The sequence below is a fragment of the Typha latifolia genome, chromosome 10 (assembly GCF_019914945.1).
Source record: "Typha latifolia isolate L0001 chromosome 10, TyphaL0001v2, whole genome shotgun sequence".
NCBI lineage: Eukaryota > Viridiplantae > Streptophyta > Magnoliopsida > Poales > Typhaceae > Typha > Typha latifolia.
Window position 1 is genome coordinate 9,194,905 of NC_133095.1, and position 72,089 is coordinate 9,266,993.

The 72,089-nt window shown below is 39.0% G+C and overlaps 1 protein-coding gene and 1 pseudogene across 1 annotated transcript; one reads left to right on the forward strand and one right to left on the reverse strand.

Moving 5' to 3' along the window:
- Positions 1-23,050: 23,050 nt before the first annotated feature.
- LOC140795991 (putative E3 ubiquitin-protein ligase RING1a) lies at positions 23,051-36,593 on the forward strand (annotated as a pseudogene).
- Positions 36,594-56,275: 19,682 nt separating this feature from the next.
- Positions 56,276-57,711, reverse strand: LOC140796699 (malvidin galactosylase UGT88C3-like). The gene has a single exon (XM_073149782.1). It carries the CDS (start codon positions 57,699-57,701, stop codon positions 56,337-56,339), a length of 1,365 nt encoding a protein of 454 aa, XP_073005883.1. The 5' UTR covers positions 57,702-57,711; the 3' UTR covers positions 56,276-56,336.
- Between the last annotated feature and the right edge of the window lie 14,378 nt (positions 57,712-72,089).

Sequence of the window (72,089 nt, forward strand, 5' to 3'; positions counted from 1 at the left end):
GTCAAGAATTATATATTTTAATAAAATATGACATGATATCTATATTTTATTTATATATTATTGAGGATACATTCATATACTCATTCATGACATAATGCTCCTATGTGATTTATATTATCCAGTACATAATTTACTCTCTGGCATCACTAATTTAGGATAAGGTCTATTTCATTAAGCATTTTGCTCATGACTCTCTTTATTTCTTTTCTAACCTCGTCAGATATGTCTACGTGATAGCGATTTGAGATATCTTAAGAAGATATTTAGAGCAATGATGAGTTAAGCTATAGATGCAAGATGGTATAGATAATAGTTTATTTAGAAATTGAGTTGTACCGTTATTAGATATTTGTACTCCATTATATTAGACGATTATTTGTATAATACAGGTCGAATTATATTTTACTCGTGTGTCAGTGGTTATAAGTTGTATCTTGATAGTTTGTCGTGGCCTATGTGGGCCTTGCCAGGTAGATGTCTACTATGGTTGTTGTGGATTTAGATATGGATATGTTAACAGATTTATTTAGTTAAAAGTATGATTTATTTGGTGTTAGATTATGTGAGCATAGTGTGTATCTGTGTGTGGCGAGCCCTACCCGACCTATCGCGTGTGCTGCGCGTGCTGTGTTGGCGCGTGGGTGTGCATGTCCCCGTGCCGAGTGAGGGCGTTACAAGTAGTTTTGCCGCAACCTGCTCAACTGGACCAACTCGGGCTCTCAAGCTAGATACATGGAAGATCGAGTGAACTCGGGATCTCGGGTAAGTCCAACGTATAAGCAACCGCCCTCACCTTCCCTAAAATCTAAAATGGACCAAAGAAGTGATGTGCTAGCTTTTGATTCTAAATGGTTCGTTGATGGGTTCTACGCTACCAAAAGATAGGCTCTAACACCAATGATTAGCTCTTATACTAGATTGATGGGTTCTTGTACCAAAAGGTCGGCTACGGAACAATTCATTAAGATCTGAATTTATTGCAGGAAGCAGTCTGCGCAACCGTGGGAAAATATTCGTTAGATATTCTTCTATAGTTAGCAAATTACGATACGAATTGGATTAGATTCGTAACTTCTTGATCTACAACTTTCATATTTATGCCCTTCATAGATTCAAACTAGAACGGGGATGAGCTCGCGCCATGCAACTTGTGGGCGCATATTGAGGGTGCCACGTGCGCCCACAACCGCTGGCCTGGCCAACCGGGTCGGGCTAGCTGGCTACGGCGGGCCCCACCGCTGCCGTAGCCGCCGCCCTTCCCCTCCTTCACCGCCTTTCTCTCTCTCTCCCTATTTCGATCTCTCGCTCTCACTTATTCTCTCTCTCTCTCTCTCCTCTCTCTCTCGTCAACGTTGGCCTACCATCGCCGCACCCCCGTCTCACCGCCTTTCTCTCTCTCCCTCTTTATAGGTCTCTCTTTCTCTCCTTTTTTATAGGTCTCTCTCCAACTCTCTCTCACTCTCTCTCTTACCCTCCTCTCTCTCTCAATCACCTCTCTCTCTCTCAACCACCTCTCTCAAGCTCTCTCTTTCTCTCCTTCTCTTATCGACGCCAGCCTGCCGCTGTCGCCGTCGCCGCCGCTGCCGCTACCGCCAAGGTGAGCCTCCCTCTCTTCCTTTTTATTCTTCTTATTCTTATTCTTCTTCTTCTTCTTTTTCTTCCTCTCTTCATTTTACCATCTCCGGCAATAAAAGACATGTCTAAATTACTTATGTTATTTAGTTAATCTAAATTACATTTTTAGTTTAATTTTTCAAGAATAGATATATTTAGTAACATGGTTATTAGATAAGTCTAATTAGTGTAATCTTAGTTAATTATAATTATAAATATTTCTACATAAATATATTTTTAACTTCGTATATTTTTATTAGATTAATATATGTCTTTATAATTAGGTATATATATACGTACAACTTATTATACATTATTATGTTTGTAATATAATAGTAGGCTTACTTAATGTTTATATTACATGATTAAGTAAAAATTATTTTATATGTAACTCTTAATTTGTTTAGTAAGGGTAGTAGTGACAAGATAATTAAAGTATAATTATATAATATTATATAATATAGGTGCTTGTATTTTAAATTATATTATTGTACATGTAGCTCTTTCACATTTTGTTTTTCATCAAAAGAGATTAACTATTATATACTTAAATATATAATTAGCAAACTATGGTTTTATAAATAAATCTACAATTAGAATAATAATATATTAATATTATTATAATTAAATATATGATATAGATCGAATTATTTAATAAAAACAAAAGAAGAAATTTTAAACCTAATAGATCATCATAAGTTACACAAATGGATCACAATTAGATAAATAACTAACTTTACATTACTTAAACATTTTTAGATCCCAACCCCCTTATTTGAGACCTTATGGACCTTGCTAGTGATTTGTGGTGATTGATCAATGGACGGGAGGGATACGTGTATTGGGTTTTCTGATCAGATAGTGAGTAGTCTTATCTCCTAGATGCCTTTCTCAAATTAGGTTATATTATATATTATGTAAATGCATGTTTTGGCCTCTAGCATGATTATATGACTTTATCTAGAGATAATTACAGTCGAGCATATTTTAATCATGCATAGAATTAGGCTGATTTTGGATATGAGTATAGTGATGATAAATAGAGATGATTAGAGATGATTATACTGTTATGACTTTGTGTCGGAGTGATTTCTAGTATGAGTGTGCATGTGATAGACTAACAGGAGTATGCATGTGTTAGATACATGGTTGGAGTCTATATTGCATCATTTTTCTCTTGATTCCTGTTCCACCTAAATTCCTGTTATGTATTGACTCGTTATCGTACTGGATATATGCATGTGATCTGGCATTTAGAAGGAAAGCATGAAATATGATTGATATGATAGTTGATGGAAAGCGGGAGGATACCCGAGTAGGCGCCAGGGTTATGGGTGCCTAGAGTGACGATTGTTAGGTTTTTATTTGTTGGCAATTGTGTACAAAATATTCTAAGTGTATTTTTTCATGTATATGAGCCTTACACAAGTCTAGAATATCTCTGGTTTGAAGAATTGCAAGATTATTAGAGAAAAGCCGTCGAGTTCACACCGCGTTCACAAACGCGTTCGAACGCGGGTACTGCGTTCACACAGACAGAGAGCCGCGTTCACAAACGCGTTTGAACGCGGGTACTGCGTTCACACAGACAGAGAGCCGCGTTCACCAACGCATTCGAACGCGAGTACTGCGTTCACACAGACCGAGAGCTGCGTTCACAAACGCGTTCGAACGCAACTTGAAGAATTCAAGCTGTCGCGTTCGAACGCACTCAAGCCCGTTCGAACGCACCAACAAAGTTTAACAATATTGGACTTTCGTGAGTACGGATAAGACTAGGATTTGGCTCTATCTTGTACTTTCATGAGTACGGATAAGACTTAGATTTGGCTCTATCTTGGAGATCATATATAAGGATTGTGATGCCCTATCTCTAGGGTGGTTGAAGAAGCATTATTGAATGAGACTTCTTGAGGCTACATCAATTCTTCAACTAACAAGGTTCCACTCATCTACAAAAGTTAATCTTTCGTCTTAAGGGCTATCTAGACGAAAGATCAATCTCGAGGGTTACTGAGATTGGACTTCAATCACGAAAAGCGGTGAATCGTGGGTTCTAGCGAGCAAGACTAAGAGGAACAAAGTCGTTTGGATCGACGGGTTGTTTTGTGAGTCAGTCTTGTAACTGCTACTATTTTAGTGATTGGTTTTTTATCTGAGTTTGGATCCGTGGTTTTTTCCCGTTTGGGTTTTTCCACGTTAAAATTTTGGCGTTCATCTCTGCTTTCGTTCTTAATATTTCTACGGACTTTTACTTAAGTGAACGAGTGATATCATTGCCTAGTATTTAGATACATACTTGTGTCTAGGGGTTTTTCAATTGGTATCAGAGCAGGTTCTCTCACCTTTGAGATTAGTTGTGTTTCCTCGGAAGAATTTAGAAGAATCTCTACTTGTGAGATAGCAAAAGAAGCTTGGACGATCTTAGAAACTACTCACGAAGGAACTATGGCTGTAAAACTTTCTAAACTTCAGAGGTTGACTACTAGTTTTGAAATTCTATGTATGGAGGAGAATGAGACATTTGATGAGTTTTATGTAAAGCTGAGTGATATAGTCGACTCCAGTTTTAATCTAGGAGAAAAAATTCCTGAAAACAGAATTGCCCGTAAGATCCTTAGGTCTCTTCCAGAGAGGTTTCAAGCGAAAGTTACAGCTATTGAGGAAAGTAAGGACATCGATTCTATGAAAGTTGAACAGTTGGTAGGAAATCTACAAACTAGTGTAAGCTCTCATCCTAGCTTTCCAATATCCATAATTTGATCCATCTAGGATAGGAGGTCTAATAGATGATGGTCCATCTCTATGAAAATCCATGCCTATCCGATCTCTCTCAAAGAGTGAGAGAACCTGCTCTGATACCAATTGAAAAACCCATACACACAAGTATATATCTAAATACTAGATGATGATATCACTCGTTCGCTTAAGTAAAAGTCCGTAGAAATATTAGGAACGAAAGCAAAGATAAACGCCAAGATTTTAACGTGGAAAAACCCAAACGGGAAAAACCACGAATCCAAACTCGGATAAAAACCAATCACTAGAATAGTAGCAGTTACAAAACTGACTCACAAAATAACCCGTCGATCCAAACGACTTTGTTCTTCTCAGCCTTGCTCGCTAGAACCCACGATTCACTGCTTCTCGTGATTGAAGTCCAACCTCAGTAACCCTCGAGATTGATCTTTCGTCTAGATAGCCTTTAAGATGAAAGATTAACTTTTTAATGATGAGTGGAACCTTGTTAGTTGAAGAACCGATGTAGCCTCAAGAAGTCTCCTTCAATAATGCTTCTTCAACCACCCTAGAGATAGGGCATCACAATCCTTATATATGATCTCCAAGATATAGCCAAATCCAAGTCTTATTCATACTCACGAAAGTCCAATTTTATCAAACTTCGTTGGTGCGTTCGAACGCGGCCCGGGTGCGTTCGAACGGCATGACTTGATCTCAAGTGCGTTTGAACGGGCCCGAGTGCGTTCGAACGCGACAACTTGAATTCTTCAGGTTGCGTTCGAATGTGTTTGTGAACGCAGCTCTCATTCTGTGTGAACGCAGTACGCGCGTTCGAACGCGTTTGTGAATGCAGCTCTCTGTCTGTGTGAACGCAGATTCCGCATTCGAACACGTTTGTGAACGCGGTGTGAACTCAACGGCTTTTCTCCAATAATCTTGCAATTCTTCAAATCAGAGATATTCTAGACTTGTGTAAAGCTCATATACATGAAAAAATACACTTAGAATATTTTGTACACAATTGCCAACAAATAAAAACATAACATGAACTATTTGGTTAGCCTCTAAAGGTGTGGATGGCAACCAAGGAATCATTATTGAATGAATTTAGTTTTTCCCTAATTTTCTTCTTCTTCTCTCTCGTTCCCTCATCCCTCGGTTCCGCCGCTTCTAGCCTCCCTCGACTGGCCACTCACCCTAGTCCCTTAGGGGCAACCCACTTCTTCTCCTTATTCAAATCTATCTAGTCTTGCCCTAACCCTTTCCATCATCCATAACCCTTCCACCACCATCTTACACACCAGTGCCACCCCATTACCGTCGGCCTAGCACCATCCATCATTACCTAGGATCTTATGCCTCCATCCACGGATCCACAGCCAAACTCCATGATGTTTGTCTACTTATTTGATGATATCTCGAGATCTCGCTCCGATCTCTCTGAAGCTAGATTCGTTGGAAAGCTCTTTTCTAGGGCTACAACTTCCGGAATCCTCTTCCAAAGTTTTGTGCTAGATCCTACCTAGATCTGAAAATGGGATAGATCAAACCTTAGCCTAGGGGAGATCATATCAGTGTCCCTTGGTGAAAAGGTGGTTCCGTTGATGGTGCAGCCCAGACTCGAGTAGGGAACTCGGTCACCGTCATACCCCTTGGTGCGCCTAAAAAGACATGAGTCATTACTTCCATCGATGCTTGCATGGCTCGTTGCGTCTCTATCATGTTCATGAACATCTTGATCAGATCTAAGTTGACTGTAGAAGTCGTTGGATAAGTCTCGATCGGTGAGTTTGGGTTTGCCTCCAATCTGATAATATCCGTGGCCTCCCACTCAACGGAGGTGCCTTCATTAGGTCTTGAAGCCATAGATCTAGTTGTTGTCATGGTGTCCGATGAACGGTGGCTTTGATACCACTTGATATGGATTATGCGTCCATTCCTAATCAAGCTTGGATGTAGGAAAGCAATCCCATAGTAGAAGGAAAATAATCTCAAAATATTTTTCTGTAGTCAAAAAATTATGAAACTAGTGGTGATCATTCTGTATCTCCATTTTTGATATTCACACCCTTCCCAGATTCTGATTGCACCTAGGGCGAAAATATGTACTATTGTGATGAAGGAGGAGATGATGGGTGATGGTGATGATGGTAATGAGTTAGGGTAGAGAAGGAAAGGAAGATAATTCAATATTCATTCATAATGCCCCTTTAGGTTGCCATCCATATCTTAAGAGGCTAACCTAATAAACAAAACTAAAAAGTAATAACCAAGAAACATTGCATTCTCACCGATCGTGTTTGAATGGGTTGAGCGCGCTTGAACGGGTTGAGCGCATGCAAACGTATGTAGGCATTCGTACGACTGCATTCAAACGAGGTCAAGCGCGTTCGAATACACTATTTGCGTTCTTTGTCGATGTACACATATGCAGGTGTTCGCAAGGGGCTTTCAAATGCGACCTCCCTGCATTCGAATGCAACATCTAAAATCCTTATTTTTCTAAAGAAAACAACTAAAACGAAATAAGAAATAGATCCCATAGGTTGTATCCATACACAAGATGACTTAGTATAGTCCGAATTACATTAGTAACCTCTGACTAATTAAAGAAAGTGACTGCAAAACGAATCTGAAATGTTTTGATCAAGCAACCATCATTTGCGGGTGATAAGATTCGGACTTCACCGACGTCGTCTCGAGCATGGATTCACTTTAGGAGTGTTTTTATTTCATGTTTTAGTGTTTAATTTCCATTAAAATAAGTTTTCTGTAAATCGCGTTCGAACGCGGGTGGAGTGAGTTCGAACGCGGTTTGTGAACGGGGTTGTGAACGTGGTGAAGAGAATGTACTGTGCGTTCGAACGCACTGTGAATGCCTGCATCGCGTTCGCAAATACCGACAGGTGCGTTTGATCGCACGTTTGAATGCCTGCATCGCGTTCGCAAATCTAGAAGAGCGAATTCGGTGCGTTCGAACGCGGTCGGGCGAGTTCGAACGTGGTCGACGAAAATTGTGTTTTTAGGGTTAATTTGAGTTGTTGGTTAGCCTATAAAACGATGTGGTAGGCAACCAAATTGATTATTGATTATTGAGATTGAGTTTTGCCTTGCCTCCTTCATCTTCTTCGCTCATGTTCTCTCAATCCCCGGCAACGCCGCTTCTAACCTCCCTCGTCCGGCTAATCACCCTAGTCCCTTAGGGGTGGCCCTCTTCTCCCCCTTCGTCCAATCTATCCAACACTTGCCCTAATCCTTCCATCAACCACAACCCTTCCACCATCACTTTTCACCGGTGCCACCACATTAACGCCGGTCCACCTTCAACCACCACTACCTAGGATCACGTGCCTCCATCCACGGATCCAAAACAGACCATCTAACCTTTGTCCACAAATCGGACGATATCTCGAGATCTCCATATCCGATTCACCTGCTACTAGATTTGTTGGAAAGCTCTTTACCGGGTCTACAACATATCAAAGTTTCACGTCAATCCGACGGCGGCATAATTCGGGATCTTATTTCAAAATTCCGTGCCAGATCTAGTCCAGATCAAGAATTGGAAGAGATCGACCCTTCACCAAAAAGGCGAGATCGTATCAAGCTGGTATCAAAGCTCCATAGCTAGAGGCGTGATCGTATCAAGCTGGTATCAGAGTCACCGTTCCTCAGACAATCGCTTCCAATGACGACAACCAGATCCATGGCTGCACGGCGAGATGATGAAGAAGAGATTCTCCCAATAGAGGAGGGAGAAACGATTGCAGGGACTTCCACCCGTGGAACCGCCCGATCTAATCAGAATACGGAAGAACCTAGCGTTCAAGCCGTGTTGGGGTCTCTTTCAGAGCAAATGGCCATCAACAACCAGATGATGATGGAGATGATGCGGGAACTACGGGCGACAAGGAAGCAATGGCGAACGGGAAAGCACCATCGACCCCACGACGCGAGTCCACCCCCTTGAACCCACTACCACTGATTCAGCCTTTGCAACCACAAGAGCCGCTGCTACCACCACCCTATGGGCAGAGGCAAGCAAGGATGGTTACACCAGGTCCAGTTGCAGGTGAACCCATCCGACGGGTGAACCACTATGGAGACTGCCTTGGAGATCAAGATCCATGGGCGGGTCAATACGATCCGGAACCACGGCAAGTTAATCAAAACCGAAGGAGGGATCATCAACCCTTCATGGTGCATCCTCCCCCGGTTAGACAAAGACATGATCCGAAATGAGACAATGGCATCCGTGGACAAGTCGTGCGTCTCGAATTCCCCAAGTTCAAAGGTGGCGACCTGATCGATTGGTTGTATAGGGCGGAGCAATTCTTTGCATACCAAGGAACGGCGGAAGAGTACAAGGTGACGCTTGTGAGCTTCCACCTTGAGGATGTGGCGCTTCATTGGTTTCGAGCAGCCAATGCCATTGAGGCTATCGAAACTTGGGCTAAATTTTGCGCCGATATCACACGGCGATTTGGATCATCGGGATATGAAGATTTTGATGCTCTCCTCTCAAAGACGGTACAAAAGACCACGGTTGGGTCATACCAAGAAGAATTTGAGAGGATTAGTAGCCGATGTCATCCACCATGGACGGATCAGCAACTTCGCAGCACCTTCATCTCCGGGCTACGGGGTGAGATACAAGCCGATGTGAGGGCTTTAAGGCCTATAACCTTAAAGGAGGCCTTCGAAGATGCAATGCTTATGGAAGACAAACATAGGGCCATGAAGATACACTTGAAGCAGAGTTGGACAAGCCAAGGAGGCCGCAATCAAGCTCAACCAAACATAGCGGCGGGAAATACTATCGGAGTACCAAGGGTTGCTGCTACAGTGGTACATCCTCGAGCACCTTTGAAGCCATCCCAAGATGTGAAGTATGCACCTAGAGGTCCGGGACGAGCACTCACACCAGCCCAAGTAGAAAAAAGAAGAGCCAAGGGCCTATACTTCCGTTGTGATGAGAAGTTTTTACACCGGGCATCGCTGCGCTAAACCGATGGGATCGGTGATGCTAATCGATGGATTGGAGGAAGCGGAGGACGAGTTTGCAATTGAAGGTGCAGATGTGGCTGGAGATCAAGGAGAAGAAGCTGAGGAGCAACCCGTGGAAGACATGATAGCCGAAATCTCCCTCCACGCTTATTCGGGGACAGCTGCGCCAAAGACCTTGCGAGTGAACGGGATAGTCAAGAAAACCACAATGAGAATCTTGATTGACACCGGGTCCACCCACAACTTCATTGACAAGAGGCTCCTTAGGAAGATTGGGCTCGAGTCGGAACCCACGGAAGGGTTCGATGTGACAATCGGAGATGGCACCGGATTGCGAGCAGATTTTATTTGTGGAGGTGTGGAATTGAATGTGCAAGGCCAAACTTTCACATTGGACCTTTATCCGTTGGCCTTGCGAGGTGCCAACATTATTTTGGGGACTCAATGGCTTCAAAGCTTGGGGCCCGTAACATTTGATTTCTCAAACCTCACACCGACATTTTAGAGGAATGGAAGAAGGGTGCCGCTGGATGGAAATCAACCGCGGCAAGGGCCGACATTGCAACCACTTGTGGGTTTTCCTTGTGCAGGGGACTGAGCTCTACTATTGCAAATGGCTGTTGTTGAACCAGAACATCCACCACCAAGGGAAGTAGCCTCTGACATGGAAGAGCTGCTGCAGGAGTTTCAGGATCTCTTCAAGGAACCCCGAGGACTACTGTTGAACCGTCGTCATGACCATCGCATCCAAATCATTCCAGGGGCTGAACTTGCGAATGTCCGACCCTATCGGTACCCGCATGTCCAGAAGGAAGAGATCAGTAAATTGGTGGAGGAAATGCTCAAGCAAGGGATTATTCAACCGAGTAGAAGTGCCTACTCATCGCCGGTGCTGCTGGTTCGGAAGAAAGACCGGAGTTGGCGATTTTGCGTTGACTACCGAGCCTTGAATGCAATTACTCAAAGGACCGGTATCAATACCGGTGATCGAGGAGTTGCTAGATGAGCCCACAGCGTCGGCCTACTTCAGCAAACTTGACTTAAGAGTGGGATACCATCAAATCTGAGTCGACCCTGAAGAAGTACACAAAACGGCATTTCGAACTCACGATGGCCACTATGAGTTCCGAGTCATGCCGTTTGGGCTCACCAATGCACCGGCCACCTTCCAAGGGCTGATGAATGACCTCTTCCGCCCACTCTTGCATCGGTACGTGCTCGTCTTCTTTGACGATATTCTAGTATACAACAGGAATTGGAGTGAGCACTTGCGGCACGTGCGGGAGGTATTAAATATCTTGCAACAAAACCAGCTAAAAGTTAAGATGAGCAAGTGTCTTTGGGGAGAGTCAAGAGTGGAGTACTTGGGGCATATAATCTCTGTAAAAGGAGTGGAAGCCGACCCAAGCAAGATCAAGAATATGGTGGATTGGCCGATTCCTACTAATCAGAGGGAATTTAGGGGATTCCTTGGATTGACAGGGTACTACCGACGATTTGTTGCCAACTATGGCAAAATTGCTGCCCCGCTGACCTCCTTACTCAGAAAAGGTGGGTTTCAATGGACGGGCAAAGCAACGGAGGCCTTCAAAGCCTTGAAGACAGCTATGTCTACAGCTCTGGTTCTAGCACTACCAGATTTCGGCAAGCCCTTTGTGGTGGAGTGCGACGCTTCGGGTGAGGGCATTAGAGCAGTTTTGATGCAAGAGGGCAGACCCGTGGCATATATGAGCAAAGCATTGTCAAGTCAGTCGCGACAGCTATCTACCTACGAGCGCGAAATGATAGCGATTCTACACGCCATCACCAAATGGCGACCCTACTTGATTGGCCAACGGTTTACTATCCGCACGGACCAGCATAGCTTACCCTACTTCATGGAGCAACGTGTGCACACCCCAGCCCAACAACGGTGGGTCACGAAACTCCTTGGGTATGACTACGAATTAGTCTACAAAAAGGGGATTGAAAATCGAGCCGCCGATGCTCTTTTGCGCCAACCGGACACAAGTGAGCTTGCCTCTCTTTCAGCACCAAAGATTTCCTATATCTTCATATATGTGGGGAACAAATGCAGATGATCATACCATGGAGGAACTTAAGCCAGAGTTCAAAGATCGCTTCACAAACTTCGAACCTTGAGGACAAGGTTGCGGAAGCGTGGTGGATTGATACGATTCGGACTTCACCGACGTCGTCTCGAGCATGGATTCACTTTAGGAGTGTTTTTATTTTATGTTTTAGTGTTTAATTTCCATTAAAATAAGTTTTCTGTAAGTCGCGTTTGATACGATTCGGACTTCACCGACGTCGTCTCGAGCATGGATTCACTTTAGGAGTGTTTTTGTTTCATGTTTTAGTGTTTAATTTCCATTAAAATAAATTTTATGTAAGTCGCATTCGAACGCGGGTGGAGTGAGTTCGAACGCGGTCGACGAAAATTGTGTTTTTAGGGTTAATTTGAGTTGTTGGTTAGCCTATAAAAGGATGTGGTAGGCAACCAAATTGATTATTGATTATTGAGATTGAGTTTTGCCTTGCCTCCTTCGTCTTCTTCACTCCCGTTCTCTCAATCCCCGGCGACGCCGCTTCTAATCTCCCTCGACTGGCCAATCACCCTAGTCCCTTAGGAGTGGCCCTCTCCTCCCCCTTCCTACAATCTATCTAGCACTTGCCCTAACCTTTCCATCATCCATAACCCTTCCACCACCACTTTTCCACCGGTGCCACCCCATTAACGCCGGTCCTCCACCAACCACCATTACCTAGGATCTCGTGCCTCCATCCACGGATCTAAAACAGAGCATCCTGACGTTCGTCCACTAAACGGATGATATCTCGAGATCCACTAAACGGATGATATCAAAATTTCACATCGATCCAACGGCGGCATATTTCGGGATCTTATTTCAAATTTCCGTGCAAGATCAGTCCAGATCTGAGAATTCGAAGAGATCGACCCTTCACCAAAACGGCGAGATCGTATCAAGCTAGTATCAGAGCTCCATAGCCAAAGGCGTGATCGTATCAAGCTGGTATCAGAGCCACCGTTCCTCAGACAAGCGCTTCCAATGACGACCACCAGATCCATGGCTGCACGGCGAGATGATGAAGAAGAGATTCTCCCAATAGAGTAGGGAGAAACTATTGCGGGGACTTCCACCCGCGGAACCGCCCGATCTAATCGGAATGCGGAAGAACCTAGCGTTCAAGCCATGCTGGGGTCTCTTCCAGAGCAGATGGCCATCAACAATCAGATGATGATGGAGATGATGCGGGAACTACGGGCGATAAGGGAAGCAATGGCGAACGGAAAAGCACCATCGACCCCACGACGCGAGTCCACCCCCTTGAACCCACCGCCACTGGTTCAGCCTTTACAACCACAAGAGCCGCTGCTACCACCACCCTTTGGGCAGAGGCAAGCAAGGATGGTTACACCAGGTCCAGTTGCAGGTGAACCCATCCGACGGGTGAACCACTATGGAGACCGCCTTGGAGATCAAGATCCGTGGGCGGGTCAATACGATCCGGAACCACGGCAAGTTAATCAAAACCAAAGGAGGGATCATCAACCCTTCATGGTGCATCCTCCCCCGGTTAGACAAGGACATGATCCGGAACGAGACAATGGCATCCGTGGACAAGTCGTGCGTCTCGAATTCCCCAAGTTCAAAGGTGGCGACCTGATCGATTGGTTGTATAGGGCGGAGCAATTCTTTGCATATCAAGGAACGGTGGAAGAGTACAAGGTGACGCTTGCGAGCTTCCACCTTGAGGATGCGGCGCTTCATTGGTTTCGAGCAGCCAATGCCACTGAGGCTATCGAAACTTGAGCTGAATTTTGCGCCGATATCACACGGCGATTTGGAGCATCGGGATATGAAGATTTTGATGCTCTCCTCTCAAAGACGGTGCAAAAGACCACGGTTGGGTCATACCAAGAAGAATTTGAGAAGATTAGTAGCCGATGTCATCCACCATGGACGGATCAAAGACTTCGCAACACCTTCATCTCCGGGCTGCGGGGTGACATACAAGCCGATGTGAGGGCTTTAAGGCCTAGAACCTTAAAGGAGGCCTTCGAAGATGCGGTGCTTATGGAAGACAAACATAGGGCCATGAAGATACACTTGAAACAGAGTTGGACGAGCCAAGGAAGCCGCAATCAATCTCAACCAACCATAGCGGCAGGAAACATCACCGGAGCACCAAGAGTTGATGCTGTAGTGATACCTCCTCGAGCACCCTTGAAGCTATCCCAAGATGGCAAGTACGCACCTAGAGGTCCGGGACGAGCACTCACACCTGCCCAAGTGGAGGAACGAAGGGCCAAAGGTCTATGCTTCCGTTGTGATAAGAAGTTTGTACCCGGGCATCGCTGCGCTAAACCGATGGGATCGGTGATGCTAATCGATGGATTGGAGGAAGCTGAGGATGAGTTTGCAGCTGAAGGTGCAGATGTGGTTGGACATCAAGGAGAAGAAGCTGAGGAGCAACACATGGAGGACATGATAGCCGAAATATCCCTCCACGCCTATTCGGGGACAGCTGCGTCAAAGTGATACGATCACACCTCTGGCTATGGAGCTCTGATACCAGCTTGATACGATCACACCTCTGGGGCTAAAGTTCGATCTTTTCTAATTCTCAGATCTGGACTAGATCTTGCACGGAACTTTGAAATAAGATCCCGAAATGTTCCGTCGTCGGATCGACATGAAATTTTGATATGTTGTAGGCCCAGAAAAGAGCTTTCGAAAAAATCTAGCTGCAGGCGAATCGGATATGGCGATCTCGAGATATCGTCCGATTTGTGGACAAAGGTCAGATGGTCTGTTTTGGATCCGTGGATGCAGGCACGTGATCCTAGGTACTGGTAGTTGAAGGTGGACCGGCGTTAATGTGGTGGCACCAGTGAAAAGTGATGGTGGAAGGGTTGTGGTTGATGGAAAGATTAGGGAAAGTGTTGGATAGATTGGACGAAGGGGGAGAAGAGGGCCACCCCTAAGGGACTAGGGTGATTAGCCGGACGAGGGAGGTTAGAAGCGGCGTCGCCGGGGATTGAGAGAACGGGAGCGAAGAAGACGAAGGAGGCAAGGCAAACTCAATTCTCAATAATCAATAATCAATTTGGTTGCCTACCACATCCTTTTATAGGCTAACCAACAACTCAAATTAACCCTAAAAACACAATTTTCGTCGACCGCGTTCGAACTCGCTCGACAAATCCCGAACGCACCGAGTTCGCTCTTCGGGATTTGCGAACGCGATGCGGGCGTTCGAACGAGCAATCGAATGCACTTGTCGGTATTTGCGAACGCGATGTAGGCGTTCACAAGGCGTTCGAACGCACCGCGCTTCGAACGCAAAGTACATTCTCTTCACCACGTTCACAACCCCATTCACAAACCGCGTTCGAACTCACTCCACCCGCGTTCGAACGCGACCTACGAAAATTTATTTTAATGGAAATTAAACACTAAAACATGAAATAAAAATACTCCTAAGTGAATCTATGCTCGAGACGACGTCGGTGAAGTCCGAATCGTATCACAAAGACCTTGTGGGTGAACGGTGTAGTCAAGAAAACCACAAAGGTGAGAATCTTGATTGACACCGGGTCCACCCATAACTTCATTGACAAGAGGCTCCTTAGGAAGATTGGGGTCGAGTCGGAACCCATGGAAGGTTTCGATGTGACTATCGGAGATGGCACCACATTGCGAGCAGATTTTATTTGTGGAGGTGTGGAATTGAAGGTACAAGGCTAAATTTTCACATTGGATCTTTATCCATTGGCCTTGCGAAGTGCTGACATTGTTTTGGGGACTCAATGGCTTCAAAGCTTAGGGCCCGTAACATTTGATTTCTCAAACCTCACACTGACATTTCGAAGGAACGGACGAAGGGTGTTGCTGGATGGAAATCAACCGCAGCAGGGGCCAACATTGCAACCACTTGTGGGCTTTCCTTGTGTAGGGGACCAAGCTCTACTATTGCAAATGGTTGTCGCTAAACCTAACTTGAGTCATTGGGAGGACCAAATCCGGATCCACCAACTGCATCTAACTCGACCTCCCGAGCGCAATCGGATGCACCGGATTTCTATTGCTGAACTGACATTGAGTCAAGTAGTTCGACCACCCAACACCAAGTGGACTCAATGTAGATGGACCCGAATTCCACCTTGGGTTAGTTGGAGTACAAGTATCCAAGCTCGACTGAGGATGAACCCCTTTGAGGTAGTTATGGTCGCACTACCCCTATCTTGCGTGCCTACGAAAGACTCGTGGCGACGGATAGGACCGAGCTTGACTTGGAACTTGCTGATCGAGAATCGAGCGGCTGATGCCCTTTCGCGCCAACCTGACACGAGTGAGCTTGCCTCTTTCTCAGCACCAACATTTCCTATATCTTCATATATGTGGGAACCAATGCAGAAGATCATACCATGGAGGAGCTTGAGTCGGAGTTCAAAGATCGCTTCCCAAAATTCAAACCTTGAGGACAAGGTTGCGGAAGCGTGGTGGATTGATACGATTCGGACTTCACCGACGTTGTCTCGAGCATGGATCCACTTTAGGAGTGTTTTTGTTTTATGTTTTAGTGTTTAATTTCCATTAAAATAAATTTTACGTAAGTCGCGTTCGAACGCGGTGGAGTGAGTTCGAACGCGGTCGACGAAAAAATTATGTTTTTAGAGTTAATTTGAGTTGTTGGTTAGCCTATAAAAGGATGTGGTAGGCAACCAAATTGATTATTGATTGTTGAGATTGAGTTTTGCCTTGCCTCCTTCGTTTTCTTCGCTCCTGTTCTCTCAATCCTCGGCGACGCCGCTTCTAATCTCCCTCGACTAGTCAATCACCCTAGTCCCTTAGGAGTGGCCCTCTCCTCCCCCTTCTTTCAATCTATCCAACACTTGCCCTAACCTTTCCATCATCCATAACCCTTCCACCACCACTTTTCCACCGGTGCCACCCCATTAACGCCAGTCCTCCACCAACCACCATTACCTAGGATCTCGTGCCTCCATCCACGGATCTAAAACAGAGCATCCTGATGTTCATCCACTAAAAAGATGATATCTCGAGATCCCCAACTCAGATTCTCCTGAAACTTGATTTGTTGGAAATATTTTTTCTAGGGCTACAACATATCAAAATTTCCCATCGATCCAACGGCGGAATATTTTGGGATCTTATTTCAAAGTTCCGTGCAAGATCAGTCTAGATTTGAGAATTCGAAGAGATCGACCCTTCACCAAAACGGCGAGATCGTATCAAGCTAGTATCAGAGCTCCATAGCTAGAGGTGTGATCGTATCAGCGTTCGAACGCGGGTGGAGTGAGTTCGAATGCGGTTTGTGAACGGGGTTGTGAACGTGGTGAAGAGAATGTACTGTGCGTTCGAACGCACTGTGAACGCTTGCATCGCGTTCGCAAATACCGACATGTGCGTTCGATCGCGCGTTCGAATGCCTGCATCGCGCTCGTAAATCCAAAAGAGCGAACTCAGTGTGTTCGAACGCGGTCAGGCGAGTTCGAACGCAATCGATGAAAATTGTGTTTTTAGGGTTAATTTGAGTTATTGGTTAGCTTATAAAAGGATGTGGTAGGCAACCAAATTGATTATTGATTATTGAGATTGAGTTTTGCATTGCCTCCTTCGTCTTCTTTGCTCCCGTTCTCTCAATCCCCGGCGACGCCGCTTCTAACCTCCCCCTCGTCCTAGCTAATCACCCTAGTCCCTTAGGGGTGGCCCTCTTCTCCCTTTTCGTCCAATCTATCCAACACTTGCCCTAATCTTTCCATCAACCACAACCCTTCCACCATCACTTTTCACCGGTGCCACCACATTAACGCCGGTCCACCTTCAACCACCACTACTTAGGATCACGTGCCTCCATCCACGGATCCAAAACAGACCATCTGACCTTTGTCCACAAATCAGACGATATCTCGAGATCCCCACATCTAATTCGTCGCAAATTTAGATTTGTTGGAAAGCTCTTTCGGGGCTACAACATATCAAAGTTTCACGTCGATCCGACGGCGGCATAATTCAGGATCTTATTTCAAAGTTCTGTGCCAAATCTAGTCCAGATCTGAGAATTAGAAGAGATCGACCCTTCACCAAAAAGGCGAGATTGTATCAAGCTGGTATCAAAGCTCCATAGCCGAGGTGTGATCGTATCGGCGGCACTTGAATGCATCCGTGATCCAACAAATAACTGCCTCGATTTTCTAACTCGGGATGGCGCTCTAGATCATCCATCACCTCCTGCAACAATCTCAAAATATCTAGGTCAGATATACATGCATACCTCAGCTCATCAAGGAAGGGAAAGGCCAAAGATGAATAGGCTGCAAGCTCGGCCAAGTATCGGGTTGGCACGATAGTGCATCCGCCACTCCATTTTCCATTTCCTTCTTGTATTCGATTTTATAATCATATCCCAACAATTTTGTACCCATCGCTATTGTGCCGGAGTTTGTATGCGTTGTCCCATAAAGTATGGAAAGCTCCTTTGATCTGTTCAGATAATTAATCGTCTACCGATCAAGTAAGGCCTCCACTTTGTCACTACATGCATAATTATCAATATCTCTCTCTCATAAGTCGATAATTGCTGAGATTTTTATGATAAAGACTTAGTAAGAAAGGCTATGGGACGTCCTCTTTGCATAAGTACAGCTCCTATGCCAATACCTAATGCATCACATTCCATAATGAACTCTTTGGTGAAGTTCGGTAGCGCTAGAAACAGTGTCGTCGTCATTGCTTTGTTTTAATTTTTCAAAGGCTGAAGTGGCTTCATCCGACCATATAAAAGAGTCCTTCAACAAAGAAGTCGAGGAGTAGCGATCTTGCCATATCCGCGATGAAGCGTCGATAATATCCGATCAACCCCAAAAATCCTCTCAATCCAAAGGTAGTAGTAGGAATAGGCCAAGCGGTCATACATGCAACCTTTTGAGAATCCACCACTACACTATTCGTTGAAATAATATGGCCTAAATACTCCACTTGTGGTACTCCCCATAGACACTTGGACCTTTTGATCTTTAATTGGTTTTGCTTCAACAAATTTAGCACGTTCTCCAAATGCCCCCAATGCTCCTGATGATGTCATGATTATATGTGCACAAGAGTGTACTTATGTGTGACGGGTCTTGCTCGACCTATCGCGTGCGTCGCGCGTGCCGTGTGGGCACGTGGGCTTGCATGTGCCTATGTCGGGCGGGGCATTACAAAGTGTTGGTAGCATCTTTCGATCCGAAAATGAGAAAGCGAAGTGCAAGGGGCAAATGAGATATGCACTATTAAATTGGATGAATAAACATGCTCTTGTAGAAGGTGGCAATTATGTGGGTTTTTTATATTCATGTTGCTACGGTCATTCTATCTTTTCGTCGAAGAGTGGCTAACTATGTCAATGACTATTTTACCGTTGAAAGATATAGGCTAATTTATGCGAAAAAAATAGCAGGATTGCTTGAATAAAAAGTATTGGAAAGGACCCACGATGATTTAATTGTCAATGCTTCTAAGAGAGGTCGACCTAGGGAAAGACCAAGAAAAAGAGGATAAGAGGTGTTAATGAGGAGTGGATGCCAAACGAGGTGATGAAGCCAGTTAAAAGTTGTGGACGTTGTGGTGAGAAAGGCCACAATAAGCAAAGTTGTAAGGAGCCAATAGGACAAATGCAACGACAAGAGCAAGGGCAAGTAGCTAAAAATTTTAGAAATATCAATATTAGACAGAGTAGAGGGAGAGATACAAGGGTAACTTCAGCTACTAAGTTGGGGTCAAGCAATGAGAACGAGGAGTAATTCAGTCACTAGAGCTATACATGATTTTGCACGTAGCACCCAATATGTACTATTAAATATCTCTTATTTTAGAGTGCACATGCCTCAATAATTACTTATGTCTCACAAAGTAGGAACTATACTTATCTTGTCTCTTTTTTATGCAGGTCATTATTGGGTCCTACACAATATTATTATATTTAGTATTATTGTGGTCTTTATCTGCTGGATTTTTGAAGTTACTATTTACTCATTTTGTAATTTAAACTTGGAGTTACTACTCAGTTATTTTTGTAATTTGAACTTAGAGTTACTATTTAGTTCAGTCACTATGTAATTGTACTAAAACTTGGTGTTAATATTTTGGATCTTATGGTGTAATTGTATTAGAAGCTTTGTTAATTCAATGGCTTTGTACTAGGTTATAATAGCTTTTAGCATAACATGTTGTGTAATTTTTATAGTATCAGAAGCTTGGTTGGTTACAAATTTTATATGTTTAGTTGTAAATGTGGATAATCTATAAATCAAAGTTATTATAAACTTAGCTCTGTATAGTTGTTATAAAGTTCAAATTTAGTTGTTGTAAAGTTTAATTTAGTTTTGTATGTTTAGATATTGTAAATGTGGATAATCTGTAAATCTAGGTTGGTGTATGTTTAGTTGTTATATATTTAGTAATTATAAACTTAGCTTTGTATAGTTGTTATAAAGTTCAAGTTTAGTTGTTGTAAAGTTTAGTTTAGTTTTATAAAGTTTAGTTTAGTTTTATAAAGTTCAGTTTAGTTTGGTATGTTTAGTTTTGTATAGTTCAGTTTAGTTTTGTATGTTTAGTTTAGTTTTGATTGTAGTTGTTTAGTTCAGATTTTTGTAGGCAACTACTATCAATAGTTAGCTTTACAACAACAACAATTACTATCAATAGTTAGCTTTATAACAACAACTATTATCAATTTACAAATTTTATTCAGAACACAAAAGTTTTCAAATTGATACATAACACAATCATCAGTTGATTTCACCTAGATTGTCATTGATACATCACTCATCAATTATTTACACTAAGATTGCCGCACATACACTTAATACTATTACACGAAAGCAAATGCACATAAAGAGCCATCCTATCTTCTTCTCTAACATATCCATCTTCAACTCAATTCTAGTTAGCTAGTATTTTAGATCTATTGGGTGAAAATTGACATCGTCGCACCATGCGAAATAATCACAATGACCATCCCGCATTGAGACTCGTTAATACTTCAATCAAACACTAGTAGAATATCAATTAAATTGCAAATCATACCTTATGTCTAGGGCAAGAGTAAAATCTTATATTTTTGTTCTAATTCGTATTAGAAACTCGAATTTTGCAAACAACCCTAGGGCAACTAAAATTTTTGCCCACATCATTCCAACTCAAATTTGAGCTCGGTGATGATGATATTAACCCTCTTAGGAGCTATAGAAAAAGTAAATTTGAGCTCATTAATTAGCTAATTGCTATGCCATTTCTGAAATCTATACTTTAACATTTCTAATATGATGTAGGTTCAAGATTTGATTAGTGAAATTATTGTAAAAACTAAAATCCAAGCTATTATTTTCAAAAATCGAAGCTATGCCATTTCCCAAATCTAAAAGTAAATCTAAAGAAAATATCAAACCCAAGATAGAGAAGGAGAAGAGAGAGTTGTTAGAAGAGACAATCCTACATTTTCTTGATCTAAGAATCTACAGGGGTTCTGCGCCTAAAAAAAAGAGGAAGAGAGAAAAAGTAGAAATAGGGAGGAAGAAGAAGTAGAAGGTTATTTTTATCATTTAAGAAAATTAATTGTAAATTTGATGAAATATTCTCATCTCCCCAAACGGTGTTAGTTAAAATCTAACCTATGGTATTTTTTGTAAATATTAATTGAATCATAGGGCTTGATCTGTAAATAGTGAAAATATAGGGTGTAAATATAAATTTAGCTAAAAGGTAGGGTGCTATATACAAATTTTCCTATTTAGAAAGTAACCTCGCATTTTCTTAATAAATAAATAAAATCTCACTGAGTTAAGAACTTAACAAGCATCTAATAAAATAAAAACTGAACTATTTCTATTTTAAATAATATTTTTTATATTTTCTAATTATCTTTATCAATTTTTTTATATTTCTGGATTCTTTAAGTTTAGTTGTTACGATGCTTTAGATGCAATTTTAGAGACTTTCTAGCTCTTTTTTGGTTGAAAATTAGTATTCTACTTTGTTTTCAGCTTATTTTATTTAATGATAGATTTTATTATATATCTATCATTATTAGTTGATTGTAGCTTGCTATCTAATTGTTAATAATAAAAAAAAAGAGTTTTATTTAGGAATAATTACACTTTAACGTTCTCAATTATCACCTTATTCTACATATATCCTTCGAACCTTAATAATAGGGTGTTTTCTACATACATTTATTAAATTATAAGATTTGAATTATAAATAGTAAAAATATAAGATGTAAATTATAATTTTATTATAAGAGCGGTGCAATATGCAAGTTTTACTTAAAAATATAAAAGTGTTCTAGTTTTGTCAAAAAAACTCGACATATTTGCCCTCTGAAAAATTTACAAAAAAACCCTCACATAATAGGCTTTCTATGGTTCAAACCCTACCGTATCATTTTTTCCTAAAACAAATCCTATCTTTCACCAAAAATATTCAAAAAAAGCTCCTGAGTTTACACATTAGCTTAACAAAACAAGAGTATTCTATTTTATTTTAAATTAATATTTTAAAAATTACAAAGTTACCCTACTATCTTATTATGTAGAAATAGTTATAAATAAGTCTTAAGGGTAACTTTAGAATTTAAAAAATATTAATCTAAATAAAACATGTTGTAGAGGTTTTTTTAAACAAAACATATTAAGCTAATATGAGTTTAAATTAACTCAGGGCTTTTCTGATATTTTGATATCCAACCATACAAAACCCAAAGGCTTTTTTTTTTATAAAAAATTTCTCTTACTATTAAAATATTGTTATACTTTTAAAGGGTATTTTTTTCTCTATGGTACGACAGCTGTGAGATATGTCAATAGTTAAGGAGGATTTATATATCACAAAAAAATTTAGAAGAGGTATGTTAAAAATAATGGTAATTTAGGATCTTAAGTGTAATTATTCATTTTATTTAAAACGATAAAAAATAAAGAAGGAATAAATTGGGAGAATAACTAGGGGTGAAAACGGATCGGATTAACTCCGATCCGATCCGACTCGATTAGATTTAGATAAAAATTTCTATCCGATTCGGATATGGATAGAATTTTAAAAAAAAATTCGGATACAGATTCGGATACGAGCAGAATATATGTTTCGAATTCGGATATGGATATTGAATATTTGTTTACCGGCATATTTTTTTTAAATGATTTACAATTTTAGTTTGCTTATTAAATAGTAAATATTAATATTTTCACTAATAATACATTATATATTATTTATAGAGATTAATTTTTCTAATTTTATATATTTGACATATAAAAATTTTATTTGTTGTAAAATTCATAATATTTTTGGGTTAATTATATCTAAATAAAATATTATAATTCTTTTTAATTCAATCAATATCCGTTTAAGATCCGATCCTCTATCCGAAAATTATTCATATCCGTTTAATTAAGATATAATTTTAAAATTTTTTATTCGTCAAATATCCATATCCGAAATATGGATTGATCGGTGATCCGTTTTCATCCCTGAATAACAATTCAAGTGGTGGATAAATACCCGAATAGACCACCCGAATAGGTGGGTTGTGTGTGCGCGCGAGTGCTGCATGTGCTGGGTCGCCTCAATGTGATCGCCAAATCCGGTCAGCGCCCGAGCGAATTAATCCCAACTCTCTTCTCTATTTCCCTTCCCCTCCCTTCCCTTTCGCTTCCCCCCGTCGCGAAGAGGAGAGAGATTTTAACAAAAAGAAAAAGAGGAGAGAGGAGAGAGAGAGAGAAATGCCTGCCCAGAAGCGTCCGCATGCGGCTTCCTCCGACCACCAAACCGTCGAACATCTCGCGGCCACTGCGGAGGACTCATCTATGAGACCTTGTTCTCCTCCTCCTCCTACGCCACCACAGCAGAAGCAAGAGGAGGAGGAGGAGAAGGTGGAAGTCAAGGTTGAGAAGAAGAACGAGGAGGGGGAGGGAGAGGAGATGCATGCGAATCCCAATCCTGAGCGGCCGCAGGAACAGGACGGTGAGGACGAAGGGCGGGCGTCTCTCTTTTTTGTTGTTAACTTCTTATGTCCTTCTCGATCTCATGCTTCGGGGGTGTTTTGGTTGGGTGCGCAGATTCCGATGCGGACGCCGACAGCCAATCGTCGCTGAGCGCCGCTGACAAAGATGAGTACGTGCTCCCTCTCCTCATCTTTTTAAGCTATAATTTCGCTATGTCGAACCATGTTCCGTGACATTTTCTTGAAGAAGAAGATGTGATCGTTTCTGCTAAAATGTTGCTATGGGATAATGCAATCATTTGAATAGGATGAGACAATGCCTGTTATGGTTACGTTGTAGGTGATCTTCAAGTAGTTCCTTGATGGAGGAATTGAATGTCTGTTCTGATTTGTTGCTGTCAACAGCGGAATAGCTGCCAAATGTTTTAGCACTTGCAGGTCTAGTGTTTTAATGATTGTTGGACTAGTAGTCAGGGGAAGTGATTATGAATCAGCATATGGTTGTTAGACTGTAGAATTTAGCTGTCATACTCGTACCAGATTCTATCTCCTGCTGTGACTGAGTAGGTTGAAGCAAATATTCGATCAGGCCAATATTGCTAAAGATGGAACGGGTAAGAAGAATTCGATACGCATCTTATGCTTCCTACTCACTTTGGAAGAGTCGTAGATCACTTCTAGGTCCTAGCAGCAAGACCAGAACCAGGTCTGGAGGAAATTACACTTTTAACTTTTTACATCTCTTTCCCAACAATATGGTTTTGAGTTGTCCAAAAAAAGAAAAAAGACTAAAAAAGTAAATTTAACTCTGTTATTTTTGAAAAAAAATTATGCTTTATGTTGTTTAGATTAACCCTATTGATGATAATAGATATAATTTGTAAGTTAAGTTTCTCCAGGGAATGGTTTTGATAATAAATAGATTAACCCTATTTTTGTTGTTGTTTTACATCTCTTTCCCAACAATATGGTTTTGAGTTGTCCAAAAAAAAGAAAAAAGACTAAAAAATAAATTTAACTCTGTTATTTTTGAAAAAAAAATTATGCTCTATGTTGTTTAGATTAACCCTATTGATGATAATAGATATAATTTGTAAGTTAAGTTTCTCCAGGGAATGTTTTCATGATTACTTCTCTGACAATAGATGTGTTAGCCTTTGATATGTCGTGCTTTGACAAAGTTTCCTGTTGTTATAATATAACCTACTTGATGCTGATGCAAATTTGATGTCCTGCTAATAGCATTGAGTTAACTCCTAAATTTAGGTTGCAAACTGAAGTTGGTCACTACATTCTTTTCATCACCTCTTGTGCTATCCATATGCTACCTTTTTGTTTGAGAATACCTGCTCCTTGTTGTTGATGATCTTGTTGGTTCCCCTATTGTTGACTCAAGTAGTTCTCTGTAAGGATCAAACATGAGCTTAAAGCTCTCTTGAAATCCGATCATTTATTCAATCTTCTTGTAGAACTGTTAAATTTTGCGTAGCACATGTAGAAGGTTTTCATGGAATTCATTATGAACCACTAAGCTGGGTATATCTCAGGCATATTTATCTTATTCTCTAAGATCCGTTTTGCACATTCTATGCCCTTGTGACAGTATCCTTTTCTTTTAGTCAGTTTTCTGGCTTTCAAGAAGAAAGGTGCAAAACGCCAATGATCTGAAATAAGAACTATTAGAATTAGCTCGAAAGTTAGAACCATTGGGAATCATCCTGGGAAGATGGTTGACATCTCTCCCATGTGCATGATTATGTGAAGCACAAACATCATATGTAGAAGACAAGGGAACTAGTAGGAAATAAAAAACATGTGCAGCCAGAGGAGCATAAGCTGAGGGATTCAGACCAAAATCTTCACAATTAATTTCAGGTTGTTACCAGCCCTATTATTTTGGCCTAAAAGGTTAACCAGCTAGCAAACTACGGAGGAATATGTTTAACATAGAGTGTACACCTATTTTGAGTAGGCAGTCTCACCAAGAATGTGAACGGTTTATGATGTTCTGAAAATATAGTGACTTGTACTTGGTTTCCAGCTGATTGAACCTGAATAAGTGAATATCATCAATATATGTTTTTGGAAATTCAAACGGTTGGATCTTGATTTTTATTTGTGTTTAACTTATACTTTTGGTTCTTGTGAAGGTACTTGGGGTGTTTCAAGTCTTTTTTCAGATTGTTGATTTCTTCATCAGTCCTGTACTGCTAAATGATTTATTTTCTTACTATGAAACTACTAGTGTTTCTTTAAAAGTAGTGGCCAGGGGAAATTTTATTTTATTTTATTTTACTTTTAGGTGGGGGTGGGGGTGGGGGGCGTGTTTGTCCTTTACAACCATGTGGGAGGAATTTTCCACAGTTGGGTGTGTGCCACATTTCAATCGACGGTGCAAAATTCATCAGGAATAATTGGTTCTAGATGTAAAAGAGACTTTCTGAAATCTTTCCAAATTCCAACTAGTAAATTCTTGTCATTTTCCAGGTTGCAAAAAAAAACTATATTTTTGGGATTGCATGTTTAATTCACATAAACTGAAGTATGTCCAATGGGTTTCTTGTTAAATTTTTTATTCCGTCGGCTGATGCTTGTCCATTCGTGCTCTTTTTACGAACTGCAAAAACTTAAGGAGTTATTTCTTACTTAAGGAAATCCTTAAGTACTTAACTAACATGAGTAAACAGATACAGTAATCACTATCACATTATCTTTTATATATGTTTTTTCATTGCCTTGTCTTCAATTACACACCAGCATGAATAGTGTAGGGCACTTGATATTTCATATTAAAGTGCATCTTCAATCTTCAAAGCATAACTATCTTGATATTGCCAAGGGAAATTTTAGTGTACCCCCCCCCCGCCGCCTAGTTTTCTCTCTCTTCTTCCTTCAATTCCCCATTCTGTCCCACCAGACATATCATTATTGACATGATCTCCTCCTTACAAAGAGAAATATGGGAATTTACATAAGCAAATAATCCTTTTATTTTAGCTTAATTGGCCAATTTGGTTTTATTGAACCTTTGGATTGGCCTATTTATTTATTTTCTATTTCTTTTTCTCCTTTCCTCCCGTGCCAATTAAATTCTAGGTGAGATTAAATGTCCCCACTAAGGGGACTTCTTGCATCTCTAAATGGGTCCACTTCAAAGTGGGGTCCACCTCAAGTGATGAGTTTGTTTAGACTGATTAGATTTTTAATGCAATTCTATACAGCATCCGAGCCCATCTTAAGATTAGTGAGATTTTAAAATAAAATTATCTAAACTATATGTTTAATGACTTATATATTTTTAGTTTTCGATAAGACATTTTGTTATAAAGGCTAAACACCTAGATCCCTGAATTGACCTGATTTAACTTATATCCCTAAATTAAAAATGTCACATTAAGAACCCTTAAACTATCATAATTTCTACAGGGGGTTACATTGTTGTCGAAAAAGTTGATTTTACAAAATTAACTTCTATCCTTGTACTTGGGTTGTAGAAGAAGGGAAGTTATATCACCATTGAACTTGACATTGGGTTGGGATTGAGAGAGAAATATGGGGAAGGTGAGGGGGGAAAATAAGTTGAGAGAGATTGAGATTTTGAGAGGAGGAATAGTAATAGAAATCATACAGGTTGCTACTAGATGAAAGAAATGTTGAAAGTAAAGGAGAGGGAAAGGATTGTTAAAGATTGGGAGAAATATAAGTCTAGGGAGAAAGATGAGGGCAATTTCAAGTTGAGTTCGCTATGCGAAGGAGAGGGTATTTAGATGGTCTCCTAGGATGGATGTTAGCGGGTCTCTCGCTCTCTCTCTCTCGTGCATGCGTAATCTCTATCAGCTTGTGATTTCTCTCTTTTAATTCTGAGGTGCGAAAGTTAGAATTGTCCAGGAGCAGATAAATAACTCCCTAATGGATTTTTTCTTCTCTCCTCTTCCCTTTTGGTTCCTGGAAGAACTTAAATGATGTTATTTATATATTTCAGATAGCATATTGCCTATACATGCTTCACCTCTTGTGTTGGTAAAGCTCAAATATTCGTAATACTTCTACTTGAATAAATTTCAAATGAATAGTTAGTTTGTTGATTGTGTTTCAGGATTCATCATTCCCTACATGAACTTACCACATGTATGCCATAAGTGGAATACAAATTTTATTTGTAAGTTCTTTGCTGTTCAAATGATTTTATGGAACTTGCTTTGTTCGCAGGTTTATACTAGTCAAATTAGCAGAGATACGCAAAGAAGTGCAATGCCCTATATGCTTAGGTATGAAACTGTAATGTTCATGTACATGCAATACTATCAAAAGTTATCTTCTAAAATTAAATAAGTCAGGTTTCTTTCAGCAGTTGATCTCAAAAGATGTTCTTATACTTTTGAGGGCTGTTTGTGTCTATAGTTTTAAGGGATCCTTTACTAGTTTGCCACCTGAAAGTTGGGGATGTACATGTATAAATGCATGAACTATATGTATCTTTCCTAAATTTTGGATTTGCAGATATTCCCTGGACAAAATATTTTATATTAAAAATGGTTATTAGTTGACATCCTCCAAACAAAGTTATGTTTTACCTCATTTTTTCCTTTTCCTAGTGCAAGATTCCCAATTGTAATTTTTCAAATTCTTGTAAGTATTTTGTTAACCCTCAAACAATGAGTGGATGTACGCAGCTGTGGGATAATATTATATCCTTGCAGCTGATTTTAGATTTATCTGAAGAAAAGATTCGAGGAACTTGTATATGACTCTGTTTTTCCATTTTCTGCTGGATTGATTAGAACAAGTGGAAATCATGTATTTCCCTTTGTTAAATTTAAAACTAGTGGATGCTCCACAATATTCTATGCTTAAAAGGTTCTAAACGAGCATGCCTCTCAGATAGTCATATATATTGTATAGTTAGATGAGCAGGTCAAGCAATTTAGATAAACATACGTACCTGGAATACCAATACTGAGACATACCTCAGGGAAGGAAACTAGGTTTGTTCAAGTCTATAGCTTGTCAGATCCAAGAGTGCACAAATAGCTATTGACCTAGCAATGATGGCAAGTCAAAATCAATAGTGCCAATTTGTAGCATCCATCTAACGAAGAGATTAATTTCAAAAATTTATGACCAAACTAGCCCTCCTTTTTTTTTTTTTTACTTCTGTCTTCTACTGCAATTTAAAACTTAAATATGAGTCTAGGCACAATTTGAAAACGCTGGCTGGAATAGCGATTTCTAAATATATGAAAATTTCAAAACCGCAAAAAGATTGCCATCTTAGGAAAAAATTTGCATATAAATCACTTTTTGATTTATCGATTTCTGTATAAATTGCTAAACTAATATGCGACTCACATGGAAAGTTTTCTCAGAGGAAAACTTTTTAACGATTTTGAAATTTTATATATAAGTCGCTAACTAGGTCAGTGACTTATATTTAAAAATCACTGTCGCAGTCAATGGTTTCACTAGCCTTATATTTAAGTTTTGAAGTGTACTGGATGCATAAAAAGAATTAGGGGCAGACTTAAAATAGTCAAAAACTCATATTTTCAATGCAAACTAGTAATCCTTAGAAACTCCTCCTTAACTCCAGTGGACTATTATTGATCTCAGAGTTCTGATTTGACATAATTGGAGTCATGCACAACATCTAAATGTTATGTTAGTACAAATTATTAATTGGCTACTCAATTAATCAATTGCACTTAAATTAACATGAATACAATTGACTCAAAACAAATTAAAAAAGCCTGTTTAGTGATTAAATAGAAAAGGTAGGCTTAGTTGCTTATGTTGCCCTACCTTTCCCAACATTGTCTCCATCTGCACCTTAAGTATTTACCATTGTCGATATAGTTAGACACAAAACTGACTTGTGGAATCATTCTATTTCAATAGATGAAGAAATTTAATATACTTAGCCTCATTCATCTTGTCCAATTGTTTTCTAATAACAAGTATTCTTTGTATATTCGCGAAGTTGGAGAAGGGAAATTAGAGAAGAAGGATAAGTGTCACAATCCCAACTACTTCAATATAGATAGGTATGCCCTGCCGCAACCCAAAGAAACTCAAGAGTGCAAGGCCTAAAAGAATACTCTCTACAAGAGTTAATGATTCATATGGAGGGGGAACAAATGCCACTTAGCTACAACAATCAAATGCTACAATATAATAGAAATAATAATGAGAAGATGAAGTATAACAAAACAGAAAGGTGAGACTCCTGGGAGGTCCCCAAATAGGAAAGGTCCTCTCTTAGTTGAACAAAGAAAATCTGTTACAGAATAGGAAAAATATAAGATTTCTATTGAAGAGAACTCAAATCCTACAAATTTGCTTCTTGTCACATTGCAAAATTCCTTCTTAGGTTATTTTACCTGGTAAGAGACATGATAAGCTATGTAACCCGAGAAAATAATCCCAAGAGACATGTAGCCATTTGATATCAATATTTTTCAAAACTAAATGAAACTGTCTGTTTTATTGGAATATAACTCAAACTAAAACAATATCCATAAGAGCAACTAGAACGACATATAATATGCTTGAAATGGAAGCTATACGTGCAAGTATGGCCTTTGGTAGAACTTGGGATACAATAGATAAATAGATCTTAATCTGGAAGCTTTTGCATATCTTCCTATCGTGGGCCACTGAAGGTCCACTCTCGCTTTACCTTGCATAGTGATTTGGCTAGCTTGATGGGATTTGTGAAAGTGCATGTTGCTAGACTCACCGTACTTTTGTTACTGTTGATCTTTTGCACCTTATTGAGTTTTTCATATTAGTTCTACGTTGAGTGTTTTTCAATCATTGACATTGCATGTGAGTGGATGTACACTAGTTGAGTTGCTTCTTACTGGACTTGTTGCATCAATTGATATTCCTTTTGTCTAGTAGGCTGTTTTGGAACTCTTTTGATTGGTCTAGTTTGACCTTTGTCTAGAAGCATTCACTTATTTGTGTTTGGTTGAAAAGATCAATGAGGCTACCATTGGGGATAAGAGCCACCTTGACATGAGCTTACAAGGAAAACTCTTCTCTTGTTTGAAATTTCAAAAAAAGTAAAAATGTCGTTGAAAAGATTCAAGGCAAGGATCACCTTACCTCAATTGCGTAAAGCCACCATTGCATGTGTGTTGCTAGAGGGGTGAGATTGATGTGCATGTGTATTAGGATTGGTTGAGCAAAGATAGCCTTGTCAACACTTCATGGCACGACACAACATATCTTGTGGCACCTGCCCGTGCCGTAAGAGGGAGAGGGAAAAGGATGAGGGAAACTACTCACCTTCATTCTTCGCCGTTGCCGTTGGACCTCATAGTTGGTCGAGCAGCGGCGAAGCTGTTAGGAGGGGTGCCGTGCAGCACCTCTCATGCCACGTGCCTATTGGCACGGCCATTGTTGGCATTGAGTACTAGTGTTGATTGTTAGAAATCATTTTGTAACCTCTTGCACAATTTAGAATTCTCTTGTAGTAAACTATACTAACTTGCCACTTAGGAGGTGTACATGTTATCTCATTTTGCTATTGTGACCTCTGACCTGGTTTCAGCATGCCTAGGCTAGTGTAGGTGTCATCTCAGGTCTGGTCTAAATGATTTGCGTGAGGACTATTGTATTGTGTTGCATTTTCTTTTACATCCCGTGCCGTCTCAATGAGTTTTGGCTTTTGGTTCGAATTTGGAGCTTAATAATTTGGTTGAAGTGTTTACGATATGTTTGGAAGTCTTTGCGCAGAATTTCCTAAAAGCTTTTGATGATTTAATGCACAACCTTGGAAAACTTGCTGAATTTCTGCTTCAGGTTTCCACTTGAATGGGTTTTGAACGGATTTGGGAAGTGTTCAAAATTGACCGCTGATTGTATTAAGTAGCATTCAAACAGGTTAGCGCCCGTTGTACGACTTTTGGATGCTTGAGTGTTCTAACAGCGTAAATCTGGGAACAATTAAAACCTACCCGAGCTCACTTTCTTCTTCGTCTACCTTTCTCTCCCACCATTTTCGTTCAAACTGAGAATCCTTTAAGGCTGTTTCTCCAGATCTTTCTCAAACCTATCATCCTCTTTGCAGGCTAAGGTATTTTAAGGTTTTTTCATCACATGATCTTATCTTGATTTCTTTTTAGGGTTTTCATTCAATCTCATGATCATGTTGGATTTTGATGTTTTGATCGTGTAGAATCATGGTGAACAAGAATATTCTTGCCTCTAATAGATCATCTAGATCCTTTGAACCGTCTTAAGTTTCTCTCTAGCGAAGCAAAGGAGTGGTATGCTGCTAAGTTTTCTTCTAGAATCTAGACCAGTTCTAGCAGAGATTATGATTTCAGATTTTGGGGAGTTTGATCTACCTTCATTTTTTAAGAGGAGGATTGGAGAGGTATCTTAAGGGTTGAGTGGGAGGCGTACACCAAATTAGCTACACACTCCAGCGAACGAATGATCCTTTTGGAGCACAACTCCCCTTATTTAGTGGATTTTACCCCTGCTGAATCAAAATTGTTGATATGTTAGCTCCCATAACTCTCAAGTGAACCACTTCATCTTGCTCTCGGTTTTGTGCCCTTTCGTTCAATTCGAAAAGATTTAATCTTTCATTGTCGAAGTTTTTACTACTTTCTGCTTGGAGTAGTCCTCCACCAATAGTTCCTCACACTCCAGTAACAGTTTCATCTGTTGATGGTAGTACACTTTGCTGTCCTTGGTCTTCACCTAGGATGAATGACCCAAAAAGCTTCAGGTTCTCGTCATTGATCACGGAGTACATCTCCGCTGGAAGATGTTCTCTCAATTTTCAGTATCATGAAGGTACATTGTATAACTTTGAAAGGCCTGTGGAGCATCGGGAACGCTAGGACTGGTGCCTCGCAAATGTCTATTTAAGAGTTGGTGAGTATCATAGAGTCCATTTTATAATTTGGATGGAGAATTGAGGGTTGATCTTTGAGTGTCAAGTCTAGTTATGATTTTATTTATCTATTTTCATTATTTATTTAACCTACTTTTATTTATTTTTGTAACTTTTGTACTTAGGTCTGGTCCAGGCTCCATTTATGCCCGTTTCAACTCCTTAAACTCATGTTTCAATTTATTAAATTCCTCATCACCTTCCTTAATGAAAGCACTCAATATGGAAAAGAAAGCATGCAACAGTAAAAAAATATTCAAATTTTGATTGTTGCATTTGGTTCAAAGGCTCTTAGGTAAGATTGGAAAGTGGCCTATTCATTGTTCCTAGAAATAATTATATGAGGAGCCAATTATGCATTTTGGTCCCTAGAAATTTTATTTTATTTCTAATAAGATTTTAAATCAGTTGAGGCTTAGCTCATCCATCAGGCTTGACCTGGCCATCCTCCCATAATTGGCCCGTCCAACATCATAGGCATGAACTGGACTGGGTTAGAAAACTTAAACCTACCCAAGCCCAGACCTAGTTTGAAACTAGTCTGGGCGTAGACTAGGCCAGGTCTTGTCCATACTTAAATCCAGGCTTTCTTTGACCAAGCCAAGCTTGACTGGTCCATTAAGATTCGTAGCCTTGGTAAGTCTATGCAAGGGATGCTGGTATCACAAGAAAGTGGTGAAGGAATTTCGGGCAAATTGGTAGGCTCCCATGGAACCATGAACTTCAGTCACCACTTTTGGTTTGGGCCAATTTTGATAACCTTCTCCTTCTTTAGAATAATTTTCAGCTCATTTTTCATCGACTATGAACCCGAGATATACAAAAAAGACTGCTTTCTGAATTCACACTTCTTATAATGTTCATTCAGTTCAACTGATGCTTTTTGTAATACATTGAGAACTTTTCTGTATGCTCCTCCTAGCTTCTACTGTAGATAGCTATATTGTACTGTAGGTAAGAATATTGTCCAGGTGCAAGAAGTTGAACTTCAAAGAAAGATCGTAGAATATTGTGCAAGTAGCTGGTGCATTTCATAAAGCGAACAGCATCACCCACCACTCAAACAAATTTGTTGGGTCTTGAATGCAGTCTTTCAACTTGTTCTCTTCTCATACTCCACTGAATTGAAATTAAAGATGATAAAGGGTTAAAGATGTTAGAGAAAGATGGATGGTATTTGTGCCACTTAAGAGTAGCAGTACTCACCTAAAAGGGCATACTGATGACAAGCATTGAAGGGTTTTTTACAAGGAAGTTTTATCAGGGTTTTAAGAACATTTCTGTCATACAATTAGGAGAGATACTATGAAATATTTTTGAACAACAAGAATATATTTTTGGCCAATTTGAAATCTAAAACTTCTTTCACTAATGATATTTGGACTTCACTTCAATGTTGGTGTTCTGTGTACAAATGCACATTTTATTGATAATGATTGAAAGATTTTTTTTTTGTTTTGATGGTTAAATAGAATGCCCCAAAATGATCCATATCTATGGAAACAAGAAAACTTATTTTTGGTTTGCAACACTAATTTTCACCAAAATTATATGGTTTCATCTGAAACTGGCCAAAATGATCCTGACGATGCTTTCTGTGCTTTGGGTTTCCTGTGTTTACTTAACCCTACCAGCTCCAAACCCGTCCCTCAGTTCTACTCCTATGGCCGACACAAAAGATGTGAGCATGCCTCTCTACATCTCGTGAGGCTATGATTTGTGTGTGAATTCCTCCCTCTCTATATCCTTTACTTGAAGTGTGAAAACTCATCCTGGCAAATTGATTCAAGAAACTGCTTTTCATGTATGCAATGCAAAAGGTAGTGTACAGTATGAATTATTGCAGTCCAGTTTCCTTAATCTAAAACCTATGAATTTCTTTCATATTGTTTTTCTGAAATCTTTTTTTCTTGCTAAGGAAAAATATTATCATCTAGGGATACTGGGTTTATCCTTTTGTCATGCCATGTATTATGCTCTTTTAAGCATGTCCATGACCGTGACTACTGAAAATTTGTTTTTGATCATTGAGTTATTTGATCTAACAGGAATAATCAGAAAGACAAGAACAGTTATGGAGTGCCTGCATCGGTTTTGCAGAGAGTGTATTGATAAATCAATGCGGCTGGGGTATGGTATTGGTGCCGATATATGAATATTCCATATTTCCAATTGTAGAGGACTACTACATCCTTGTATCAATGTTGGCAAGAGAAATGCCTTAAGTAATTTAAACATGAAATAGTGAAATAATGATACTTAGACTAGTCAATTTAATAAGCTAAATGTAACCTTTCTGTAGCAACAATGAATGTCAGCATGTCGCACTCACTGTGCAAGTCGACGTTCTTTAAGGGACGATCCAAATTATGACGCCCTCATTGCAGCTTTATATCCAGATATTGATAAGTATGAGGAAGAGGTATGCGAGTCACTGCTACTTGCCTACTTATAATTTACTTAATTTGTTGTGCTTCAAGTTGCATCTTTCCACTGACATTCTTTTATCTATATTTGGCAAGTGATGCTTCTCATTTGGCTTCAATATTTATTGCTGCAGGAACTTGCTTTCCATGAAGAAGAGAAAAATCGCAATAAGAAGGTAGGATCTTAATAGCTGATTATATTCTACTTCTAGAAGATGGACCTGTATGAAATTCATTAGGAGAGTTATTTATCCTTTTATTAAACTGAATAAGTTTTTTTTTTGGGTAGATTCAAGCATGCATAGCTGAAACTCTTCGGCGACAATCAGATGCTCTTGGAAGGAGGAGACCTACTGCAAAAGCAACAGCTGCTGCTTTTGTAAGAAAATCTCAAGGGAACTTCCGAACTAATGGACAGAACAGTTACCTGCGGGGGAGAGGTAGAACAGGTGGTCGTGAGAATGCACTTGCAGTTTCTGATGACGAAGAGGAAGGAAATGATAACGATGGGAGCAAGGAATCCTCTTCTGCGGATGAACGGTCTCCAGATATCAGGCAAAAGAGATGCAAGAGATGGCCAGTACCACGGTCTTCACCGGTTAGAACAGCAAGCAATGCGGACAGTGGCTATGATGACAATGACGATTTGGGAGTCAGTAGAGAAAACCTTAGCACATCTCCTTTACGAGCTGCATGGGGTAAGAATGGCGTACGAAGTCAAACACGACATGGCAATGCTAGTAGTTCAAATGGTAGGGTGGTCAAAGGTGCACGCATGACCAAATTGGTGGAACATTTACGAAATTTAGATGAAACTGATAATCAGGTAAAATAAGTGATAAGCAAGAAGATTATATTTATGCTAACTTATGTCTACAAACAAGACAAAAGATAATGACTTCTGCTAAACTTATGCCTACTAACAAGCTTTAGCAGCAACATTATTCTTTATTGTGATTTCATTTTGCAGGTTGACATACATCTGATTATGCTGCCACTGGAAGGAGAAAATATGCCTAATTTGCGGACACCTTATCTTTGCTGTCAACGGACCATGTCCATTAAGCAGCTATGCCTAGTAACTACTTGCTTCCCACAAGTTCTTTTAGTAGTATAATTTTATTTGTCCAAATGTAGTGTTCAAAAGTCAGTGTCATTCATGGGTGCAGTTTATAGCTTGCCAGACATCTCTTCAAGCTGAAGAAGTTCAGATATATGCCAGGACGCCTCAGCATGGATACTCAGCAATCAATAACCCAACTATAATAGACAAGACCGTTGATCCTTTTGAGGGCTTACAAATGCTGGAGCCAGAGAAATCACTTTCAGAGCTGTGTGCTTCATTCACTTCTGCACAAGGGGATCTGGTGAGACCCCAGCAGTTTGTCAATACTGTTTCTCTTCTGGTATTGATTTCCTAAATGATCATCTTTTCTTTGCCTCCAGGAATTGGTATATGTTTCAGAAATTGCAAAGCTAGATAAAACCATGGTGTCAGGTCTGTGTTTCCCCCTGAGAAGGTAAAATGCCACTAGATATTTAGTATCTTCACATGGAAGATGTATATAACACCAACATATTAGAAGATAGGTGGGTGATGGGCTAAGCATACTGACCTTCACTAGTCAAGGAATTTTCTCCTCGATGGTAACGGAGCAAAAGACCAAAAGAAAAGGAAGCGACGTCATAATGTTATTGTACATTTGCTTATCTTTTTCTTTTTCTTTTTTTGCTCTTTAAACAGATGGAGAAGATACTAACTAATATTTCTCATATTTTTTCATGCTCTGTAGTTTTTCATGAATATAACCAATTCTTCGAAGGTTCTTCTTTATATCCTCTACTGATTCACTTGGCTCGAATCACTTAGTCGTATACTCTTCATTAAGATTGCCTTAAATAGGGCATTACAAATTTGATAGCTTTCTTTTCTGAAAGAAATTGATAACTCCGGGCTGTCTAATTATAGCAGAAATTCATTTACCAATTTGGCAAGTGTAGAATCAGGTACTGCTCTCAACGCTATTTCTTGTACTAATTTTTTTTTTAATATTGATGTGTATAGTTACAAAGATCTGTTATATTTCTATATTTCTTGCGGGAAGTTCAGCTTTGATACATAATCACAGATATTTACATTGTTGAAAATACTTAAGCTATCATCAAATCTTAGCCTGTTTGACTAGTGGTAGTCAGGTACCTTCTGGGAGCATGACCAGAAAGGGAAGTTTGATTTCAATAAACCTTAAGCATTGAGTATAATATTTTGAAGATAAAAATCTTCTCTTTGTATTTAACCCTAACCTGATATTATATATGAAACTGGGAGAGTTGCTTCCTATATTAATAGAAACAACACAATTAATGTAGGTTGGCTACTTTTCTTCTACATAGGTTCTTGGGTTTTGGTTTACAGTTTTTGCCCCTGAGGCATACTGTAACTTCAATGGATAATTTAATCTTATTAGGATGATAATACTTTTATTTGGAAAATTACATTATACCCTCTTATGATTAGTGTTAAATTTACTTAAAACACTTACAGTTTTATTTGTGTCATTTTACCTTTTTATGGTTATATGTAAACTGAAATTATTATTTTTCTATTATATTTTGATCAAACTAGAGATCAAATTTGAAAATTTTATTAGAGACAAAGTTGTAGAAGATTAAATAATTTTCCAACATATCTAAAATAATACCAATTGAATTTTAAATAACAGATATTGGATGAAAATATACATCTATTCAATATATTTATTATATATTTGCTATCTAAAATCTGATTGGTTTTATTTTAAATATATTAAAAAGTTTATTAAATCTTCTATAACTTTATCTTTAATGAGTATCCTTAAATTTGACTTCTAAATTTACTGAAAAAAAGTAAAGGTTGTATTTTAATTTAGACCACAAGGAATACAGTTATATAAATACTATAGAAGTGAAGTAAATTTAGGCATAATAATAAGGGGTTAAAATGTAATTTTCCCTACCTTTATACTCAATAGCTAAGACTAAGAACTTTGGGCATATTTGATCATTTTGAAAGAATAACATATATTCTAGGGATGTAGGATACTTTCTTCCTAAGAAAATGCTTGATCTACTACACTAGTTGAACTATATTTGCTCAATGCTTGATCTGTCTCATTGAAATGCACCCTTGCTAGGATAAGTGCTTGATTAATATCTCATATTGAAGTACAAAGTTCTCATGTATTTACTGATGCTGTGATGGAAATATAAATATATATGACATTCTAGATCTACATGCTTGAGAAGATTGCCATCCTTATTTTTGCCATGATATTGCATAGAAACCCTTTTTGATACTAATGATGCTCCAAATATTGATGATATTAATGATGTTCCCTAAAAGAAAAATAAAGAAAATATTAATGATGTTAAATTTGGAGTCACCAAGCTAAGTAACACCATATGGTATGATATATATATATATATATATATAATATGGTATACCTGTCTAATTAGTTGATTATTGACTATGAGAAATAGACAACAATCTTTTAGTCTTATTGTACACAATTAATCTTGAATTAGATGTTCGACTAAAACAGTTCATGGTTAATATGATGAAGGATTAATTCATCCATCATTGTTATCTATTGAAAGCAGTTAATATAGAGAATTATGGTTATCTTTCTCCATATGGAATAAAAGACTAGGACGCAGATGAAATACGTCTGATAAAGCTTATTTTACTACTCTTTAAAAAAATTATACTCTATATTTAGCTTAATAATTAGGTTATCTTTTAAGTTTCTTATTAATAATTTCTTTTTAGAGTGTGAGAATTTAGTGGTATTTCAACTACAATCGATGTTACGGGGATTCGAACCTGACAATATTGATACTACATAATCTCTATTAATAATTTTAACACTATCCTATTGGCTTAAGTTTCTTATTAGTTAACACAATTAAAATTTCTTATTAATTAACACAACTAATTATTTGTGACAACGTTTCATGATCATTGAAGAAAGAATTCTCTTCCTGATGTTTTGATCATAATTATATTGGAAGTACAAAACAAAATAGCAAGTTTCGAGGAAGACCTGCTTGTCTGGGTTTATGTTTTTACTGTGGAGTAGTTGAACGACAACTGGCTGGCTGTAAATTTCTTCGTGCTTGGCTTTGCCAAAAGTTTAATCTAATTGGGACTTCTTCCCCATAGTAAGTAAAGTAAGCCCAGGAGGAGATTGCGGTGTTCACCTGTGGAATAACTTTTATATTAAGTTAGTTATGTCTATTTTTAAATTTGTATAAGAAATCTTATATATGTTTAGATTATTATGTTGTTTGGTAACAAACTGATATACTTGTGTAATTATTGTACTTGACGTGATTATTATTGTAAATGATAAAAGTGTTCTTTACACTGGAGAGATGATGAGAGTAGAGTTATTTTGATATTTAAATACGAGATTAGATGTATTTGAAAATCATTGACCTGTATAGAAATTTTAAATCCGCCAAAAAAGTTGTCGAGTTTAGGGTGAAATTTTTATGTAAGTTGATTCAATCAGAAAATATTAAGAAATTTCTTTCTCAGACTTGACAATTTTTTTTTTTAGAGGATTGAAATTTTCTATTTAAGTCAATAACTTATATTTAAAAGTCAATGACTGGGTTAGCAATTTTTTAGAGGATTAAAATTTTCTATTTAAGTCACTAACTTATATTTAAAAGTCAATGACTGGGTTAGCAATTTTTAAATACTCATAGATTCATATTTAAGTTTCAAAATATATTAAATATCATAAAATAAATATTTGGGAGGGCCTAGTTTGGTCAAAAACTCTCATCGGTTTTTCGTTAGTTGTTCTGTTCAAAAAGGTAGACAACATAACATAATATCAAAGTAGATGTTTTAAGTTTGAATTTCCACTTTTTGGGCTCTTCAATATATCTTGAGCATCAGTAAGATAATTAAAGCGATTTGTCAATTCACAAATTAATATATGTTGAATCTCAGACTACTAATTCAAAGGCATGTTGAGAAACACAAAAACTCTTTTATAGTTCTATTAATTCTCATGAATACTAAGTAGAAGACATCAACTTTTCAGAAATACAAAAGTTACAAAATAGAGAAAATCTTTAAATTTTATTAAGGATAAACTAGAAAAAAAAAACAATGATGGAACATATGTGTTTTTTTTTCTTATTTCTTATTTTCCTTTTTTTCTTACTGCCATAGAACAACATGATCTCTCTTTATATTATTCTACGGTAGTAATTTATGAGTATAAAAAATTATTTAATTCAAGTCAAAATTTATTATAATTTTGAGTGAATTTTCTTTAGTTTTTAGGTTCCATATGTGATTAATTCTTATTTTCTTATTTTTTTTATAATTTTTAGAAAATTGTCTATATTTTAAATAATATTTATAATTTTACATAATTAAAAATTGTCTGTCTGATACGAGTGACCAATACGATCTATACGACCGATACAACAATACGATCGATATGTATCATTTTTCTAACAATCGATCCCGATACCGATCTCGAGTTTCGGAACCTTGATTATAACAATGAATAACTCGTCCATTCTTGCTTATAGGGTTTGAACCTTCCAAATAGAGACGATGAAGGATTTACTATAACTTTTTTTAGCTTATTTCTCTGGCACCTGTCAAATTTTTGAATCTTTTTTTGAACTGTTTTGGAAGAAGCTCCGTCGATCTCAGGATCAATATTCTTATCCTTGTCAGACTGACCTTCGCCTATCTTGATAGATGACAAAGTAATACCCTAGGCTTTTAGGTGGCCATAGGGTAGCATCATAGGTATGGAGATTATCTATAAAATTCTAAGACTATAGAATGACACTGGTACAACTTAAAGAAAAACTTTATATGACCAATGTGTTACCTTACGAGGCATTAGTTTTTTTTTGTTTAGAAGAAAGATGGGACACTCAGGCTTTGTATAGATTATAGATAGCTTAATTAGGTTACAATAAAGACATACAAATGACTTGTTTGTTCAGTTAGGAGGAGCTAGAGTATTCTTTAAAGGAGATTTGCAAACCGGTCATCATTAACTAAATGTTCCTGTGGAGGATATTTTAAAAATGTACTAGATATAGGCACTATTAGTTTTAATCGTCTTTTATACATACATATGTTATTAGTTTTTATTTCTAGAATTTAACATAAAATATTTATGCGGTGTTACTATTAGTTTTGTTTTTTTAAAAAAATTATTTAATATAAATAATAATATAAAAAAAAAGAAATTCTGGCTTGTGAGGCACACCGAAGCCTAGCTGTCTGAAGGAAAGTGGTGCCCTCTATGCGGTGTTCTTGTAACGCCCCCACTTGGCATGGGCACGTGCACGCCCACGCGCCCATACGGCACGCGCGCGCATACGATAGGTCAGGCGGGGCCCGTCATACATAGATATACTCTTGTGCACATATAATCATGACATCATCAAATAATACATGCTAATATATCCATGCTCATATAATCCAACACCAAATAAATCATATTATTAACCAAATAAACTTGTTAACATATGAATATCAAAGTCTACAATAATATACACTAAACCACTACATAATCTAGATGGACCCACACATGCCACAACAAACCATCAAGATACAACTAAACAACTAATATACGAGTACACTATAATCTGACATGTATTATGCAAATCATCGTCTAAACCATGAAGTACAAATATCAAATAATGGTACAACTTAATATTTTGTTAAACTATCTTCTAAACCATCTCACGCATATGGCTCACCTCATCTTTGCTCTAAAATATCCCCTCAGGGTACCTCAAGTCACTATCACGTATCATAATATCTGGGAGGGTTTGAAAAGAAATAAAGAGAGAGTCATGAGCAAAAGACTTGGTGAATAGACCTTATCCCAAATTAGTGATGCTAAATAGAGAGTAAATTATGTACTTGATAATATGAATCAGAAAGCAGCATAATGCCATGTATGAGCATGTATATATGTATCCTCAATGACATATATATATAAATGGAATCAATTTTCATGAATGAGCATATTATATCCTCAACCAAAAATATATCTCATGATGAAGTTATAATATAACATCACCAAATATAATAACATATGATGTATAACAATCATGATCTAATGATACTAGTCACATCAATGATGATGCATGATGCATGCCAATCACTAGATAATCGTATATGTCAGAGCCAGATATAATCCACATATCTCTCACTATCATAATCATCTGTCTCAACTCTGAATATCATCTATCATGTTGGACTATGGTACCCGGCTCCAAACTCGATACTCATCATGCCACAAGCTCAGAGCATACTCTGTCATACGCTAAGAGTATCTTTGTAGATAAATTATACCCTACCATACGCTAATGGTATCTTTATAGATAAATTATACTATGTCATAAAGATATCTCAGAAGAAAGTAATCATATCCTGCCATACGCTAAGGATATATCAATGATAGTTGTACCCTGTCATACGCTAAGAGTACAACCATCAGTCATCACCATACTCTGCCATACGCTAAGAGTATGTCCAGTATCAGTCCAGATCAGATACCGTTCCAGCCATCACATTATATCACATCACATACACATATATTTTTATGATTTTCTATACATGATAAATCATATGTATATATCCAGTACTATAATAGATTATGCAACTCAGGAATATAGGTGGTAAAGAAGCCGAGAGAAAAATAATGTAATGCGAGACTCAACCATGTATCTAACACATGCATACTCCTACTAGTCTATCACATGCATACTCATGATAAAGATCATCCCGATATAAAACCATAACAAGATAATCATCTCTATATATCACCAATGTACTCATATCCGAGATTAGCCTAATCAAATGCATGATAAAATATGTTGACTGAAATCATCTCTATATAAAGTCATATAATCATGCTAGAGGCCAAAACATGCATGTACATAATATATAATATATCCTAATTTGATAAAGACGTCTAGAGGATAAGACTACTCACGGTGCATTCGGAAGACACGAACCACGCATCTCTCACGTTCGTCGGTCAATCATCAACTCATCATTAGGGTCCACGAGGTCTCACATAAGGGGTTCGAGGTTTGAAAATATTTAAGTAATATGATGTTAGATGTTTATCCCATTTAGAATTCATTGGTGTAAAATATAATAAATTATTTGATTTTATTAAATAACTTGATATACATTATATATATATAATTATGATAACCTTATTCTAATTATATATTAGGCATATAATAATTAATCTCTTTAAGCATAAAAGAATCAAATATAAAATAATATAATTAAAATATATGTACATAAAATAACTAACTATAATTCAATTATTTGGCAATTACTACTTTTACTTAACTAGTTACTAATCATACATATAATAATCATTATCCATAAATATAAAAATAATTATCTGAGCTCAGCATTTTATTGCATAGAAAATAATATATAATAATAATAAGGTGCTAGCAACCCATTGTATATTCAAATATATTAAATATATGCATGTATAAGCATACATAAACATTAATAGAAACTTATATAATTTAATTATTTTTAATAAAACTAACTATATAAAATATAAGATTATTATCAATATGATTACATGTATTAATCTAATAAACAATGGCTAAACTATATATAATCATATGCAAGTATTTATAACTATAATTAATAAAATATTATACTAAACATACTTAGCTAATACTTATACTAGTGACCGTAAATTATCAAAATAATCTACCATCTAGATAAATTGATTTACCTAAATTTTAGAAACTAAATCATATAATTAGTGTAAACAAATTAAAAGGGAGCAATCCCTTGTCACAGATCTTTGGGCTCAAAGATCATGCCGCTATAGTCTTTGGGCCGAGCCCAAGACCATGCGAAAGGGGGAACAGCTGAGGAAGAAGAAGAAGAAGAAAGAAGAAGAAGAAAGAAGAAGAAAGAAAGAAAAGAAGAAGAAGAAGAGAAGAGAAGAGAAAAAGGAGAAGGGAGGAGGCGGCGGGCAGGCCGGTGGGGAGGGGGCTTGGCCCCTTTGCTAGCCGCCCGGCCCGGCCTCTCGCCGATAGCTCGGCTCGATGAGCTCGAGCTCAAGGCAAGAAAGAGAGAGGGAGAGAGAGAGGAAGAAGAAAGGAAAGAGAGATCTCACGGGCGGCGGTGGGCGGTGTCGGCAATGAGGAGAGAAAGGAGTGCGAGAGAGAGTAGAGTGAGTGAGAGGAGAGAGAGAGGAGAGAGAGAGAGAGAGAGAGAGAGAGAGAGAGAGAGAGAGAGAGAGAGAGAGGAGGGAGGGAGAGGAGAGAAGGCGGTGGAGGAGGGAAGCTCCGGCGACGGTGGCGAGCCCAATGTTGGCCAGGCTGGCAGTTGGGGCGCATGGCGCCCTCCCCTCCTGCCACTGCATGGCACGAGGCCGGCCACGTCGTGCCATGCAATAGAATTTTTATTTTTATTTTTTTTAAGGTTGGGTTGTTACAGTTACTCACCTATCTTTCTTTTAAGGTACAACCCAGAACCTCATTCATGCGTCGCTGGCACAGGCCTTTGATGCTTCTCTTTGAGAACCACACTTCTTCAATCCGATCAAAATAATAAATAAGAGAAAAATTGAGAAAGAAGTAGCCAAGTATTGTATTTGAATTGTAATTATATTTTCTCGTGAACAAAGGGGGTATGCATAAGTATTCGAGGCTTTTTGAATTTCTTCAAAACTTGTAACTTTCAAATAAATTCAGCCCATTAATTATTTTAAAATGACCATTATGGCCGTTACAAAACTTTTAAAGTTCTTATAATATTTGAGTTTTAAATTCCTTTAATTACTAATTTTAATTATAAATTAATTCTGAAATTAATAAGATATGTAACTACCAAAGTTATAATCAAACCAACATAAAATAACATCAAACATCTTAGGTCATCATACAATGCAGAACACAAGCGCAAATATGCCACAATGATTGTGTCGTTGTCATCTATACTTGTTCCCTATTAGCTTTATTTCTCATTTTCATCAACCACCTCTCAAGACTTGGACGTCAATCAATTGTGATGACCCTACTTCATCACATTGACCCTACTTACATCACATTCACTCATGGCTTTCATCCTCTGGCACTCACTTGGCATTACCAAGAGGAGAGAATGATTCTAGCAGATATATCACCTGACAATACTCAGTGAACAAAGCTGACTGATAATCTATCACCATAGTCAAAGGACCTTAGTCGTTTGACCCATTATCCACCTAACACATAGTCATCTCACATTGAGTTAGTCTCACACTACCATGTACATCATACGTTGGGGAGGTCTCAAGCTCAAACAAGCAATTCTAACCTTGAGTCAATCGGGCTATGCAATCCACTTTAACTCAACTTTTTTTAATCCACAATGTATAGGTTACCTCACCGAGACCGCATGTTAAGTGATGATAGTATTGTGCCCCTCCAAGCTTGGCACATAACTTGCCTACTTGTCTATGGATCCATACAAACTAAAACCTTAAAGCCTAATCCCTACATGTAAATAATGGGAAATTTCATGTATTCCCCTGTGGTTAGTCCTAAATTCACTCCAACTATTTATAATTTTATTTGTATCACTTCACCCTCTTATGGTTATATTTAAACTGAAATTATATTTTTTTTTTCATATTTAACTAATCTATGGGTCAAATTTGAAGTTACTCATCAGAGACAAAGTTATTGATAATTGGATAAATTTTTCAATGTATTTAAAAATATACCAATAAGATCTTAGATAACAAAGATATGATAAATATATTATGTCGTATCTTTGTTATTTGAAATCTTATTGTTATTATGCATTTAATTTAAATGCATTAGAAAACTTATCCAATTATTAACAACTTTTTGTTAATAAGTATCTTCAAATTCGACTTGTAGATTAATAAAATATGATGAATAAAATAATACCTTTAATTTGAATATAATAATAAGGGTGCAAACTGACACAAATAAAACTATAAGAGAATGAAGTGTAATTAGGCCTAACTATAGGGACATAAAAGACTTCTATAACTAAACATAGTATATAGATTGCCATTGGCGGCATCATGCATTGCGCGATCTATCTTTGCTCTCACCTTAGAGGATTGTCGGTATTGTTAGACTCGGCCTTGATTTGACTTGATAGAGTGATCTACATATGTATATGATGCGATTCGACACCGGATCGGATCACCTCAAAAGATATTGGGCTCAATGGATTGAGTATAGTTATCTTATTTACTATTTTTATGTCGTTTAGTCAAAATCTTAGTATGTTAGGATTTTATTTAATTAGGTAAATTTGGATCTACACAGTTTCGGTAAAATATTCGAAGTTTTCAGATATCCGGTATCTATATACAACAAAATGAAGGGTTAATCTGAGAAGATAACGACAACTGGTTTAGTTAAATTTGTTTATGACTTTTAATTTAATCTCTATAAATAGGGCCTTATGGGTTGTATCTTAGGCATGCTTGAAATGAAGGATTAATTAGCTTTTGCCCTTGGATCTCTCTCAACCTGGCCACCGGCCTCTACATCTCCCCTCTCCCTCTTCACCAACCAACGCCATCTTTTCCGTTAGCACAGTCTCATCTAGCTTCTAATTACCCTCTTCCGTCGATCCCCTTAGTCCCGTAGGGCAGGCCTACTTCTCCCCTTTCGTCTCTCTATCTTAACTGTCTCTACTTTCCGTATGGTTTTCATCTTTACCACTACCACCGTTGTAGGCCAATCATAATTTTCAACCATCTATCACATCCACATATGCAAACCACCACCACCACTATCTATTGTCGAGCCACCTCCATCAACTACTTAGCCTCCACTCCATAATGACTCCATCCTATACCTAGGAGTTCGTGTCTCCACCCATGGATTCCAAATCCCGTGCAGACTTGAATCTCGTAGGTATGACCTCCGACCTTTGTCTGTCTTTTCGAAGATATATTCTGATCTACATATCCGATTTATGTGAAAATAGTTTCATTGGAAAGTTCTCTCCCAGGCTACCTGTATCAAAATTTCATGTTAATCTAACAACTATATCCTCCAAAATATATCTCGAAAGTTACGTCCTCAAATCTGCCCAAAACCGCTACGAATTAGATCAAACCGGTTCATAACAAGTGATATCAGAGCCAACGATCCTCAGACCGTCATGGCTACAACAAGATCGAAGGCAGCAAAGCAAATGAGGCGATCATCTCAAACATTAGAGCAAGGCATGGAGACGGACCACATGAGTCCGTCTAGATCACTATCTCCACCAAGCTCGCGAGGTCGGACGGAAGGCCCTCCCGATCTCTCGCAAACCATGGCGCTCATGGCACAAATGATGTTGGAGATCAAGGCGACCCTTATTGACATGAACCAAAGTCGTCCAGGGTGTACACCTGATCATACCAATCGTGGAGAAGGTAATCAAGGCAGCACCTTGCCTAGAAACAATGAGGAAGAAGCAGTTAGGGCTGCGGCTTTTGTTGCTCCACAACTGGTTGCTGCCTAACCAAATCGTCGACCTCCACCTCATGAACAACATCACAGGTCAGAGGAGAATCCTCCACCGCTAGAATAGAACCAGTAAGGGTCAACTGTACAAGTACGATGGCCTCGGTGCGATAAACCACAACATTGACGTGCAGAATTTTCACCCTTGCATCCTAGACCACCTATGGCAGCAAACCATGAAGAAGACCCATGGGATGAGTAGGGTGAACCCCACCATCGACCAAGGACAGAGGTGAAGGTGAAGAACCAGCAAAAGGCCACAACCGAGGACAAGTTAGGTGTATTCACTTAGGAGTATGAGACAGACTCAAGCTAAGTTGATCTAATCAACTTGATTATAAATTTGTGTCCAAACTTTCTTTGTGTTTTAGACCTGAAGAGTGGCCACTTGCAAGGACCAGATGTGATCAAGCCTGGGCTAGAGAAGATGAACTCGGACTTAGCTCAAATATTGGAAGCAAGGATTAGACAACCACAAAAGGTTTGAAAACCACCATAGATACCTTAAGGACAAGGTGAACGGAAGCGTGGTGGAATGATGCAATTTGGACCAGATCGAATCACCTCAAAAGACATTGGGCTCAATGGATCGAGTCTAGTTATCTTATTTATTATTCTTATGTGGTTTAGTCAAAGTCGTAGTATGTTAGGATTTTATTTAATTACCTAAATCTAGATCTACGTAGTTTCAGTAAAATATTCGCAGGATATTCTATATTCTACAGACATCCGAATAATATCAAACTAGTTGAAGAAGGTCGGTGACTTCCTTATCTATAACTTTCATATTAGAATTTTTGGAGATTCAATATCTATCTACAGAAAAATGAAGGATTAATCCGAGAAGATAAGGAAGATTGGTTTAGTTAAATTTATTTAGGGCCTTATGGCCTGTATCTTAAGCATGCTTGAAATGAAAAATTAATTGACTTTTGCCCTTTCATCTCTCTCAACCTGGCCGCCGGCTTGTACATCTCCCTCCTCCCTCTTTATTAACCAACGCCACCTCATTCGTTGGCACGGTCTCATCTAACTTCTAATCTCCCTTTTCCACTGATACCCCTAGTCCCATAGGGTAGGTCTACTTCTCCCCCATCATCTCTCTATCTTAACCATCTCTACCTCCCGTATGGTTTTCATCTTTTTTGCTACCACTGTTGTAGGCCTATCATAGTCTTCAACTATCTATCGCATCCGCATCCGCAAACCACCACCACCACCATCTATTGCCGAGCTACCTCGATTAACTACTCGGCTTCTACTCCATTATCACCTCCATCCTATACCTAGGAGTCTGTGCCTCCACCCACGAATCCCAAATCCCGTGCAAACCTGAATCTCGTAGGTCTGACCCTCCGACCTTTGTCTACCTTTTTAAATATATCTTTCGATCTACACATCCGATTTATGTGAAATTAGTTTCGTTGGAAAGTTCTCTCCCAAGCTATCTCGTATCAAAATTTCACGTTGATCTACCAATGGTGGAATCACACCGATCTAATATCCCATAGGTCTAGGTGTGACATGTTAATGTCAATGATCCCCTCTTACCTATGCCTACACTTCATCCCCCACCTCTGATACAAAACCCAAGACCGGCGGTGGTGGAACCCGAGAGGCGTGCGGCACCAGTGCGCTTCGTCAATGAAAAGGATTAGCACTTTGAGGATGAGGTTGATCCCTTTGGATATGGTGATGGACGTGCTCGAGGATTTAGAGGAGATCAATATGCACAAAGGTTTAGACCTGAACCAAGAATCTTTCATGAGCCCGACAATGCTATTCGGGGGAACCGCACGCTTAGACTTTCTAAAATTCTAAGGTGGTGATCCAATTGATTGGGTATTTCAAGTGGAACAATACTTTGATTGTTAAGGGACAACGGAGGATGCAAAGGTCCAGATGATAAGCTTTCACCTCCAAGGAATGACTTTGCATTAGTATATATTAGTTATTCATGATGGAGGATTTACCGATTGGGCTGACTTTTGTAGGAGGATTACATGCAGATTTGGGACAGCGGCTTATGAAGATTTTGCTGCCACATTAAGCAAGATGGTTCAAAGAACGACTGTATTGGAGTACCAAGAAGAATTTAAAAGAGTTAGTAGTCGTTGTGAGCCACCTTTGCTTGAACCGACATTGATAAGCACATTTATTTTAGGGCTGCGAGAGGAGATACGGTGGATGTTCGTACTTTATATCCTACCACTCTTGAGGAGGCCTTTGAGAAGGCCGTGAGGATGGAGCAAAAATATATGACTCTCAAGATGGCAGTAAAAATAAGTTGGGGCAACCGAGATGGGCGGTTTGCACCTAGAACACCGATTGGAAATTTTGCGAGATTCAAAGACAGCGGCTGCTAGTACTAGACAATGACCACCTTTGAGACCTCCTTTTGATGTTAGAGAAGGTACAAGACACCCCGTTCGAACTCTCACACTTGCCCAAGTGGAGGAGCAAAGAGCGAAGGACATTTGCTTTCGATGCAATGAACATTTCACCCCCGATCATCGGTATTCCAAATCGATCGGGAGTGTGATGCTCATTGACGGTCTCGAGGAGGATGATGAAGTTGTCGATAATGGAGAGTGTCCAGAGGAGATCCATGAGGAGGCCGTTGGGGAGGGAGTGGAGGAAGATATCCAAGCGAAAATATCGATGCATGCATATTCGGGTGCTTCCCCGCCAAGGACATTATGGGTAGATGGACTTGTTAGAAAGCATTGTGTGCACATCCTCATTGATTTCAGGAGTACACACAACTTTCTAGACGAGAGATTAGTGAGGAGATTGGGCTTGGATGCCGAACTGACCACGGGGTTTGACGTTGCTAATAGAGACGGCACAAAGCTTAAGGCGGAGAGCTTGTGTCGTCGGGTCGGTATACGGGTGCAAGGACATGACATCATTGTGGACTTGTATCCATTGGCGCTGCGAGAAGTGGACATTGTCCTTGGCACTCAGTGGTTACAAAGCTTAAGACCCGTCATTTTTTATTTCCAAAGCATGTAGATGAAATTTAAGTAAGGAAACAAAGATGTGAGACTTGATGGCATTCGGTCTTCGCCGATTCTTGCGATGCAGCTTTTGGTGGGGCTGCCTTGTGCGTATGATTTGGCCTATCTTCTTTAGTTAGGACCAGTAAGAGATGAGCCTCAAATGAGTTCAGGTACTGTAATTAAATTGTCTAATTTATTAGATAACTTTTCTGGACTATTTGAGGAGCCACAAGAGTTACCACCGAGGCAAACGGCGGACCATCACATATAGATTGTACTCGAGGCTGCACCGGCAAACATGAGACCATATCGGTACCACATGTACAAAAGGAAGTTATCTCCAAGATGGTAGCCGAGATATTGGAGGAAGGCCACATTCAACCAAGTCATAACTCATACTCATCCCCTGTGCTATTGGTGCAAAAAAAGGATGGGACGTGACGTTTTTGTGTTGACTATCTAGCACTAAACACTATTACCGTTAAGGACCATTATCCATTCCGATCATAGAGGAGCTATTGGACGAGCTTGTAGGGGCGACTATATTCGGTAGAAGCTTGACTTAAGGGCTGAGTATCATCAAATTAGAGTTCACCCGGCGGATATCCACAAAACTACATTTCGAACTCCAGACGGGCATTACGAGTTTCGGGTGATGCCTTTTGGTCTCACCAATGCTCCTGCAATCTCTATTGCGAAGGTATGTCTTGGTATTCTTTGACGATATTTTAGTTATAGTAGGACTGAATTGGTGCATTGGAATGATCTGAATTTGGTGGTCATGTCGACGGGTCGACGGTAGTCCTCGGGACTCCCTGAAGAGGTTATTGAATTCCTGCAGCAGCTTCTTCATGTCAGTGGTATTCCATTTGACGGTGGATATTCTGGCTCAAAGAATAGCCATTTGTAAGAGTAGAGCTCAGTCCCTTGCACATGGAAGTCCCAACAAAGGTTGCAATGCTGGCCCTTGCCGCGGTTGATTTTCATCCAAGAGAACTCTCCGACCATTCCTTTGAAATGTAAGTGTGAGGTTTGTAAAATCAAATGTTACGGGTCCCAAGCTTTAAAGCCATTTAGTCCCCAAGATGATGTCGGCACCCCACAAGGCCAATGGATAAAGATCTAATGTGAAAGCTTGGCCTTGCACCTTCAACTCCACACCTCCGCAAATAAAATCAGCCCGCAATGTGGTGCCATCTCCTATCGTCACATTGAACCCGTCTGTGGGTTTCGACCGAGCCCAATCTTCCTAAGAATCCTCTTGTCAATGAAGTTGTGAGTGGACCCGATGTCAATCAAGATTCTCACTATGGTTTTCTTGACTACACCGTTTACCGCAAGGTCTTTGGTGCGGCTGTCCTGGAATAGGCGTGGAGGGAGATTTCGGTCATAATGTCTTCCATGGGCTGCTCCTCCACTACTCCTTCTTGCTGTTCAGCCACACCCTTATCTTTAGTTGCAACCTGATCCTCAGCTTCCTCGAATCCATCTATTAGCACCACCGATCCCATCGGTTTAGCGCAGCGATGTCTAGGTACAAACTTCTCATCACAGCGAAAGTATAGACCTTTGGCTCTTTGCTCCTCCGCTTGAGCAGGTGTGAGTGCTCAACCCGGACCTCTGGGTGCGTACTTCACATCATGGGAGGGTCTTAGGGGTGCTCGAGGAGGCACCATTGTAGCAGCAGCTCTTGGTATACTAGCCGCATTTTCTACTGCTATGGTAGGCTGAACTAGGTTGCGACTATCTTAGCTTGTCTAGTTCTATTTGATGTGTATCTTCATTTGCTCGATGCTTGTCTTCCATTAGTATTGCATCCTCGAATGCCTTCTTTAAGGTTCTAGGCCTTAAATCCCTCACGTTGGCTTGTATGTCTCCCCGTAGCCCCAAGATAAAACTGCTATGAAGTTGTTGATCAGTCCAAGGAGGTTGGCAACGGCTACTTATTCTCTCAAATTCTTCTTGATATGCTCCAACCGTGGTCCTTTGCACGCCTTTTGAGATAAGAACATCAAAGTCTTCATACCCCGATGCTCCAAATCGCTGCATGATATTGATGTAAAAATTGGCCCAACTTTCAATCATATCATGCGCATTGGCTACTCGAAACCAATGAAGTGCCGCATCTTCAAGGTGGAAGCTCGCAAGCGTTACCTTATACTCTTCCGCTATACTTTGGTATGCGAAAAATTATTCCACCCTATACAACCAATCGACCAGGTCACCACCTTTGAACTTTGGAAATTCGAGACACACGGTTCGCCCATGGATATCGTTGTCTTAGTCTGGATCATATCCAAGCCCTTGTCTAACCTGAGGAGGATGCATCATGAATGGTTGATGATCCCTCCTTCAGTTTATGTTAACTCGACGCGGTTCCGGTTCGTCTTGCCCCGCCCAAGGGTCTAGATCTCCAAGATGATCTCCATTTAGGTTTGCTCGACGGACGGGCTCACCCGCAACTTGGCCTGGCGGAACCATCCTTGCTGGTCTCTACCCATAGGGTTGTGGCAGCAAAGGTTCTTGCTGGTGAAGGTTTTGAACCGATGGTGGCGGGTTCATGGTGGTAGACTCGCATCGGGGGGTCGTTGGTGTATTTTCGATCGCCATAGCTTCTCTTGTTGCCCGTATTTCCCGCATCATCTCCATCATCATCTGATTATTGATGGCCATCTATTCGGAAAGAGATCCAATCATGGCTTGAACGCTAGGCTCTTTCGTATTCAGATTCGGTTGGGCAGTTTTGCGGGTGGAAGTTCCCGTAGCCGTTTCCCCCTTCTCTATTGGGGAAATCTCGTCCTCCTCGTTTCGCCGTGCAGCCATGGCTCTTGGTTGTTGTCATAGGAAGTGCATGTTTAAGAAACGGTGGCTCTAATAGATGGTGGTGGAAGGATTATAGATGATGAAAAAGGTTAGGACAAGGGTAGAGAGATTTGAAGAAGGGGGAGAAGTGGGCTGCCCCTAAGGGACTAGGGTTAGTGGCTAGTCGAGGGAGGTTAGAAGCGGCAGAGCCGGGGGATGAGGGAACGAGAGAGAAGGAGAAGAAGAAGATTAGGGCAAAAACTCAATTCATTCAATAATCCCTTTTTGGTTGTCATCCACACCTTAAGAGATTAACCAAATAATTCAAAAATGATAATTATTAACCCTAAAAATAGTGGATTTTTGTCGACCGCGTTCAAACGCACAAAAAGCGTTCTCTGTCGATGTGAACCTGATGCAGGCGTTCAAACGTGTCATTCAAACGCGTCCGACCGTGTTCAAATACACATTTCACATTCTCTATTTTTGTGAACCTGAAGTAGGTGTTCATAAGTGCATTCGAACGCACGAATGCAACCTATAAAAATCTTATTTTTTTCTAAATAAAATACTAAAACAATAAAAAAAAAGACACTCATAAGATGTATCCATGCTCGATACGACATCGGTGAAGTTTGAATCGTATCAGAATCATATCAGTATTAGCTTGTAGATCATTTCATCAAATATTTAAATAAACCTGAGGCTAATAACCATATCTTCATATAACAAGGAAAGATACATATCAGTGATTAATCAAATTTATCCACATAATAAAATGAACTATAATCATTATAGTGATACCACTAGTAGGCTATTTGCCATAGACTTAACTAGTCGGTTTGTTAGTCTACGCAGCATTCTACATTCTTTGCAAGATGAGGTAAGCTTCAAATTAAAGGTAGTGCAGATGCAAGAAAAGTGAAAAATGTTTTAATAAGTCGAGAAAGTTTACTTTATCTTGTAAAGTTCTCACTTTTATTTTAATTCATTATTTTTAGATTCCTTTACAAGTAAAATGTTCAAGCGCTTTATATAGAGACAAAATGAAACTTAGCTATTAAGGTTCATAAATATCTTCTCTAAAAATTTATGAGGCTAGAGATAATATCAAGACTCATAATATCTTCTCTAGATACTTAGGAGGCTAGTGATAACACCAGGTTCCTAAATACCTCCTCTAACTAGATAAGGCACAAATGAGACTTTGATTGTCCCAAAAGTCAACAAAAATGGCTACCACACTTATCTATTGAATAATATACTAGTAGGTAAATATTAGTCTTGTCTATTTACTATAGTGTACCTTGAATCTAGTTTTGCTATGATGCTTAGGCCTTTGAGCATCTATTGTACTTTGGTTTTGATCAAAATTTTAATAAGGCATCATATTCTCTTTCATCTAATGCGCAATCGTCTCGTCGCGTGCTGATACGATCACACCTCTGGCTATGGAGCTCTAATACCAGCTTGATATGATCTCTCCTTTATGGCTAAAGATCGATCTTTTCTAATTCTCAGATCTGGACTAGATCTTGCACGGAACTTTGAAATAAGATCCGAAATATTCCGCCGTCGGATCGTCGTGAAACTTTGATATGTTGTAGCCCCAGAAAAGAGCTTTCCAGAAAATCTAGTTTCAGGCGAATCGGAGTTGGGGATCTCGAGATATCATTCGTTTAGTGGACGAACGTCAGGATGCTCTGTTTTGGATTCGTGGATGGAGGCACGAGATCCTAGGTAATGGTGGATGGTGGAGGACCGGCGTTAATGGGGTGGCACCGGTGAAAAGTGATGGTGGAAGGGTTGTGGTTGATGGAAGGATTAGGGCAAGTGTTGGATAGATTGGACGAAGGGGGAGAAGAGGGCCACCCCTAAGGGACTAGGGTGATTAGCCGGACGAGGGAGGTTAGAAGCGGCGTCGCCGGGGATTGAGAGAACGGGAGCGAAGAAGACGAAGGAGGCAAGGCAAAACTCAATCTCAATAATCAATACTCAATTTGGTTGCCTACCACATCCTTTTATAGGCTAACCAACAACTCAAATTAACCATAAAAACACAATTTTCGTCGACCGCGTTCGAACTCGCCCGACCGCGTTCGAACGCATCGAGTTCGCTCTTCTGGATTTGCGAACGCAATGCAGGCGTTCGAACGCGCGATCGAACGCGCCTGTTGGTATTTGCGAACGCGCCTGTCGGTATTTGCGAACGCGATGCGGGCGTTCACGGTACGTTCGAACGCACCGCGTTCGAACGCACAAGCATATTCTTTCACCACGTTCACAAATTGCGTTCGAACTCACTCCACCCGCGTTCGAACGCGACTTATAGAAAACTTATTTTAATAGAAATTAAACACTAAAACATGAAATAAAAACACTCCTAAAGTGAATCCATGCTCGAGACGACGTCGGTAAAGTCCGAATCGTATCACGTGCTTGCAATTTTTCAATTGCGCCCTGTCACTTTTTCCCAGTTGGTGTTTCGCTCTCTTGGCAGCATGGCAGCCTTTGGGAGGTTCTTTTATAAGTCATTTCTCTTAGGAATAAATGGCCAAGAGTAATTTATATAAATTAACCCTTTGCTAATTCATATTTGGCTAGTCTGCCCGTTGCGGCAAGTTTGGAGAGCTTTTGACTTCTCACCTTTGCCTTGTGAGACTCCTTTGAAGGATGGGTGAGGCCTGCATATAGTACTGCCTCAAAGGTCCTTCACAACTCCTCAAAATTTTTTTGACTATGTCTTTGATCATTTTAATCAAATTTTTGGCAACTTACATTGTCTTATTTATTATTGATTCGGGCAAAAAAAATTTCTATGTCTTATTTTTATTACTTAGTAATTTAAGATTAATCAGTTTTGTACGAGTCTATAATTTTTTACCACCTAAGAGTTTGCATAGGTCAAAGATGATTCTTCTTTTGTTTTTTGTTTCTTATGCTATATATCTCCCTATTTTAGTCAATCTTCTAGATCACAATGTGCCATTTGCACAAAATTATTTTTCATAATAGCAAGATTGAGCTATTCGAAGCTGATTGCCTTCATTTTCTAACAGAATCCATGTAAACATAATATATATGATAAAATGATTAATTCCAAAAGAACGTTCAACTACCGCGAGAGTTACTAATATTAATGAGCATTAGTAAAAAACACGACATTCCGTAACCCGAGAAACGTACGATAATGACAAAAAGTTTACTCTAAATCCAAGGTAATTAAATTACCTATATCGATCGTTTACCGATGTCCTCCGCTAGCTTTTGCAGAAAACCATAGGAAGACCCTCCTCTATCGACGGCCTTCCTGCAAGCCACTCTCATCTCCTTCGCTTTCTCTCTCGCCTTCTTCCCTTCCTCGGAGTTCTCCTCCTCCATCAGACACCTCACCGCCCTCTCCAACTCCGCTGCTTCCACAAATCCTCCTCTCTTCCTATCCACCTCGAGCTCAACTGCGACGCCCATCTCCCTCACCAACTGGAACGCATTCAAGTGCTGCTCCGCGTACAGCGGCCACGGTATCATCGGCACCCCGAACCACAAGCTCTCGAGGGACGAGTTCCACCCACCGTGCGTCACGAACACCCCCACCGCCTTATGCGACAGTATCTCCGTCTGCGGGGCCCAAGTCGGCCACACCAACCCCCTCTCCTTGGTCCTCTCCAAGAAACCTTCGGGCAGCGCCGTCTCAAGGTCGGCGTCCACCGGGGTCAGGACGTTACCTGGCTTAGATGGAACCCGGAGAGTCCACAAGAATCGATGCCGGCTTCGCTCCAACCCGACGGCCATCTCTTTCACCTGCGCCGCGTCGAAGCAGCCCAAGCTCCCGAAGCAAAGAAACACCACCGATGACGGTGGCTGCGCGTCCAGCCACTCCGTGCAGTCGTGTTTGATGTCACCTTTAACTTTGATTACCGGCCCTATAGGATAGACGGGTGGAGTGGGGCGGTCTTCAACGCATAGGCCGTCGGTGATTGCTTTAAAAATCCGCGGCTCGAGCTCTTGAGCTGTGTTCACTAAAATGCCTTTGGCTTTGAGCAAGAGATTGCCTAGGTAGAGGAAACAAGCGTAGCTCCCGCTTTTCTTGTTCATTAAAGGACTTGGCATAGACATCGGTGGTATCGGAGAAATCCCAGGGATCTCAATCTCCCCTTCCATTTCTTCGAAATCCACTGGGATTTTCTCGTGGAGGGCAGGGAGGCCGAGCGTGAGGGCGACACTGGTGAGAGTCGAGCTGACGTAGATGTATCCGGGGACGCCGACCTCGTCGGCTACGTCAAGGATGGTGGCGGCGAAGAAGTCGACGACGAGAGCCGACGCGGGAGTGGTGGACTCGGCAGCAATGGCGGCCTTGACGTGGGGCGCGTGGAGTTGCATGAAGTGCCACATGAAGTTCTCCACTTCGCAGTCGGCCGGGGGATCGACCGGTGGGACGTACTGGAAGCTGAAGTCGGCGCCGTATTTGGAGGCGGACACCTCGTCGATGCAGGATTGGACGACGGAGATTGATATCGCGGGTGGGGGCCGGATCACGAGGACGGTGATGGAGAAGGAGTCGACGGCGTCAAGGAGGCGCTTGCCGGCTTCTATCATGGGAATGAAATGGCCGGGTAGCCAGAGAGGAAGGAAGTAGAGGTTGAAAGTCGTTGCCATCTTATCAACAAAGCTTAGTAGTGAAGGCTAATGGGATCTATCGAGGCTTTGGCAGAAAACCACTTAATAGTTTGTAACAACTTGTAATTTGGCGGTTTTATCAACTAGTGTTTGATATTTGGACTATGCGCCAGTTAACACAGAGATTCTCTCATTTTGGGGTCTACTGCATTGCTTTTTTTTACTTGGTTATACAGCAAGATGATCAAAGACATGAGACACTAAATCAAGTTATAACCGGATCCAAATTATTTGATACTAAATCCTAGCCATCTTCCTCTACTAGCAATCATCCTACCTGATGGCCATCCACCACCACCCTTGGCGGTCTGCCACCCTCCGACGACCGTCACAATGTTAGATATTTATCGTTCTGCCCTATTTTGACCTTACTCTACTATTTTATTTATATATTTTCATCCAGACCTCCAATTTAGGGGTGCTAGAATCGTCAAGAATGGCTTCGACTTTGGTGATATCCTCCTCAATCTCGATGTCCTAGATATCGATTTCCCTATCCTCCCCTACTACAACAGAGATGAAGTCGACTGGGACTTCAATTGTAGTAGTGAGATGCATCAACCTTTAGGAGATGGAGAAAATAGTGGAGGGCAATGAAGGAATTAAAAAAATTTTAATATTAGCTTAGCCATTAAAAGTGGAGGGGCAATTTGGTCAATTCACCAATTTCGTCAATAGTGTTGGGGGTGAGGTAATTCTGATAGTTCAGGAGGTCATTGTGGAAATCGGTGATAGTTCAAGAAGGTAAAAATTTTATATCCCTAATAAGTATTGATTTTGTAGTTACTAACTATGGATTACTTAGTATTAACTAGGAATTTCGGAAATCATAATTCCAAATACACTCCTTTATAGATAATATGACATATTTTATTGAATTCAATTTTATATACACTAACTAATAACATATTTCTAGATAAGATGATATAATGATAATTTTCTTTTCACCTCCTGAGCTATCACACTTTTCTATATATGACCTCTTGAACTTTTTTTTAACACATAATGACTCTCTAATGGAAGGGATCAAGTGAGGTATTTCTGATAGTTTAGGATGGACATTATATACCAAAAAAAGTTCAATAGATAATTGTAGAAAATGGTGATGGTTCATAGGGTGAAAAGAGAATCATTTCTATGATATATTTGTTTTTTTATTGAAAAGAATACAAATGGAATATTGTTATGTTTCAGTAGAAGAAGAATATTCAAATCTCTCCGTACCCTCTCTCTTTAGAAAGTACATGTTCTCTTTCATAATAAGTATAAAAAAAGAGAAAAGCAATATTTAATGCTGTAGGTGATGGTGATTTGGTTCACTTAAATAAGTGTAAGAGTCATTTTATAGCTAAAATAGTTAAAGCTGTAAAAAAAGCTAAAATAGATTTGCGTACAAAAGTATAAATTAGTACATACAAAAGTATAAATTAGTATATGGTGCAAATCGCCCAAAGAAATTTTGTACATGTAAGCCTAACACTAAGATTAAATAGGTCATCTAGATACGGAAACAAGCAATCACAAAAAAAATACCAATGAGTATTTAACATGGAAAAATCTCTTTTACTAGAGGAAAAAAAAAATAAAGATACAATCACAGACAAATTAATCCCTTGTAATAAAATGCAATTATAAGAAAACTTAACAACGGAGGGTTACTATGGTAGGTTACCCAATCTCATGGGTCGCTAAGATTGAAGTTCTAGCATGAGAAATAGTGTATTGAGGAGAGCTTGGTTGGGAGTGGGTGGAGAATGGAGAAATATAACAAAAAAGAAGAAAAAAGAAATTGAAAGCTGACTTGGAAATTGCCGTGGAAAATTTAAATTGGTAACATAAAACAAAAGGACTCAAAAGGAGGGATGGAGAAAATAAAAATAAAAATAGAGGGGAGATGAAAAGATTGCGTCAAAATTTTGGGCCAATTGGTCGGGTCATCGAGTCAACTAAGTATCCTAAAATGATGTATAAATCTCTTTTCACCCTTGAAATATTACTCTTTTTTATAAGGATTTTATAAATTTTTTTTTATATAATGACTCTCTAATCGAAAGGGTTAAATTAGATATTTCTAATAGTTTAGGGAGTTATTATATACAAAAAATAAAGTTTAAAAAATTATTACGCAAAAAAAAATAATAGTTTAAGAGTGAAAGAAAAATTACCCCTAAAATGATACCAAACTTTCAACGCAAGATGTATAGACCTAAGAATATTGAGAAGAAGAATAAGGCGGTACACATGCATATAGGTCGAATTCCTTGACAGATAAGCTTTCTCATGCAAGAATTCTCACCGTGGTATTTGCTAGGTCGAATTCCTTGAAGAAAATTAGAGATAAAATCTCAAGTTCATACATTTACTTTAGTTATCAACGGGACCATGAATCGACCTCACAGTTTGTCTGTTTGGTAAAAAAGTTCATTTTGTTACGAAAGCCTTACTATCCGACGACATAGGTTAAGTCGAGTCTGGTTAGTTAGTTAGTTTTATCTTATTTTTTTAAATTTTAAATAAATTGAATAATTCGTACGTGGATCTGATCCACTAGGACTCTACTATAAATATAAGTATTCATGATTTGATTATTATCATTGAAAGAATTTGAATTTAGGCAAATTATTCTTTTCGTTTTTATCTTTATATTTAGGTGTTAGATCGTCCTTATTTTTCTATTAGAGATCGTAAATGTAGAATCTTTCTGATCTTTTAAACCCTCACCACCATCTTTCTCCAGCAGACACCTCCATCACCACCCTTGACCATCCGCCGCCCTCCGATGACCGCCGCAACATCGGATATTTATTATTATGCCTTTTTCAACCTTCCTCTACTGTTTTATTTATAACATTTAATTTTGATATCGGATGTAAGTGAAACTAGAACCATTGGAGCCTTAACTCATGAGGCTACCATCATAAAAAATATTATAATTTTTCTATGTCCAAATTAATCTAGATCTAGTTCGTAACATTGGTATCATAAAATTGAAACCCCCACCCTCACCTTTCTTAAGATTACCAAGCCCTCTCAAATTAGTTATACGATAGAAGTTTTAAACATAGACCTAGGTACAAATATTAGAGCTGACATTCCTTAGTTGATGGTTAGCATGAGATCAAAGAAGATGAATAAGGAAGGAGCAACTTTGGTGGACTAAGAAACTCATCTCTATTCCTATGGGTGTTTCCCCGGCGCTGTCACCACCACCGACGATGAGCCACCAGTGTGGGCGAAGATGTTGATAGAGTCAAGAAAGGAGAGCTCTTAGAGGATTGAGGACACGATCCATGCCTTGATGACCACCCGGCATCTCCAGCATTGTTGCCCACAGTGGAAATCAACCAACACCGCATCTTGACATTCCATTGCTGCAAGGACCAAGTGGGGGCCGAATGCCGATGATCGATGACTGAACACAGCCATCGCCGCCCCCATGCAACCTATGGCGATACCTCTAGGCTAGATTCCAAATTCACCCTTAGGGTTAGGGTTAGGTTATTTGCATGAAGGTAATAAAGTGCACGATTTCCGAGGCAAGCTAGATTTTTGCAAACCAGTTTGACCACCTTGTGCGAACTAGTTTGGAACCTATGTACATGACCTCAAGCATGAGTATGAGCCTGAGGATGACTAGTGAAATCACCTGGTAGGCCTGCACCACTGGACTGAGCCGAACCCACATATAACTCGAGCGCAACATGAGCCAAACCCGCATATAACCTGGGCATGACATGAGCCGAACCCGTGGGCCCATGATGCACATGGCTAGCCTCAACTATTAGGTCACTTGGCTACGATGACAAACAACATTTTGGGATCCAAGCTCGGACTATCAAGCTTGATTTCCTAAAATGCTCTAGAGGAGACTAACTAGACTATACCTATTTAGCGAAGTAGCTTTTTATTCCACTTGGAGGGCATGTCGATTAGGTTGCACTAGTCAGATGAGCCAACTCGATCATTCGAGTCTTGGTAGGACTTTGCGGATACGATTTGTGCTTGGTTTGGTCCGATTTAGCACGAAGACTTTTAGGCCATGTTGACAAATGATACACTTAGTTAGGATCTTTTCTTATTGCATTTGGTGTTTGTTTTCATTAAAATAAAATTCCTATAGGTCGCGTTCGAACGCAGGAAGGGTCGCGTTCGAATGCCCTTACGAACGCCTACATCATATTCGCAAATACGAGAGAATGCATATGGTGCATTCGAACGCGGTCGAGCGAGTTTGAACGCCCACGGTCGAGCGAGTTTGAACGCCTACATCACATTTGCACATACGAGACAATGTGTTTTGGTGCGTTCGAACGCGATCGGGCGCGTTCGAATGCGATCGACGGAAATCCTCTAGAATTAGGGTTTCATATTGTTTTAGGACTTGTTGGCTAGCCTCAAATATACCCATACCTCGCCACCCGCTAGGTATCAACATCCATCCAGACCGAACACCCTTCTTAGCTGATAGAAACCTCGAGAGGATAGCTCGCCACATATGCCCTAGCGAACGGCATGTGTCTGAATGTCTACTGCACACACAGACTAACGACCTCGGACGTAAGGCCAATAGGATCGCGACTATGTCGAGCAATCAATCATCCACCAAGCGCGTCCTAACCCTCGCGCTCACTTGGGTATCCTCACGCTTTCTATCAACTATCCTATCAATCATATTTTATGCTTTCCTTCTAAATGACAGATCATATGCATATATCCAATACGATAATAAGTCACTACGTAATAGGAATTTAGGTAGGATAGGAATCAAGAGAAAAATGATACAATGTACTCTCCTCTATGTAGTCAACACATGCATACTCATGCTAATCTATTACATGCATACTTATGCTACGATTGATACAAATCAGATGACATCAAATGAAGATTAGGCTCAATGGATTGAGTCTAATTATCTTATCTGGTTATTTGATTTAGTTAGAGTCTTAGTAGATTATGATTTTATTTATTTAGCTAAATCTAGCTCTGCAATTTCGGGAAAATATTCATAGAATACTCTACACATATCCAAATAATATCAAACCAGTTGGATAAGGTCTTCAACTGCAAGATCTACAACTTTTATATTCTGACTTCTCCAGATTTGGAATTTATCTATGAAAAACGAAAGCTTAATCCGTTAGATAATCGGAGAAGATAAGAAATATTGTTTTAGTTGGTTTATTAGGGTTTCATATTATTTTATGACTTGTTAGCTAGACTCTATAAATATGTGGATGGCATCCAACTTCATTATGGAATTAGATTATTGATTTCTTGCCTCTTATCTTCTCTCTAGACTTCTCCCTCCTCCCTCTTCACCATCCTTCCACCTCTACCATTGGCAAGGTTTCTCTTAACATCTAATCTCCCTCGACTGTCAAGCCTCCCTCTTCTTTGAGATCTCGACCACTTCGTTCCCTTCTTGTACTTACCTTAATCACTTCCATAATCTACCCTCATCTCCATATCCATCCATAACCCTAACATTCACTCCATCCGTCACCACCACCATCACCCACGTTATTCTGTATTTTCGTCCCTGCTACAGTTTGAATCTGCGATAGGCATAAATACAAAAGTTGTAGATCAGGAAGATACGGATCTATCCCAATTAGTTTTGTAATTTTCTAACTATTGGAGAATATTTGACAAATAGTTTCCCATAGTTGTCCGGACTAATTCCTATAATACATCCAGATCTTGAAAAAATCATTGCGTAGCCTATCTTTAGTTTGAGAACTTATCAATTGGTATTAGAGCCTTATCAAATTGGTATCAGAGTCTAACAATTTAGTATCAGAGCCTATCAATTGGTATTAGAGCCTAACAATTTGGTATCAAATCCCATCAAATTGGTATTAGAGCCCTATCAATTGGTATCAGAGCTCTAACAGGCGAACCTCAGACCTCCATTAATGGTTGAAATAAGGAATATGACATCAACAATGAGACCTATGGAGAGCACACCAACAAGGGAGGACTCAATGCACGATGATCCTAACCGTGAGGTCGATTCCTTTAGAGCGACCATGGTAGGACCGAGTCAACCAACGTCCATGGGTTCGAATATGGATGAACTAACGACCATGTTCCAAACATTGTTGCATAGAGTTGACATTATACAAAAGGATCACAATGAATTTAAGGAATATGTCGTGAATCAATTGGGTTCGTCATCTCCTCGATGACGAACAAAGTTTCAAGAAGGACCAGCGGTGGGACCCCATAGAACCGATACCCCACAGGTCCAGGTGCATCATATGAGTGTCAATGATACCCTCCTACCTATGCCTTCACATCATCCCCCACCTCCATTACAAACCCCAAGATCGATGGTGATGGAACCCGAGAGGCGTGCGGCATCGGTGCGCTTCGTCGATGAGGAGGATTGGCACTATGAGGATGAGGTTGATCCTTATAGAGTTGGTGATGGACGTGCTCGAGGATTTAGAGAAGGTGATCAACATGCATAAAGGTTTAGACTTGAACCAAGGATCTTTTGCGAACCCGACAACGCTATTGGGGGGAGAACTGCATGCTTGGACTTTCCAAAATTCTAAGGTGGTGATCCAACGGATTGGGTGTTTCAAGTTGAACAATATTTTGATTGTCTACGTACGGCGAAAAATGTAAAAGTACAGATGGCAAGCTTTCACCTCCAAGGAACGGCATTGCATTGGTATAGATCGATTATTCGTGGTGGTAGATTTATCGGATGGGCTAATTTTTGTAGGAGAATTACACATAAATTTGGGACTGCGGCATATGAAGATTTTATTGCCATATTAAGCAAGATGGTTCAAAGACTACCATATTGGAGTACCAAGCTGAGTTTGAAAGAACCACCTGGCCCGAATGTACGTTGATGAGTACATTTATTTTAGGACTGTGAGAGGAGATACAAGCGGATGTTTGTGCTCTATGTCCTAGTTCTCTTGAGGAGGCTTTTGAGAAGGCCATGAGGATAGAACAAAAGCATAGGGCTCTAAAGATGGCGGCGAAAACCAATTGGGGCACCGAGATGAACGGTTTGCACCTAGAACGTTGGTTGGAAATTCTACGGTTTTAAAAAAGCGATTGCGACTACTAGACCATGTCCACCTTTGAGACCTTCCAACGTTAGAGGAGGCACTAGACCTCTCGTTCGAATTCTCACACCTGCCTAGGTGGAGGAGCCAAGAGCGAAGGGTCTTTGCTTTCGATGTGATAAGTGTTTCACCCCCTGCCATCGGTGTTCTAAACCGATTGGGAGTGTGATGCTTGTATCGATGGTCCTTGAGGACGATGATGAGGTAGTTGATGATGGAGAGTGTTCTTAGGAGATCCATGAGGAGACCGTTGAGGAGGGCGTTGAGGAAGATATTCAAGATGAAATATCGATGCATGCATATTCAGGTACTTTCCCGAGGATGTTATAGGTAGACGAACTCATTAGAAATCATTATGTACATCCTCATCGATTCGGGGAGCACACACAACTTTCTAGACGAGAGGCTAGTGAGGAGATTAGATTTCGATGCCGAACCGACTACGTGGTTTGACATTGCTATTGGAGACGGCACGAAGCTTAGGGTGGAGAGCTTGTGTCGCCGAGTTGGTATACGGGTGCAAGGACACGACATCATTGTGGACTTGTATTCGTTGATGCTAGGAGTGGACATTGTCCTTGGTGCTCAGTGGTTATAGAGTTTGGGACCTAACACATTTGATTTTCGGAGCATGTGGATGAAATATAAACAAGGAAACAAAGATGCGCGACTTGATGATGTTCGGTCTTCATCCTTGCAAATGCCACATCAGGTTCGCAAATATAGAGAACACATATGGTGCGTTGAACGCAATCGGCAAGTTCGAAGGACCGCGTTTGAATGCCCGCATAGCGTTCGCACATACGAACGTGTTTTGGGTGCGTTCAACGCAATCGGGCACGTTAGAACGCGATCGATGGGAATCCTCTAGAATTAGAATTTCATATTATTTTAGGACTTCTTGGCTAGCCTCTATATATATGCTATTCTGATTATTGATTTCTTGCATCCTATCTTCTCTCTAGACCTCTTCCTCTCCTCTTCACCATCCTTCCACCTCTAATGTTGGAAAGGTTTCTCCTAACTTCTAATCTCCTCGACTATCGAGGCCCCCTCTTCTTTGGGATCTCGACCAATTTGTTCCTTTTGTCTATATCCCCAATCACATTCACCATCCACCTTCATCTCCATTCGCATCCATAACCCTAACATCCACTCTACCCGTCACCACCACCATTACCCACGTTATTCCATATTTTTGTCCCCGCTAAAGTTATAATATGTGAAGGGCGTAAATATGAAAATTGTAGATTGGGAAGTTAATTGATTTTGTAATTTTCTGACTACTGGAGAATATTTGAAGAATATTTTCCCACAGTTATATAGACTGCTTTCTGTAATACATTAAGATTTTAAAAGAATTGTTGCGTAGCCTATCTTTGGTTCAAGAACTCATCAAGTAGCATCGAAACTTATCAACAAAGCTCACTTAGTCAAGAATAGTTTGAGCTTATCAGGAGGAGTTTGAGCCAATATGCAATTGGGTCACAACTAGTCTGACTCGACCTTAAAGAATACCTTCATTAGTGGGTTTAGGCATGACATTCAAGCTGAGGTTAAGGCTTTGAAGCCTACTACTTCTAATGAGGCTTTCTCCTTAACTGTTCTGATGGAGTCTAAGTTGGATTAGTTGAACCAGATCTACAAGGAAGAGAGAAGAAAAATGACCCAAGCCCACGACCCACTAGGGATTGCACCTACCCCAACCGAGCTAGTGTAGACGGCTTAGCCCAACCTTCGAGATGATCTCATGCCACTTGTACCTACCCTAGTCATAAATGCAAGTGCTAGCCAGCCCACGTCATGTTCCTAGGCGAACTCGAAGAGGATGAACCTAAGTCCACTAATTGGCACGACAAGATGTATGAGTACAAGGCCGTGAGAGACTAGTCACTTTGAGGACAAGGTGTTAGAAGCGCGGTGGGATTGTTATGATCCCGACCATATGAGTTAAGTCGAGTCAAGTCAAGTTAGTTAGTTAGCTCTTTTTTATTACTTCAAACTTTAAATAAATCGAATACTTCACATGTGGATCCGATCTCATAGGACTCTACTTCTATAAATAAGAGTGGTCATGAGTTGATTATTATCATTGAATGAATATGAATTTAGCCAAATTATTATTTTCATCTTTATCTTTTCATATAGTCATTAGATCATCCTTATCTTTCTAAGAGTAGATTATAACTCAGAGAAGCCTTCTGATCTTTCTAACCCTAGTCACCATCTTCCTCCAATAGCCACCCTACCTTTTGGCCACCCACCACCACCCTTGGTCATCCACCGCCCTCGATGATTTCTACAATGTCGCATTTTTACTATTCCTACCCCATTTCGATCTTTCTCCGATATTTCATTTATAACTTTATCTCGATGTTAGATTCATGTGGAACTAGAACCATTAGAAACATGTAAAACTAGAACCATTAACCCTTACCATGAGGCTACCACAAAAATATCACAATTTTTTACTTTCAGATTGGTCCATATTTGGTTCGTAATAGAAAGTTGTTAGCAATGTTACATGGGGAGATTTTCTCCGCTTTTCTAGTTTCATTTTTTTTCTAATTTTAATTTTTAGTGAATTTACTAAATTTAAATCCAATAATCTCCCCCAAAAGAGGTGAAAATGACCAAACATAAAGAACAATTAAAACTTTTCAATAATCACTTTGATATTTTTCTATGTATTAAAAATAGATACCTTTGGGATTTAAACATATATGAGATCCATGATGGACACTTTCACTACAAGTTGGGGGAACTAGTTAGGTGTTGGTGTCCTCTCTCTCCCCCTTTAGGGTTTCTTCTGGGATGAGCTTTGTGGGGCCACATGAAGCGGCATGACCCGTGTGGCCGAGATGGAGACTCCTTGGCTTCTGGCCATGTTGATATTGGTGGTGTGATAGCTCACTTGCTAGTGTGAGAGCCTTGCGAAGACTCCTTCTCTCTCGCCTCATCAATGTTCGTGATACAGGTGTTATTTGCAAAGGAAAACCTATTTGATTTTCAATTTGGTGAGGTAGGTCATTTTCGATTCCCCCTTGCACTTGAGACTTTTTTCTCATTTTCTTCAACTTTGCCATTTGCCATTTAGTGCATTAATAAATGTTGACAAAATACTATAAGAGAAGAAAATTGCCCTGTACTCATCTTCTTCTTCTTTTATCTTATTTTATATCTTTGTTAATTCTATCTTTTCTTTCTACAACTAATGCTCTTTTTCTATTCCTTAATATTTCTTTTTTATCTACAAGTTTTTCTAATTGATATTCAATTAATAAAATAAAAAGACACTTGAAGATAGTTGTGATATACTATTTATTATTAAATAAACAAAAACATAAATTTGCATGATTATTTTTGTCCCTTATGAAAATTTAAATGGTTAAATATGTAAGAGATTATTTTTCTAAAACTATGCAAAAATTAGAATTTCATGTTTAAGTATGAAATTCATAGTTTAAGTACAAATTTCATACTTAAACTATAAAATTTCACTTCGCACCGTTTCAAAAATATTTAAAAGATAAAATCAATTGGATAAAATCCATGACATTATGATCTAGAACTTTTGTATTCGAGGCTTATTTAAAAATTCAAAATCTATCTACAAATGAACGAAAACTCATAGTTTAAATATGAAATTTGTAGTTTAAAAATAAAGTTTGACAAAAGAATAAAAAGAAAATAATATGAAGAAAAGTATGGGTCACATATTTTAGTACAAAACTATCAAATCTATTGCACCAAAATATTCAGAAGATAATCATTTAATATCTAAATAAACCAATTAGATACAATTTGTGACATCATAATCTACGAGTTTTGTATTTAAAGCTGCTGATTAGGGAATCTATCTATGGCAAAATGATAAATATTAGTTTAAATATGAAATTATGATTTACAATCAGAATATACTTAAACATATAATTTCAATTCTGCACAGTTTCACAAAAATATTTAAAAGATAATATTCGACATCCAAAAATTATGAAACTAATTAGATTAAATTAATGATGTCATGATCTAAAATAATTCTAGTTTAAGTATGAAATTCTATGTTTAAGTATGAAATTTTAATTATAATTTATATATTTTAAGTAGATACTATATAATTTATTTCTAATATAAGCTTAAGTTCTTTTTTTTGAAATAATGATTCTAACTGTAATTCATAAGATTTTGAAACATTTCTTCTTCTTATTATGTTGTTGCTTCTTTCTTTTCTATCTCTTAATCATTCTTTTTTTTTCTATACAGTCTCGCTATTTATTTGTTTTTATTTGTTTTCTATGTAAATTATAATAAAGAAATATGTAAATTCCGCAGTGTATAGAAAGTATATATAAGAAAACAACGAAAGTTGTTAAAAATAATAAAACTGTTTTGCTTTTCGTCTTATTCTTGTGCTAATGCTGGTTTTTCTTTCTTCTTTTTTGTTTTCTTCCTTTTTTGTTTATTGTTTCATTTTCTTATTTTGCTTCACTATTATTATTTTTTCATCTCTTATTCTTCGTTTTTTTTTGCTATACAAGTCTCCTTAATCACTTTTTAGTTATAGTAAAAGACTAATTAGAGATAGTTTAAATAAATAAAAACTCTTTAATTAATGTTTTAAAAAGAGAGCTTAATCTATGTTGCAAATAAATTATAGTATCTACTTAAAAACAATGAATTACTATAGAATTTCAAACTTCTAAACTGTGAATTCTTTTTTTTTTACTATAGGTAGATTTGAATTAGAAAAATTTGAATATAAAAGTTCTTAATTATGATGTCACAGATTTTATCCAATTAGTTTTAGAATTTTTGGATGTAAATAATTATCTTTGAATATTTTTAAACTATGTAGAACTAAAATTTCATCCTTTAATTACAAAATTTGTACTTAAACTATGAAATTCTAATTCTACATGTGAAAAATATTCAGAAGATACCATCTAACGTCTAAATAATATAAAATAAATTTGATAAAAGGTGATATTGTCATCTAGAATTTAACTATTCATAGTTTCTTAGATTAGGAATCTATTTGAAGGCTTTTTTATACACGAAAAAAATAAGAAGAAGAAGAAGAAAAGGTTATGGGTCACATAGTTTTCGTATTTTAAAACTACAAAATTCTAATTTAACACAGTTTTATAAAAATATTCAGAAGATAATCATCCGACCTTCAAATGTTATGAAACTAATTAAATAAAATCAAAGACATCACTACAACTTTTGTATTCAGAGTTTCTTCAGATTATAAATATATCTATGTTGAAATGAATAATTTCTAGTTTAAGTACAAAATTCTTTTGTACAATTTACACAGAAACAAATAATAATCATATAGAGTTATGCTTTTTGTTATTTAACTAATCCTAATTATTTCACTACTATCTCCAATTAATATGTTACTTTATTAATTAAAGAGTGATTATAGAGATTTTTATAAAAAAAAGAATGATTAAGGAATAGAAGAATAAGAAGAAGTAATAATTTAAAAGAAGTAGAAGAAGAATAAAATATATTAACAACTTTTGTTATTTTTTCTATATATTGCAGAATTTATATACTTCAATATTACAATTTACATAGCTATAAATAATAAAGTCATGTAGTGTAACACCCATCACCAAACACATGCTTCTCATGGTAGAACCCATGTGATTATCACGTGATTCAGCTAGTCAATATTTTAAATCAATATACAAGCGAAAAGCTAATATTTTCACAAATAAAAATGCATAAAGAAGCCTATAATACCAAGGCCACAACAAGCCCAAATCATATGTCTATAAAATATATGTTAAAGTCCATGCAAGAGCTACAAGCCATCTAGCTTAATTTATATGAATAGAATAAAGATAAGAAATAGAAGACTAAAGGTTGTTCTTCCCGCATCCTCCACGGGCCCCGGTGTACCCACTAACTGAAATGATTCCACTAAACGGTAAGCATAAAGCTCAATATATAAGTATTCATTTCTATAATCTACATAGTGTAAATGATGAAATACAGTAAATATGAATATGCACATCATGATCAAATGGAATGCATTAGTATCACATACTCATCATGCTTATCCAATGTGCACATGCATTAGCAAATAGTAAATGCCATGTGCCAATATGGACTTAACATATCCTCAATCTCTAGCTCACACTAAGCTTCCCATAGCCATGACAATACTACACCATAATATAATCATCTCAGACTACTAAATCTCGTACTTAGGCTCATGTAGCATACGCCCGTAAGCCACATCAAATACTCATACTCGACCACACACATAGCTCCCTAAAGGAGGGTAGACCCAACATGACTTTGTCCGCCACCGCGTACTAAGGACTTCCGCCTTAAGTCTCACATAGGTTAGTGGCTGCGTATCAATACTACCATCTCAGCCCTTGGCTCCACATCATCGCACCACCGTGCGAAAATTATGAGTCATCGCTCTGACGCTCTCACCCGCATCACGATACCACTAGGTCTACATCTTCTTCTATCTTAAATACTTAAAAAGGATATGACTCTCGCGATCGATGGTAAATTGCCCATAGCCTGGTGAAACACTTATTTGTCGTGATAAACAGACTAAGATCTTATATGATGCCCGCCCTAAATAGCACATGCACGCCACATGCCCACATGGTACGCACAGGATGGGCGGGGCCGCTATGCATAGATACACCCCTCGTGCCCATATAATCTATCACAAAATAAATCATGACATTATAAAGTTAAACAATGCGTTAACATATCCATATCTAAATTCATAACGACCATTCTAGATAGCTACATAATCTAGTAACTCATAATCTAACAAGGCCCACTATAATAACCTAGAACTAAAAATAAATAAAATTTTTTGTTATGGGCACAATGTGGGTCGCGCCATAGTGTGGCTGGTCGTCCCCCTGTCCCCATGCAAAGGAGTCGCATTGGGTGCCACGCAACCCCTAGCGTCGCTACGCCCAAACGGCCGTGGGCTGCCGGCCGCGGTGGGCCCTGCCACGCCAACTTCCCTCACGCCTCTCTCCCTCTAAATCTCTTTCTTTTTCGGTCTATCTCTCTCTTTAAGAAGGAAAAACCTAAACAAATAACATCAAATAAATACTGAAACACTACTACATGCGTGCCGGGCTCGCCTAGCACCTAAGCTGTGCTGATGGGCCGAGCCTAGCACTGTGCTGCTATAGTGCTCGGCCGAGTCACCGTGCGCAAAGAA

What these genes read in the sequence shown, in the direction of transcription:
- LOC140796699 (XM_073149782.1), bottom strand. Translation starts at nt 57,701, where the DNA reads ATGATAGAAGCCGGCAAGCGCCTCCTTGACGCCGTCGACTCCTTCTCC.